Source organism: Embiotoca jacksoni, unplaced genomic scaffold, assembly GCF_022577435.1.
Source record: "Embiotoca jacksoni isolate LCO1_2020_lvr unplaced genomic scaffold, fEmbJac1.0.p SCAF_50, whole genome shotgun sequence".
In the NCBI taxonomy this organism is placed as follows: Eukaryota; Metazoa; Chordata; class Actinopteri; family Embiotocidae; genus Embiotoca; species Embiotoca jacksoni.
Window position 1 is genome coordinate 438434 of NW_027185404.1, and position 61567 is coordinate 500000.

Sequence of the window (61567 nt, forward strand, 5' to 3'; positions counted from 1 at the left end):
TTCTTTTTTAAATATTTCATAAATTTGGAGGAAAAAAATTTAAAACACATTTTTATTTGGTCATTATGGGTTATTGAGTGCAGATTGATCTGGGAAATGTCAATTTGAATGAATTTTAAATGAAACCTAAAACTCAATAAAGTGTTCAAAAAATGAAAGAGATTTGAATACTTTTGGAAGTGACTGTGTTTATTGAGGCTAAATCTCCACTGAGCCGTTCCAGAAGAACACAGATGACGTCACATTAACAGAAACCACGTGGAATGATACTTGGCACAGGACAAAAGATGGACGGCAAAAAGATGAGAGTGATGGGGTCAAACAGAGACAGACTGAGAGCCAGCAGCTACGTGATGTCATCCATGAACACATCTCTCCATCCTTCACTTCCTGCCAACCTCTCCTCTCCCGCTGAATGACATCTTCGTTTACACATTACACAATGATCAAGAGTGTCATGTGATCACTAATCCTGCAGATCACGTGACTAAATTCACCGCAGTTATTATGACCTGTCAGCGAGAGTGTGCCATCCTCATTGATTTCTCAATCAGAGCTTCTTTGTAGCATCAACACACAGTTCAGTTTTCTGAGCAGCTACCTTCTGTCAGAAGCCCTCTCTCCATTTTCTGCACTGACAATCGGTCTCTTCATCTGATCCGATGAGTCCGGAAGGATCGCCCTGTTTTCACCAACAACAAAGGACCCACACACAAGCCTGCAAAGACAAAGGATGAGCTCTCGCTCTCCTGCGGCATCAGCAAACGAGCTGCTCTCTATTCCAGTCATTAACCGAACATATATCAAGACACTGTCCCACTGTGTGCTGCTGTCGCTCCTCTGTTCCTGACTGCATGGTCAGTGAACTGGGACCAATGTGCTTTCAACTGCTCCAGTTTGATCTTGGGATGCACATCAGTGGAGTTGTATGAACACCACTGTGACTCTGTTCGATAAATACGGTCATTACTGTCGCTGCAAGTTGTAACCAAACATTTGGTGGAAGACGCTGTCCTTGTTTTCTGTCAGATAGTAGTTACTTTATTGTGCTACTTTTAACTGAGGTGTGTTCAATATGCTCTCCACAGTAGAGTCACTGACAGGCCAGAAAAATAAACACATCAATATATAATCATGAATTATAGACTCTGAGCACCACTTTAAAAAACATCTTTCAGTCTTTTAAAAAACAACGTTTTAACATCCAGCAGTTTCACAGTCAGTGAAGATCAGTATTCCATAACCTGATCACATGTATGTGAAGGAGTTACACAGGAGGCAGATAGAGATCACTCCACATACTGACTGGTTTTTATTGAGTGTATTTTGATATCGTTAAGCATTTTATATGTGTAGAGATATGTACATGTCGGAATGAATATTAAATTAATCTGGAATCTTGAGCCTTAAATTTTAAAGCTGCAGTAGTAGCCATCTTTGGTTTTGGTTACCATGGTTACAGGTGTTATTAACATCCATCACCAGGTCAATCTCTGTTTACTTTTTTTACACACTTGTCAATTTGCTCATCAGCAGCTGATTAATTGATCACACACATGTTGTTGTTGATTCATCTTTACATGTGGAGCTGAACTTAAGGTTCATTATCTTCGATCTGGATCAATATAGTAAACAGACTCAGTTTCACACATTATCTCTCAGTCTGTTCCGACCAACCAGCAACCAGCAGTGACGTTGCCCGTTTTTTGTGAACGTTTATGAAGCCTCCAGTTCAGATTCTGTCTGTCACCATCTTGCTAGTTCGGAGCAGTTTGGAGCAGGAAGAGACCATATTTGGACGAGCTGGGGGAGGAGCCAGCGGTGGATCTGACTGATCTGATTGGAAACCTGAAGATACTACGTCCCGCCCACCGATAGCTGTAACCTGACTGCACCACAGCCCTGTCAATCAAACAGACATGCCCCCAAAAACATTATTGAGGGATTATTGTCAGATGGACCTCCAGAAAACTAATAAGAAGGAGTGACTTTAGTTAACAACACCGAGGTAACTGATGGACACATTTTATTGATTTTGTATTTCATGAGAAAAGTTGAATGAAGTCTATGGAGCCGGAGGCTTTTTGGAGCCGACCTCTAGTGGCACTCGGTGGTATTGCAACATGTTACAGACCTGAAGCTGCGTCCTCTTTTCTAGACAGTGATTGGTCCTCATTCTCAGTGTGCTGTGTCTGTCCTCCTCGCTGTCAGTCACTCCTCTGTGAGTTCCTCTGTGTAATGTGAGAGCAGCGAACAGCACGGCTCCTGTTTTACTGCACAGTTCAGAGCTGTCTGAGCTGCATTTCATGTTGCAGAGTGTCCCTTCAGGACGGTGAGGCCCCGACCTGGTGGGACACATCTGCTGCCTGACCTGCATGTTCAGAGATCTGTGGCAATGGATGGAGGAGTGTCTGGGGCTCCTCTCCATGCTCGTAAACCTTCACATCTCTGAAAATGGAATCACTGAGGGAGAAGGGAAAATATTATGCAACAGTTGTCCAACAGAATTGGAGACACCCTCACATACATGGAGCTTTTTCCCCCTTTGTCTCCACAGCACAGAGCTGCAACAGTTACACAGGCACTCTAGATCTGCCTGTGTATCTGTGAGAACAGTATTGAGTTTTGTTTAGTCATCCAGTGATAGTCGGTCTGAATACCATCACAAAAAGGAGCCGCTCGGAAGACAGAAAATAATCTTCTTCTACATGTGACACTTCTACATGAGACACTTCTACGAGACACTTCTACATGAGACACTTCTACATATGACACTTATGCATGTGACACTTCTATGAGACACCTCTACATGATACACTTCTATGAGAACACTTCTATGAGACAGGCAGCAGGATGCTTCAGTCATCTTCAATAATGGCTCCTGTACACTTTAATGACAGAGTGTCTCTCCGTCCTGCTGTAATTGTAGCCTGTGTGAGGACAGTCATGAGGACAGACGTCTGAAGGACGCGAGGACGACTCTCAGCATGTTTGATGTCTTCCTCTGTGAACTCGTCCGTGACTCTGGCAGCAGGCAGAAGGCCGCTGACCCACACTGACCCCGGCGTCACCGAGAGGAGCTGCGTGGGAAAGACGTGGGCGGACACGGACCACTTGTCCAGGCTCAGCAGATCTGAGGGGCCTCAGAGCAGCAGAGGGAGGACATGATGGAAAACTACCAGCAGAGGGACGTGACGTCTCACCATCAGTGCTGTAAAGAGGACTACTGCTGAATGAAGACCGCTGCTCTCATTTAAAGGAACATATTAACACAAGCTGGTCATTATTCGGAGTCCACTTGTCTCCATGACAATGGTCGTAACTCTGCATTCATCGGCTTCTGTCCACAAGGGGGCAGCAGACCTGCAGAACATGATGGCAGACCCCGACAGTACATATGTTTTCTCTCTGGAAATAATACCAGCATTCACTACAAATTAGGACTCGGATATGTTTGGAGGTGAGGCTGTTTGATTGACAAGTGTGTGGCTTCTTATTTTTAATGATGAGTGACGTCACTGTTGAAAATGTTCATCATAAAACGACAAATTCAAGTTGTTCAATTCATGTTTGAAGATTCTTTTAAAAACATTTTATTTTATTAAGATAGTTGTGTGAATGTTTAGTATAGATGATACATTCACAACCCTCAGTACACACAGTACACATTTGGACACACACAGTACACATAGTACACTCAGTACAACTCTGGATACACACAGTACACTCAGTACACATCTGGACACACACAGTACACAGCTGGATACACTCAGTACACATAGTACACTTAGTACACACAGTACACATCTGGATACACAGTACACTCAGTACAAATCTGGATACACACAGTACACACACTGCAGAGCTGGATACACTCAGTACACAGAAGTACACATCTGTATACACAGTACACTCAATACAAAAAGTACATATCTGGAAACACACAGTACACACAGTACACTCAGTACACATCTGGACACACTCAGTACACACAGTACACAGCTGGATACACTCAGTACACAAAGTACACATCTGGATGCACACAGTACACTCAGTACACATCTGAACATACACAGTACACAGAAGTACACATCTGTTTACACACAGTACACTCAATACACAGTACACATCTGGACACACACAGTACACTCAGTACACATCTGGACACACACAGTACACACGGTACACATCTGGATACACACAGTACACATAATACACATCTGGACACACACAGTACACTCAGTACACATCTGTATACACACAGTATACACAGTACACATCTGTATACACACAGTATACACAGCACACATCTGGACACACAATACACACAGTACACTCAGTACACACAGTACACATCTGGACACACAGTACCAACAGTACACTCAGTACAAATCTGGATACACACAGTACACATCTGGACACACACAGTACACACAGTACACAGCTGGATACACTCAGTACACACAGTACACTCAGTACACATATGGATACACACAGTACACTCAGTACACATCTGGACACACAGTACACTCAGTACACATCTGGATACACACAGTACACAGCTGGATACACTCAGTACACTCAGTACACATCCGGACACACACAGTACACATGGTACACATCTGGATACACACAGTACACATAATACACATCTGGACACACACAGTACACTCAGTACACATCTAGATACACACAGTATACACAGTACATATCTGGATACACACAGTATATATCTGGACACACAATACACAAGGTACACTCAGTACACATCTGGAAACACACAGTACACACGGTACACATCTGGATACACACAGTACACATAATACACATCTGGACACACACAGTACACTCAGTACACATCTAGATACACACAGTATACACAGTACATATCTGGATACACACAGTATATGTCTGGACACACAATACACAAAGTACTCTCAGTACACATCTGGACACACAGTAGTACACAGACACACATACAGACTGTCTCATGAAGACGTTTCCTTCCTTCTTCAGTGTTGACTATGTTTGACAGCTTCTTTCCTCATTTAAATGGAGGTTGTCTGTCACCTGTTGGTATTAAATTATTGTCTGAATATCCAGACAGATTAAACATGAGATCATCACTGACGTCCTGCTGACTGAAGTCACCTCCAACTGTTGGAGTCTCTGTTTTGGTGTCACCTCCACTGTTGGCTCCCTGGATGTGTGCCGGTTCTTTAAAAATCTTCTCATATTTTACAAATACAATGTCAATTTTGATCCTATTGTTCCTGCTGAAGTCATTAACACAGTTTCAGTTGTTGCTGAGGAGCAGGGGGACTAGTTTCTGCTACAGATGTGGTGTCTGATGTGTGTGTGTCTGTGATAAGGACCTCACTAAACGACAGTGTGTGTGTGTGTGTGTGTGTGTGTGTGTGTGTGTGTGTGTGTGTGTGTGTGTGTGTGTGTGTGTGTGTGTGTGTGTGTGTGTGTGTGTGTGTGTGTCATTACAATAAATGATGGTGTCAGAGTGATGCTCATCAAAGTGATTTTATTAATAATTATAATTATTAACGGTGTGTATGTCACAGATGAATGAGACATGAGTCAGTCACGTGATCACAGTCCAATACAGTGCTGGTTGCCGTGGTTACAGAGGATTGGTCATTGCGAAGACGAAGGCTACAGGTAGCTGCAGCCCGATGTTGACGAAGTGCCACCTCCCAAACACTAACGCTCCCATCACCAGCCCTCCCAGTGTTCCCAGAGCTCCCAACCGCGAGGAGCTCCGCCCAGCTGCAGCAGCTGCTCCACCCACAGACGCTCCCGCTACCCCGACCACGCCCAGCAGAGCGCCGGCCCCGCCCCCTTCCCCCAGAACCGGGGCTAACAGCTGGACCCCACCCAGTAACCCTGCTGCAATTAGCGCTGTCCCCACGGTGACCTTCACCTCTCCGGCCGCCCGCCGCACCAGCCCCCCCCCCACTGTGGCCCCCAGGCCCAGCTGACACAGTTTGGCCCCAAAGAAAGCTGCACTCAGAGCCTCCAGAGACGCCTGCTGATCCATCCGGGACGTGATGTTCTCCCTGGACGGATTCTGTCCCGCCGCTCTCATCCTGGCGGCCGCCGTCACCGCCTCCTGCCCGGCATGGAGGGTGAGCATGGCAACGACGAACGACGCGAACATCCCCAAACATCCCACCAACATCCAGAACTTAAAGTCTGAGTACTTCAGGAGAAAGAGAGCCATGATTCCAACTAGAGCCAGGAGCACCAGGAACACGGACTGGTGGCCGCCGTAACCGGACAGCCCGAACACGGATGTAACTATGGCAATCACGGTCATGGGGATGCCCGAGAACGCCAGGAAGTCTACATATTTAAGCAGCGCCATGTTGATCCAGTCCTGGAGGCTCCGGTGCTCCATCTCTGCCTCCTCACTCTGCATCCTCCTCCTCTCTAGCTCCTCTCTCTCCTGGCGCTCCGTCGCCCATGCAGTCCGTTGCTCCTCCCCGCAGATGCCACCCCCCCCCTCCAGGGCGAGGATCCTCTGCTCTATCTGTACCGTCACTCTTTGTCTCTGCTGCAGCTCTGAGGTCTGCAGCGTCTCCTTCTGTCTGGTCCAGACTTCAGATCCCAGCGTGCAGCAGCCCTCCGTCTGCTTCCACAGCAGCATGAACAGGGAGCGCAGCAGCGGTTTGAGGGCGGTGAACACGCTCAGAGCCCACAGCATGCCCACCATGCCATAGCTCTGTACGATCCACTCGATCTGGGCCCCTAGCGTGGCGCCGCTCAGCGTGGTCCCGAAGGCCCCGGCAAGTCCCGCTGAAGCCCACAGGCCAACAGAGTGAGGGTGGGCGGCCCAGCAGCTGCGGGTGGCCACGCCCACTGAAGCTACGACAGCTGCCAGGATGACACCGGCTACCACCGACGTCATGGAGGCAGTCAGCGCCGTGGCCGCCATCAGGGCCCCCAGACCCAGGGGGCCCACCGTCCGGGCCTCCTCCATCACTGGCTTCAGGGGTCCAGCTGCAGTCATCAGGGACAGAGTCCGGTACACTGGGTCCTCTGTGGCTCCCAGTATACAACCTCCCACTGCTCCCAGTGCGAAGCCTACAGCTGACTCCATGACGCTGCTCCGAACGCCTGAAACATGACACGACACATGACACATGAAACATGGCAGATGAAACATGACACATGGCACATGACACATGACACATTGAACATGACACATGGCACATGACACATGAAACATGACACATTAAACATGACACATGACATGACACGACTCATGACACATTAAATATGATACATCAAACATGAAACATGACACATTGAACATGACACACGGCACATGGCACATGGCACATGACACATGACACATTGAACATGACACATGGCACATGGCACATGGCACATGAAACCTAAAACATGACGCATTAAACATGACACATGACATGACACGACTCATGACACATGAAATGATACATTAAACATGAAACATGACACATTGAACATGACACATGGCACATGGCACATGACATATGACACATTGAACATGACACATGGCACATGGCACATGACACATGAAACATGAAACATGAAACCTAAAACATGACACATTAAACATGACACATGACATGACACGACTCATGACACACGAAATGATACATTAAACATGAAACATGACACATTGAACATGACACATGCCACATGGCACATGGCACATGACACATGAAACATGACACATTAAACATGACACATGACTCATGACACATGAAACATGACACATGACACATGAAACATGACACATTGAACATGACACATGAAATATGATACATGATACATGATACATGAAACATAAAACATGACATGACACGTGACACATGAAACATGTAACATGACATATGACACATTAAATATGACACATTAAACACGACACATGACACATGAAACGTGAAACGTGAAACATGAAACATGAACATGACGCATGACAGACACACCAAGGATGTTTAAGAAGACTTGTGTCATGTGATGAACTCTCCTTTCAACTTCCTGCTGCTGTTTTAAGCTCTGATCATTCTTCGTTCTGTTTCCCTTTAGGAGGAAACTTTTATAACTCTGGTGAGAAGTTCAGGAACATTTTCTTCTCTTGTGATTAATGTGATAAATAAACGTGTTTGTTTTCCTCAATAAAGTGAAAGACATTTTATTTTGAAGAGCTGCCCTTCAGGACGACGTGAAAATAGCTGAAATGTAAAAACGTTTAAAGACTGATCAGAGTTTGTATTTCTGAGTTAAGCAGAATGATTTCTCTGTTCAGATGAGTCAGGTAATGACGGTATGACTTCCTGCTGACAGTCCGTAATGTGGCCTCGTCTCTGTATCACATGGCCGAGGCTGTAGTCAGACCGGTCGGTCCGGTCCGACCAGAACACACTCTGAGCTGCAGGATTCCTGTCTGTTCATGCTCTGACCTAACTCCCTACATTTACAACTCAATTCTGAGAGTTTACAGGAAAACACGGAAAAATCCTCAACGATCAGCCATGTGGGTCATTAACATACAGAACATGAAGCAGAGTCACAAACACCTGAAAGTGTGTGATACCGGCAGGAACATAGCAGGTGGTCTCACTCCCACAGGTCCATCACCACCACTGAAGGAGGAGCAGAGTGTTTACCGAGTTTAGTCATGTTGTTCTGATGAAGACTCCCCTAACCAGCTGATGAAGACTCCTCTGTCCGGCTGATGAAGACTCCTCTGCCCAGCTGATGAAGACTCCTCTGTCCGGCTGATGAAGACTCCTCTGCCCAGCTGATGAAGACTGCCTGCTGACTGATTCACTGCAGCACTACAGTGAGGTGTTCCCTCTCTGATGACACACCCTCTTCCTTTAGGACATCCTAATCTGCAGGATCTCTGCAGCACCTCCGTGTCACATGATCTCTGCAGATACTCATGCATGAATGCACATGTATGTACAGGAGTGACATGAAGAGTTGGCAGCACAAAACAAAACAGGAAAAAGATTAGTTCTGACATACGTGCCTGTTATTAGGATCCATTCATGGAAGAGTCCATATGTGTGCAGCAGTCTGTCCTCCTCAGACCTCCTCAGTCCTCCTCAGAGCTCCTCAGTCCTCCTCAGAGCTCCTCAGTCCTCCTCTCAGTCCTCCTCAGAGCTCCTCAGTCCTTCTCAGGTCCTCCTCAGTCCTTCTCAGAGCTCCTCAATCCTTCTCAGGTCCTCCTCAGTCCTTCTCAGAGCTCCTCAATCCTTCTCCATCCAGCTACAGTCTGTCCCTCATCCAAGATCTGGATTTGTTTTCTGACCATTAAAATCTATTACATTAAAATATGTGACCATCGTTCACCTTCTTCATCTACTTCTTGGATCGTTTCATTCATGTGTGAAATATTATATTTTCCACCACAACCGACCTGATATCTCCTGATCTGATCATTCCCGATCTGATAATTCCTGATCTGATATCTCCTGATCTGATATATCCTGATCTAATCATTCCTGATCTGATCATTCCTGATCTGATATCTCCTGATCTGATGATAACCGATCTGATCATTCCTGATCTGTCCATGAAATCCTACATTCAGCTGAACACATCATGTTCGGTGTTCCCCTGCTTCTTCATCACACCATAATCTTCATCACAAACTGTCACGTCTATGCTGTGAGGTTTGACTGGTTAAATCAATTTACATTAAACGGACCGAACATCTTCATGGTGCACTGATGACCGGACCATGCAGGACTTCACTGAGTCCAGAGGGGGGCAGCAGCGCGGTGAAAGGGCGGAAGTTGCCGATAAAACCCGAAGAAGAAGAAGAGGCGGAGTCGTAGTTGTAGTTAGAAGAGGAACCTCCGCTGTTGGTTGTTGTCCTCCCCGGAACTGTTTTCAGTGAGCTCCATGATGGCGCTGGTGGAAACGCACGTGCAGCTGTCCGGTGAGTTTCTGTGTTTGTTGACGGGCGGTAAAACTCGTTGTTAAAGGGGCTCCGGTTGTTTCGGTACATGAATGGAAGTCTGAGGTGTGTTCGTTAAAGAGCCCCGGTCCAACGGTGGTCCTCATTGTGTTGGACTCTGTGAGACCCCTCGGTACCCAAACACGGATCCGTGCCGAGGACAGGAAGGACACGTGTGTATGTATGTATGTGTGTGTGTGTGTGTGTGTGTGTGTGTGTGTGTGTGTGTGTGTGTGTGTGTGTGTGTGTGTGTGTGTGTGTGTGTGTGTATATATATATATATGTGTGTATGTATATATATGTGTGTGTGTGTGTGTGTGTGTGTGTGTGTGTGTGTGTGTCCCGAGACAATGTGTTCTGACTGTGTTTGTCTGATGCAGCAGAGGGCGAGAGAGAGGACAAAGCTCCTCGGTCTGAAGACAGCGAGGACTCGAATGAAGGAAGTCGTGATGAAGGCTCTGAGGATGACGGAGGAAGTGAGGGGGAGGAGGATGAAGACGGAGGAGAGGAGGGGAACGGCGAGAACGCCAACGCTGGATGGGCGGAGGCCATGGCAAAGATCCTGGGGAAGAAGACGTCTGAAACGAAGAGCAGCATCCTGCTGAAGAACAAGGAGCTGGAAGCCATGAAGACGAAGGAGAGGGAGGAGACGCTGGAGCGGAAGACGCAGGTAAAACCGGTGAACTGTGGCTCCTCCTCTGAGCTGTAGATGAGTGACAGCTGCCAGTCTCCCACTTCCTGTCAAATGTTCTGTCCTGTAGGCGTGAACACACAGAAGTGTACTCCCCCCCCCACACACACAGAGAAGTGTACACACACACACACACACACACACACACACACACACAGAAGTGTACTCCCCCCCCCACACACAGAGAAGTGTACACACACACACACACACACACACACACACACACACACACACACACAGAAGTGTACACACACGCACACACAGTGTGCCCACGCACACATGCAGACGTGCGCACACACAGACACCGGGGTCACTTTCACATGTTGCTGCAATATGTCAACATGGCCACCATATTGCTCCGGGCCGTCATCAGTGATCGGGGGAGCTGAAGTTTACAGGATAAAAAAAAAAAAAACATTTTCAGTTTCCAATTAACAACCGCTTTCAATGAGTTGTATTTATATTCCAATGTTTATTATCAACGGGGAGTTCAAGATCAACTTTTCCCTCCAGTTGCTCAGAATCTTAAAGTCCTCCTATAATCGCTAATAGATAGTATGAACATCCGGCTGACATGAACTGATTCATCACGTCATGTGGTGGAAAAGATTCATTGTCATCAGGATGGTAAAAATAAGTCGAGCTGACGTCACTTGTTAACGTTTGTGGTGGAAGGAAAAGATTCACGTTGTCGCTGTTAGTTTACTGTTTGAAATATTGCATGTAGAAATGTAGTGTACAAATATTATTAAGCCTGTTTTCTCCCAGTAAGGGTCTCCCTGGCGATGATGAGGTTGTTTGTCACTCTTCTGTATTCAGACAGAATACATCTCGTTTGAATAGCGTGGCGATCTGAACAGTGATGTCAGTCATCACCGCGAGTTCAGCCGACATACTTCCTGTTTTCGTTCTCTCTGATGGACTAAGAGTAAAACCATCAGCGTCTCGGGCCAGGGGGGACGGCAGCGCTCTGACGTCCAACGACCTGTTTTCCTTGTATTTCACCTGCTGACATCGGAGTCATTTCCTGTGTGGGCGGAGCTCTAACCGTTTGGCTCTAACAGGTGGACAAGAAGCGAGCGTGGGAGATGATGTGTCGACAGAAGCCCGACGTGGTGACGGACCGGGAGGCGGAGAAAACGCTGCAGAGGACGGCAACCAGGTGAGGGCGCTGTTTCCCCCGATGCATTTAAACACTGCAGTGCACCTGGAGCAGGACACCTGCAGGTGAAACTGGACACCTATGTTTAAAACTGGATGCCTGTAGTTAAAACTGGACGCCTGTAGTTAAAACTGGACGCCTGTAGTTAAAACTGGACGCCTTTAATTAAAACTGGACGCCTGTAGATTTGACTGTAAATGTGTTGTTGATGTATATTTTTTCCTGTTTTTGCACATGCGTGGACTTTTTTTTTTGCGTGAATGTCTTTTGTTACGCGTGTCTCTCCTGATTGTACTGTGTGGTTCTGGTCCAGAGGGGTGGTGCAGCTGTTCAACGCCGTGAGGAAACACCAGAAGACAGTGGAGGACAAGGTGAAGGAAGCCGGCGGCTCAGAGAGGAAGAAGGCCAAGATTCTGTCGTCCGTGTCCAAGAGGGACTTCATTGATGTCCTGAGGAGGACGGAGACGGGCGGACGGGTCCCCCAGCACACGGACCACGACGCTGTGAGTGCAGTTCGGGTTCTTGTTTGGATCCCGAGTCTCAACATGTTTCATTAGTGAGTAGCGGACGGAAGAGAAACAGAAGAACACTGAACGTATTAAAGACGACGACACTTAATGTGAAACGCACAACGTGCTCCAAGCTGTCGGACACTTTAAATCCTGTTTACACCAAATGAACTTTATCAAAAGTTTGTTTTTAGTCCCCCAAAATAAACTATTATGAATAATAATGCTAATCCCTTAAAAAGGAAAAATAAGATGACAAACAGTTGCAGTCTCCTGACTTTGGTGGAGGAGGAGGAGACGTGTCCCCGCTGTTGTCCCTCTGGACATCTACCTGGTGATACACACCTTCCCTCTGAAACCTGTGGACACACACACACACACACACACACACACACACACACACACCTAAATGTTTAATAGTGAAACAAACACCCATCATTAAAGATCACAGGTCAAATCAGAGTTCACTGAAGGACCACAAGGGGGCACTGCTGCGTCTTGACTGACACAAAGCTACCCATTTCTCACTGTGTGTGTGTGTGTGTGTGTGTGTGTTGTGTGTGTCCAGGCTGCTCCAGCGGAGGACCAGAAGCCTGCTTGGAGCGTCCTCAGAGACGACTTCATGATGGGAGCCACCATGAAGGACTGGGACAAAGACAGTGATGGAGAGGAGACGGGTGGGGGAGGTGAAGGTCAGTGATCCAGACTGGAGGGTCCCGCCTTCAGGGACAGTCTGGTAGCGGGACAGTGCCCACACTAGGGACTGTAGAAGGTGTGTTTGTGGAAAGAGGACACGTGGGACTGGTCCTGATGTCCCTTCAGCTGCTTGTGGTACCGGACCGTGTCCAGGCTCCATCATGGAGTCTGATGGATGAAGGTTATTAATAAACTCAGCACAGATAACTTGCGTATGGACCTGTTGGTGGCGCCAATGCTCCGCCCAGCTGAACCCACCGAAAGGATCGTCTGTCCATCTGTGAATGTCTTCGTGGGAACTTCTTCAAACGTGTCAGAAAGTTCACTTCAACTCTAGAGATAAACTGAAGACATTTCAGAGGTCAAAGGTTACCATGCCATCCTGTCTGTCCTTTTCTATTAATGTCGCGTCTGCGACAGCCTGACGGAGACTCCAGACCCGGCTTTGTGCGGAGCCTCTGATGCGGAGGTATTCTCTGTCCCGCACAGCTGCGTGTCTCTCTGACGGAGCCCGACAGTTTCCACTGGACTGTTCTCATCCATATTTCAGAAGCGTCTGCGGGTGTCTGTGAAGCATTGTCTCTTGTCACGGCAACAACTCTGCGTTCTATCAAAATCAGATTTATTGGAGAAAGTCCTTCAGCCTAACAGATGTGGAGGGAGACTGACAGCTGACTGGTTGGAGGAGGTGGTGGAGGAGGAGGAGGAAGTGGTGGTGGTGGTGGTTCTAGGCAGTCTCCAGTCTTCTGTCCAGGACTGATGTGAGGCTTTGAACCCATTTCCTCTTTTGTTTTTTCACTTTTTCCTCTTGTTTTGAAAGTCTCCTTTTGTGTCTGTCCCCATTGGCTCTCATTAATAGTCCTTTTGTTTGTGTGTCTGTTTGTGTGAAAAAAAAGTCTGTTCTGTGCGGAATCTGTAATTAAAAAGTGCACGTAGCTTCGGGGTCTGAAAAATGAGGCAGATTCAGAAGTGCCTTGAGCTGCAATACCACCCCGTGTTCTCCACCAGAGGTCCCCAGTCTGTTCCTTCCCCTTCCTGTCATGCCCACCTCACCTGCTGCCACTCACCAATCACTGCAGCATGTGTTCATTCTACGGGTCTCCATTCACCCTCTGTCCTCCTGTTGTCTGTCCCAGTGTCTTGTATGGGGACAGATCCACAAGGGTCCTGAAGTTTCCGTTATCAGAGTTCTTTGGTACCTGTATTGGTGTGTTTTGTTCGTGTATGTTTGGACTGTTGCTGTTTACAATCTGTGCTCTCCTTGTTTCAGTCTCTGTTGGTTTAATAAATCCTTTTACTGTTTCAACCGTGTTCATCTTTTGTTGTAACAGTATAAACTCTGAACCACAGTTCAGAGACAAACAGGACTTAAATTAAAAAAGTTAACCAGAGATCAGAGAAACTGATTCACCAGAGGAGACTGGAGGGTTGGACATGCTGCTGTGAGGGAGCCTGTCCACCGGAAGTCTCACTAAGAGTAGTTCATTAACAAGTTGAGACAATAAGAGACATTCTCTGAACCTGACCGGCTTTAGGACCCTGCGTCACGACGCGTTCGGGGGCCAGAGCTCCGTTAGCCTCTGCCGCGCTGTCCCGGTGGGCTCAGAGAGTTCTGCTGTTTATCGTAAACCGTCTGGTACCGAAGGAACGGAAGGTTTCTGGAGGTTCTCCTGCTCCGACGATGAGCAGAACATCAGAGTGAAGCGGGGAGCACGTGCTGACCTCCGTCCGTCATCCAGCTCCTCCCGGCGGCTGTCCTCTTCGGTCCTCTGCTGTCCGCCTGCAGCTCTGAGCCGTTACCGACTCGATGGGCTGAGGGAGAACGCGTGAAGTGCCGTGGCACGGTCGCACCGAGGAGTGTCGGTTCGTGAGCTGCCTGCTTCAGAGGAAACTTGTTCTCCGTGAACGGATCTGAGATTCCGCTGTGGGGCAGCTGAACTTGGACCGTCAGCACCGTATGCTCCCGTCTGAGTGTAGTTGTTGTGTACACGCTGATGAGTGTCTGCAGAGTTAAAGGACATGCTCTGCGTGTCACTGTGACGCCTGACGGAGACTCCAGACCCGGCTTTGTGCGGAGCCTCTGATGCGGAGGTATTCTCTGTCCCGCACAGCTGCGTGTCTCTCTGACGGAGCCCGACAGTTTCCACTGGACCGTTCTCATCCATATTTCAGAAGCGTCTGCGGGACCACGTCGGGGTCCGCAGCCCGGTCCACCTTTACGCGCTGTGCGTCCACGTGAGCCGGAACAGATCCAGTCCGCGCTGGTGCCGGATCTCTCTCTCTGGACGGAACTAGTTGAATGGATGTTCAGGTCCACTTCACGAGAACTGAAGAGTCGGAACCACGCGACCTTAAAGGGAGAGTTCGGGCAGCTGGGCTCGTGCGCGTCAATGCTGTTTGAAGGAAATGCGTCTGCGCGGCGGAGGTCCTGAACGTGTTTCCTGCTCTCTATTTCTTCTGATTTGAGGTGTGAAGGTTCGGAGGAGAGATGAACGTGTTCCTGCTCGCTCTGCTCCTCACTCTGGACCTGGCCGCGGTGGCTCTCAGTCTGTCCACGTGCAGCACGCTGGACATGGAGCAGTTCAGGAAGAAGCGGATCGAGGCCGTCCGGGGCCAAATCCTGAGCAAGCTGAAACTCACCGACCCCCCGGAGGACTTCCCCGAGCCCGAGGAGGTGTCCCGGGACATCGTGGCCATTTACAATAGCACGCGGGACTTGCTGCAGGAGAAGGCGAACGAGCGTGCGGCGACGTGCGAGCGGCAGCGCAGCGAGGAGGAGTATTACGCCAAGGAGGTGCACAAGGTGGACATGACGCCCTTCTACCCGGCGGAGAGTAAGTGTGCGTGTGTGTGTGTGTGTGTGTGTGGAGAGCTGATGGTACTTCAGTGTGAATACACACAGTCCCACATAGCGTTGGTGTGTGGTCACGTGTGTTTGTGATTGTTTTGGAAACTCCTTCCCATCATGCTCTGCTGGAGGAACTGCAGCTCAGATATCAGCAGCTTCTCCTGCGGTCTGTACACTCATTCCCTCACTGACGTCACGGGGGGATGCGGGGGAGGGGGGTAGTAAAAGACCACAATGATGATGTTGAGAGTTTGTGGATTATAATGTTGACAGTATTCTAACTTTGAGGAACTGACAATTGAAGCAGGTTCAGTGCACTTAATGCTGAGAGGAGCTGAGCTATCACTCTCACTCTCTCTCTCTCTCTCTTTCTCTCTCTCTCTCTCTCTCTCTCTCTCTATATATATATATATATATTTATATTTATATTTATATATATTTATATAAACTTATCACCTGCGCACTATTTACATTTCTTTCTCTCTATGGCCACTCCAGGGCTCCGTACGGTACACCTTCATGTCCCCAAGCTCCGTACGGGACTCCTTCATGTCCTCTTATAATAACCATCCTTGTGTCCTCCTCCTCCTCCTCCTGATGTGCGTCTCATGTCCTCTCAGAGTTCACGTTTTGTCTGGTCAAGTGTTCGTCTCTCTGCAGACAGTTGTGGGTCGTGTAGATGTGTTTGAGATGTTCTCTTAGTGTCTGTCTTCAGAATTGTCCTCTACTTTGATAGAAACGTGGTGTAACTCCTGGTTTGATCAGCGGACAGGAAGCCATCTCTGCTCCACCTCACTCCAAACCTCTAATGACGATATAATGTGGTGCACCATCACATGTCCTCAGTGGATCAAACTCCTCTCAGAGACCTTCATCTCATGAACACGGCATCATCATCCTCATCCTCATCCTCCTCCTCCTCCTCCTCCCCTGCAGTGAAGAGCTGTCTGTCTGCTGCCTTTTATACATTCCTCAGACTGAAGTGAAGCTGACACCTCCTTGTGTGTGTGTGTGTGTGTGTGTGTGTGTGTGTGTGTGTGTGTGTGTTACTTTTTGTTATTTGTATCATACTCTTTCTATTAATCCTTCCAGCAGCGCTGTGCTGCATCCAGTTTCTGACCTCTGACCTCTCATGCGGAGAAGATGAGAAGTAGGGCACGGCTGATGAAACTAAATACAGAGGGTTCTCAACTTACGAACATTCGAGTTACGAACATTCGTAGATACGAACAACCGCTGACGGATGTCCATAAATGTTCGTAAAATGCCGTATTGCGTTCGCAAGTTTGTATTTTGTACAGCGCGCCACATCCGACTGATTCCCCTTTCTGCCGCAACCCACGCCGAGCAGCACTGGCTCATCTCCAACACTTCGTTCGTTGCTCCAACACTCACTTCGTTGTTGTGTTCATCTTAGTTCGTACCATCTTGGATACTTTACCGTTTCTCATATATTTATCACCCGTTTCTCACGTGTTTATCATGCCTAAGAAAGCAAATGCTAGTGGTGGTGGTAGTGGCAAAAAGTGTAAGGCAAGTGATTGGGGCAGCACGGTGGTGCAGTGGTTAGCATTGTCGCCTCACAGCAAAAAGGTTCCGGGTTCGAATCCGGTCAAGGGCCTTTCTGTGCGGAGTTTGCATGTTCTCCCTGTGCTTGCGTGGGTTCTCTCCGGGTTCTCCGGCTTCCTCCCATCATCCAAAAACATGCACCTCAGGTCAGGTTACCTGGCGCTGCGCTAGTGGCAGCCTGCTGCAGCAGCTCCCCCTTGAGAGCCCCCCTGCTGTAGTGAAGAAATTTCCCCTCGGGGATTAATAAAGTGAATAAAATTAAATTAAAATGATAGTGGTAAGAAACGCCAGGCAATAACCATGGAAACGAAGGTTGCCATTATCAAAAAGTTGGACAGCAGTGAGAAAATGGCTAATGTGGCACGTGCCTTTGGTATGAATCGGTCAACGATCGGAACGAATAGTAATGGCATTTAAATGACCTCAAATGGCAATTATAGGTTGAAATTTAATAAATAACGACTTACGAACAATTCAGCTTACGAACAGCTGTTCGGAATGCATTGTGTTCGTAGGTTGAGAATCTGCTGTAATCTCATTAAATGAAACTGGTGCTGTACCCATTTAAAGCAGCCTGTTTGGTGTTATTATGGTCTGGTTTGTGGTGCTGCTGTGTACAGCTCCCTGTGGACAGATGTGAAGATATACAACGTGGCCAGAAATGTTAATTTTATTTAAATCTATTATTTATTAGAGCAGATGAAGGTTTCTTCTGTGCTACCCTCATACTCTGCTGCTGTGTCCAGTAGCTGTCGTCATGGTTACACACACTCTCAGTGCTCAACTCCATCTCTGTCCCGGCAGTAGTGTGAAAGTGAAACTGGGTGCTGCTCCTCAGTGTTTTATTAGCAGGACAAACATTTTTAACATGATATTAAAGGTGTCGCTATGATCTTACCTACTAAACTGATATTATTATTATTATTATTATTATTATTATTATTATTATTAGCCTCCATCGACAATGAAAACCCCCTAAAAGAGAGTAGATGTTATCTCAGGCCAGAGGATGAGCGGATAATGGCAGCTTCTTCTCTCTGTGAGGTGTGGCGCCCACATTGCTCGGTTGCCAGTTTGCTGTCGTTTCAATGTGGTATTTTATTGAAAATGTATTAATATCAAACATGTCGTGAGTCTGGGGTTCCTTAGAAACACCCCCGCCGAGTCTGAAGCAGACTGGACCAACTATTCTGGAGCTGCAGGACAAACATGCAGAGGACACATGAGTCATACAGAGAGACAACAGAGACGGTTTTACTTCAGTAATGTGAACACATGAACTGAAGCAGAGATAAACTCTCCTGACTTTTGGTTCCGCCTCGTGTATTTTATTAAATGATATCGTTTGGCCCCCCCTCCTGTGTGAATACCTGCAGTATGAACAGATCAGGCTGCTGCCAAGTGTGGAGTCATTTTACAGGGTGAAAATAATGCTGAGTCAGGGAGGAAGGAGGAGTCTCATTCAGGTGAACTGTGTCACGGACACGGGCCAGGGTCCTCACATCTGGAGACAGATGTGGACAGGAGACACGCACACACGGACAGATGCTGGCAGGAGGGGGCTACCACACTGAACACTCACACACACAAGCACATACAGACACAGTATCTCCTTGTTTGCCTGGTTCCAGTTATGTGGGTCACAGCGGACCTGGAAACCTTCTAGAAAGGCTGGGAGGGTGGGGGGAGGGGATTTGGAGGGAGGTGAGGGGATGTGGGGGGAGGTGGACGGGGTTAGAGAATCAGCCCGGGGTCTCACAGTCACACCCAGCAGTTAGTTGTGAGGCTTTGTGTGTCTCTCCTGCCTCCCACTCACTCATGGAAAGTTCCAGCAGGTGAAACGTGGTACTGCTGGAGCAGAAACTCCCGAGAACCCCTAGACCCTCTAGACCCTCCAGACCGTCTAGACCCCCAGACCCTCCAGACCGCCAGACTCCCTAGACCCTCAAGACCCCCTAGACCGTAGTGAGTGATGTACCAGGATGATAATAGTTGTTTATATGCAGTGTATGAATGATAAATATGGGCTGGTTGTCCTCTCTGTCAGAATATGTTCAGATACTTCAACTATGTGGTCATATTGTACATATAGTGGACATATTCAATTCAATTTTATTTATATAGCGCCAAACCACAAAACAGGTTATTTCATTCATTCAGTTAACACATTAAAACCCTTACAGTAGAACTTATTACTGAGAACAATATTATACAGAGAAACCCAACAATACAACAATTACCACATAAGCTAGGAGGGAAAAAAATTCCTCTTTAAGGGAGAAAAACCTCCAACAGAGGGAAGAAAAACTCCTTCTTAACAGGAAGAAACCTCCGACAGAACCAGGCTCAGGGGTGGGCGGAGCATCTGCTTCGACCGGTTGGGGTGAGAGGAGAGCAGAGAGAGAAAAGGACAGCATAGAGATACAAGACCTGAACTGTTGGTGGAAACAACAATCACAGAGCAGAGACATGCAGCTCCATGACGGGACATCTACAAAACAAAGAACAGAAATTATGCAAGTGAGGGAACTGAATGGAGAGACAACAGACAATAAGCAGAAACTATGGGAGAGAAGAAGCTTGAAGTTAATGAGGTGTGATGGTGAGATGAGTTATAAAGAGTTAAAGAGTGAGAACCCCAGGATGGTTCAGGACCACCTGAACAGCTCTGACTATAAGCTTTATAAAAAAAAAAAAAAGTTTTGAGTCTAACCTTTAAGCTACAGAGGGTTTCTGTCCCTCAAAGACAAACTGGTAGCCTGAAAACTAAAGGCTCTGCCTCCCATTCTACTTTTGGAAACTCTGGGAACCACAAGCAGACTGAGAAAGAAGATCTCTGTCAGGATGATGTGATTCTATAAGATCTCTGAGATACAATGGAGCCTGGTCATGAAGAGCTTTGTAAATCAGAAGGAGAATTATAAATTCTATTCTTGATTTAACAGGAAGCCAGTGAAGAGAAACTAAAACTGGAGAAATATGCTCTCTTGCTAAATCCCCTCAGTACTCTTGCTGCAGCATTTTGGATCAACTGCAGGGTTTTTAATAAGTAATTTGGACATCCTAACAACAAGGAATTACAATAATCCAGCCTGGAAGTAACAAATGCATGAATGAGTTTTTCTGCATCACGCTGAGGAAGGATTTTCCTGATTTTATGAATATGATTTTATTTGCTGGAAGCCAAGACGATGTCATCTAGAGTAACTAAGTGATTAGAGAAAGAGTTTCTGAGGTGTTTAGGACCAAGTACAATTAAAACTGCAAGCAGTGATGTACGGACCCTCACACTACCGCGCGCCGCCTCCCCGAAGCCGTCTCCCCGACGTGCAGCGCGCGAGGGACCGCGTATCCCCGCTTAAAGAGTTGCTATTTTTGTCTTGTTTCCTGTCTCCAGCAGCGGGCTCTGGCGAGCCATTTGGCCACACCCACTTGCAAAACACATCAGATGTATTGTCTCACCAAGCCGGATATATGTGACATGTTTCATGAGGTTTCAAGCATCCGTTGACCTTAAACATCAACTTCCTGTGTCACGGCGAGCGAGCCGTTTGGCCACGCCCACTCACAAAATACAGATCACATGTATCGTCTCACCACGCCGGATGTATGTGACACGTTTCGTGAGGTTTCAAGCATCCTTTGACCTTAAACATCAACTTCCTATGTCACGGCGAACGAGCCGTTTGGCCACGCCCACTCGCAAAACACATATCACATGTATCGTCTCACCACGCCGGATGTATGTGACACGTTTCGTGAGGTTTCAAGAATCCTTTGACCTAATTTCGTGAGTTTAGGTAAATGTGGCCGCCGGGGCATCTCTTTAGGGGGTGCTCTTGAGCCATTTGGCCGCGCCCACTCGCGACTCCACTAGAATCCTATATTTTTCCACGGGAGACATATGTGTATCCATTTTCATGAGTTTTTGAATATGATAAAGCCTCCAAAAAGGCAAATCATTTTACGTAAGGATAAGAAGAACGTCCAAGAAGAAGAACATCTTTACGAAATATAATCGGGCTTTCGCACCGATGCTTGGTGCTCGGGCCCTAATGATTGACAGCTGACAGAACAGAAAACGGTGACCCATGTGTGTCCTATGTCCAGACTGAACACTGGTGGGGAGGTACCATCATACACTGTGATCAGGATGATAATGTGATATATAAGAGATGTGATACACAGAAACCATAAGTCTACACAGAGGAAGAGGAGGATGAAGACGAGTCCCCTCCCCCACACTCAGCGATGGTAGCTGGTAGAAACCACTTCCTGTCCTGTTCTTTGTCAAAGTGGAGCCAAAGTGTCGGCTCAGAGCAGTGAGAGTGTATTCTGGTGCTGCAGAGCCTCATTAGTTTACTTCAATTATTTAGCTTCATTAGGAAGCTCTGTGTATTTCAGAAGTGTACACAGAAGAAGTGTATTTAAGATGAAACCAGAGTCTGTTGGTGTGTCAGACATCCTGCCGTCCGTCCTCCTTCCACTGAGACTCATCAGTCCCCATCTTTTCCCTTCCTATGGACCTGTTCCCGTCCCATTTAGTGTCCCAGTACTTCTGCCACAGTGTCATGTGACACAATGTGTTCACAGAATATTTTGAACTGTCTTTATGAACTTAGTTTCCCCTCATCTAGTTAACCAGCCTGACCCAGCCATCTGCGTTCCTATTGGTCCATTGTACACAAGGCGTCCTCATGGTCACCTCCACTGACCATTACTGTACCAACATCCAGTGATACCGCGCTGTCTTTCTCCAGCAGGACAGATGATCCCAGATGAGTCAGCAGGTATAAAGTAATATCTCCTGTGTACAGTCTCACTGATGGAGTTGAATTGGACCAGGCCCAGGATGGATGCAGACAGGAGTCCTCTGACGTCCGTCCCATCAGTAGTTCAACCCTCCCATCGAAGGTGGTGATGAACAGCTCATCTATCAATATGGAACAGTGGTCAACGTTTTATCAATGAATACAGCAGCACCATGTTCCAGTTATCTGAACCGGACCGGTTCATTCAATACCAGATTAGTAGCTGAGGAGAGTTCTGATCAGCTCTGAAACCGGGCCGATGTTAACGATGGTGTTCTGGCAGAACGGAGATCAGCTGTTCACTGATGATATTACATAAACAGAGAGTTTAATTATTATCATCGCTGCTGTCTCCATCTCTGTGTATCAGGATGGTTTCAACACACTGGAACAGTGAAACAGGAACATGTGTTATGTGTTCTATGATATTAGGTGTGGCTACAAAAAGCCCCGCCCCCAAGCTGACAGCAGAGTGTTTGTTAGCTGGAAGACAGTCGAGCGGTTTCTGAACTTTTCTTCCTGGTCTGGTGTAAAAACTAAAAAGTGTTTGCAATATTGAATTACAATAATTAAAATCACCATTACATAAAAATCACATGTAATCAACAAGTGCAGTACGGAGGACAGAGTCTGATTGACCTGTAGGAGCATCTCTATCACGCTGTAAATAATGTTCATCAACAGAATCTGATGTGACAGAATCAGATCAGATGAAGACAGCCGGTGTTTCACTGTTGGACTGTTTTACACTGTTTACATTAAGATGTGAAGGAGATGTACTGATGTCAGGGTGAAAGTAGTTGTAGTAGTATGATGGCCACTGTAACAGATACACAGTACGTGTACAGAACCAACACTGTCTCCTTCAGTACTGGATCCTGACAGGTCCAACACTCTGAGGTCAGCAGGGTTTTATTTCTTGAATAAAACTTTTAACCTTTCTAAACCGTTTAATCGCTCATGAAGAAAGATGAGGAAACAGGAAGTGATGTGAGTATGAAGGAGCCTCAGCAGAGTTCTGTATGTCTGCACGCTGCATATTTTATGGATTGGATCATGTGAGAAGTGAACAGAGTCCGCCGCCTTGCAGAACCTGCAGAACCTGCAGCTCTCTCCCGGTCCAGACGTTTTGATGTTACAGCTCTGTTTCACACCTGGCGTATGGGTGTGGTGAAGGACCCTTTCTGGGTTGTGGTGCCGTACCAAGAGCTCAGTTGCGATGACTGGACTTTGGTCCCGGTTCTTCATCAGGATCCTCCTCTCTGAGGTGAAGTCCTCTGTTCCTGTGATGATGATGATGATGATGATGATGATGATGATGATGATGATGATGATGGGAGAAGGCAGCTGCATGTAGATCAGAAACTTCCCGGACCTCAGGATGTTGTCCTGAGTGAGGGACCTGACTGCAGGCCTGTTGTTGAGAACCGCTCTCTGTTCACTTACGCAAGACTCGAGTCTGCTGCCATCTGAGCAGCACTGAGGCCAGCGTTACATAACAGGAGAGGAAGGACCGAGGCAGAGTTAGAAGAATAACACGTTCTCCTGCAGCAGCGGAGTGTTTACGGCAGCAGTGTGTGTAAGATGATCGTGTTCACGGAAGGGCTGCAGGAGGTTCGATGCACCGATCAAATGATGGACCCAGTTTGTTCGCTCGGAGTCACGTTATGCAACCGGCTGGTGAGGCTGTATGTCATCAGTAGTGAGGCGGACTGTGTCTGCCGCTGCCACTGTGACTGTGACACAGTGTGTGTGTGTGTGTGTGTGTGTGTGTGTGTGTGTGTGTGTGTGTGTGTCTGTCTGTCTGTCTGCCTGCCTGCCTGCCAGCCAGCCGCCTTGTTGCTATCCAGCAACAATGAAGTGAGCCTTCCAGCAGCGTAGACAGCTGACATCATGTGGGAGGAGGCGGAGTTTACCGTCAGCCTGAAGGAACTCAAAATAACAAAATAACTACAACCCAGTTTCCAAAAAAGTTGGGACACTGAGTAAAATGTTAATAAAAACAGAAAGTGACGATTTGTAAATCACATAAACTCATTTTTTTTTTTATTGCAGACAGACTAAAGACAACATATCAAATGTTGAAACTGAGAAATGTTATTGTTTTATTTGCTCATTTTGAATTTTGATGGCAGCAACACTTAAAAAGTTGGGACAGGGTCATGTTTACTGTGTTGCATCACTTCTTTTAACAACACTCTGTAAATGCTTGGGAACTGAGGAGACCAGTTTCTGGAGTTTTGAAAGTGAAATGTTGTCCCATTCTTGCCTGATACAGGATTTTAGCTGCTCAATAGTTCAGGGTTTCTTTTGTTGTATTTTTCATGTCATGATGCTCCAGATGTTTTCAATGATTGACAGGTCTGGACTGCAGACGGCCACTTTATCAGCGGACTCTTCTACTACGGAGCCATGCTGTTGTAATATGTGCAGAATTTGGTTGGTTTCTGCTGAAATAAACAAGACCTTCCCAGAAAGAGACGTTGTCTGGATGGCAGCATATGTTGCTCCAAAACCTGAATATATCATTCAGCATTAATGCTTCCTTCTAGATGTTCAAGCTACCCATGCCATGTGTACTAATGCATCCCTGTACCATCACAGATGCTGGCTTTTGAACTGAGCGCTGATAACAAGCTAGATCAGGGGTGGCCAACCAGTCAGAGACTAAGAGCCACATTTTTTACTGTGTTACCGCAAAGAGCCACATCATACACATGGGCACACATGAACATCACCCCATCCCTTCCTCACACACACACACACACACACACACACACACACACACACACACACACACACACACACACACACACACACACACACACACACACAGACCTCTGCTCAGCCAGATTTATTGTAAATGTCACACACCAACATGATAATGACAGAAATTGACTCCTACAGTACTAAGACCACAGGCCAGTCATTTTCAACAATGAACATTGTGTGCACTTCTCACACACACAAACTCTCAGTTCAACCAAGTCCACAAACAAAAATATAATAATTTACAATAGCGTTTTTCTTTTACTATGCATGTTGCTTAGTGGGACTTCTGGCATTCCTTGCCTTGAACAATCCTCTTCAAATCTGGCTTGTATTCCGTTGTTGCCACTCAAAGCAATTCTTTCACATGGGTGTCAGTCAGAACAGATCGATGCTTTGATTTCACGTGTTTCAGGGTAGAAAACACAGACTCGTTCACAGATCCGATCATGGCTGGCGCTCCATCCGTGGCTATTGCAGTTAGTTTCGGTGTGGGCAGATTTGCTTTCGCAAATGCAGCCATCATTGTTTCTTTCACATCTATGCCACGGGTTCTGTCTTTTAATGGCACAATATCAAGGCATTTTTTAACGAACTCCCCTTCATTGTATGGCTTTTTAGCCCATGCAATGTTCCAAGCCAGTTGATACGATGCAAGCGTTACGGTCTCTGAGTGCTTTGTAAATTTTTGGAAAAACTGTATCTGCTTTTCTGCCTGACTTTTCAAAGTGACCAACTTGTGCTTGCGAAGTTCAGTCCCTTTTGGAAATTCCTGGTCGATGTTAGCATGGAGTGAGCTGTAGTGGCGCTGAAGATTTGAAGCTTTGAAATGCGCTAATGACGCCTGACATATAAGGCAGAATGGCTTGCCATTACATTCAACAAAAAAATATAAACTCTCCCATTCTGTTAAAAACGTCCTGTGTTCATCTTCATATTTTCGTTTTGCTGTGCATTTTTTCCCTGCCATTTTGAGAGCGAACTGGACACAAATTGTTTACTCAAATGATCTTGCCCCTACTGGGAAACTTTGCGGTATTTTCATCTCACGCACATGTGCATTTGACGAAAATACTGTATTGAACTCAAGCGAAGCGAACACGCACATTAAAAAAAACACAAACACTACCTCCAAGAGACTTACAACTGAATGTACTATTCTGTATATCCCAATTTTTTTGGAGGGGTAATCCTGTCCTACCTCTCTGTCTAAAGTATTTGCAAAATCAATAAAAAGATTTTAAAAGAAAAAAAACAACAACACAAACTTCGATATGAACGTAAGAGCCGCATGAAACCAGGCAAAGAGCCGCATGCGGCTCAGGAGCCGCGGGTTGGCCAGGCCTGAGCTAGATGGTCCCTCTCCTCTTTAACCTGGAGGATGCAGCATCCATGATTTCCAAAAGAATCTCAGATTGTAATCCATCAGACCACAGGACAGTTTTCCACTTCACCTCAGTCCATCTTCAATGATGTCGGGTCAAGAGAAGGCGGCAGTGTTTCTGGATCATGTTTCTATCTGGTTTCTTCTTTGCATTTGTGGACGCAGCGATGAACTGTGTTCACAGACGATGGTTTGCACAAGTGTTCCTGAGCCCATGCAGTGATTTCCACTCCAGAATTGTCTGTTTTTAATGCAGTGCTGCCTGAGGGCCCGAAGAGCACCACCATCCAATATTGGTTTTCAGCCTTGTCCCGTGTGTTCAGAGATTTCTCCAGATTCTCTGAATCTTTTACTGATATTATGAACCGTAGATGATGAAATCCACTAATTCTTTGTAGTTTTACATTGAGGAACATTATTCTTGGATTGTTGCACTATTTTCCCACAGTCTTTCACAGAATGGTGAACCTAACCCCATCTTCACTGCTGAGACTCTGCCTCTCTGAAATCATCTTTTTATACCCAATAATGTTTCTGATCTGTTACTGTAATCTAATTAGTTATGAGATGTTTGACCAGGTGTTTCTTTTAGCATTTTTTCCAGTCTTTTGTTGAACAAACTTTTTAGAGATGTGTTGCTGCCATCAAATTCAAAATGAGCACATATTTTTCATAAAACTATACAATTTCTCAGTTTCAACATTTTATATGTTGTGTTTGGTCTATTTGCAATTAAATACGGGTTTATGGGATTTGCAAATCATTTCATTGTTTTTATTTACATTTTACACAGCGTTCCAACTTTTTCAGAAACAGGGTTGTAGCTAACTAACTAATTTTGAAAGCTGACATCATGTGGGAGGAGGCGGAGTTTAACGTCAGCCTGAAGGAACCCTGAACTTTCACAGCATTTTGTTCTGGCACATTAAAAAGGACCTATATCAAAAAGGCACTGCACTAACAAACTAACCAACCAATGGAATAACTAACTAACTAACTAAATGACCCTGATCTGCGTCGGTGTCACAGAGGTGTAAAAGTAGCATGTTTCCTGCAGCTGTGAAGGAACATTAAAACTAGCCGACACGTGATCAGAGGATTCAGACCCACATGAACCAGCACCATGTTTTAACAGCACAGTCAGAGGATGGTTAAAAGATTCTGGTGTTTCTGTTGATCATCGGACTCCAGTCTGATATTCATAAAACATCCAGAGGTCTTTTCTTCTGCAGCCATCAGTCACACAGCTCCTCCTCTCTCTGCTCAGGTTGTCTAACTTTAAATCGTGTATTCCTCGACATCTGAAGGGTCAGAACAGTGTTGGTGACTTTATTAAACTGTTTAAATAATTCTAATCTTTTTTCATGTTTTCATGAAGTTGAATCAAACTGAGACGAACTAAAAGACAAATATCGTAGACTTTTATGATGGAGTATATATGATGTGATTTTCATAGATTGGATTTCAGGTTCTGAACTCTGAAGCCTTTAATAATAAATGTTCCCAGTGTCTTTAATCCAGATCGGCTGTTTCTATGAAGATGATCAGAGTTCATCACCTGTTTAAAGATTAATCTGTTTATGTTTTGTGGAAACGTTATCATATCAAACATGATGGTTTCATACAGAGGACGTCAATCTGTGGACAGACTCAGACTTTCCCCTCCCTGCCTGTCCTCTATAGAACCACGTGTGACTATTATAATTCAAACCTCATAGAGAGGCACTGATCTGTTGTGTGTGTGTTTATGTTGTTGCTGGGTCCTGGTCCTGTTGTGTGTGTGTGTGTGTGTGTGTGTGTGTGTGTGTGTGTGTGTGTGTGTGTGTGTGTGTGTGTGTGTGTGTGTGTGTGTGTGTGTGTGTGTGTGTGTGTGTGTGTGTCCTCTGGTGTATAGTCTTTCGGAGCTGGTATTTTTAGTTCTCATGGATTATGTGTGGAGTTGTGTTCAGTCTCCAGTTGGCAGGTGTATCAGGGTGGAGACATCTGCAGACAGGCAGCAGCTCACATTTCCTACTGCAGATCTCTCTCTGATCCGCTCTGACTCCGTCTCAGACGTTAACGTTTCTCCTAGACACCTCCTGTCCCCCCACCCTCCCGTCCTCTCCCTGTTTTCTTCATTTCCTCCTGCTGCTGTGTGTCTGTATCCGTCGGCTCCTATCCTCTGTGCTCTTCATCATTCCTTTCCTCCTCTTCCTTCTCTTTGTTGCCACCTCTCTCAGTTTGTCCTCTTTCCTTCTCCGTAAATCACCTCCTTAAGCTCCACTACCATCTGATTGGCTGTCACTGCAGAGAAATCCTCATTCTTCAGCAGTGAAACCATTTAGTTCATGTCACATCACTTCCTGGTTTTATTTTCCTCTGGGAGAGTTTGTTAAATACCAGAATAAAAGACCAACAGTATTCATGCATGAGTTCTTCTTTTCAGAATAAGATGCTGCTTCACTGAGTGTCCATACGTCTATTTAGAGAGACAGAAGTAAAAACAAAGACGTGTGCGTGTGCGTGTGTGCGTGTGTGTGCGTGTGTGTGTGTGCATGTGTGTGTGTGTGTGTGTGTGCGTGCAGAGCATAGCAGATGATGGATGTCCAGTGGGGGTGGGGGGGTCGCATGGATGCTCCCAGCTGTCTCCACTCTCCGGTCTAGCTGGTTCTGCTCACAGGTTCTGAGTTGTGTTACCATCAGCTGTTCCACTGATTCATGCCAGTTTGTTGTATCATCGACTACCTGGACAGCATGGTTAGTGAGGGTGGTGAAGGGTTAACTGAACCGGAACCCTGACCCAGTGGAAACACAGGTGGTGATTGATCTCTGTTCTCTGGAAGAGTCTCCGGTTCTACTGAGAGGAACATTGGAGGGAGTTTGGACCTTTAACTCATGAGACGGATCTCCAGGACGGCTTTCTGTCACCTGGGAAATATTCTTAAAATCCTTCTCGTGTAGAACCATCTCCCAGTTCTGGTTCTCCTGTGGAACCATCTACCAGTTCTGGTTCTCCTGTAGAACTAGCTCCCGGTTTTGGTTCTCTTGTAGAACATGCTCCCGGTTCTGGTTCTCCTGTAGAACATGCTCCCAGTTCTGGTTCTCCTGTAGAACCAGCTCCCGGTTCTGGAATGTTAGTCTGATGAAGAGAGAATGTTGGTCTGATGAAGAGAGAACATTGGTCTGATGAAGAGGGAACGTTGGTCTGATGAAGAAGGAACGTTGGTCTGATGAAGAGGAAACATTGGTCTGATGAAAAAGGAACGTTGGTCTGATGAAGAGGAAACGTTGGTCTGATGAAGAGGGAACGTTGGTCTGATGAAGAGGGAATGTTGGTCTGATGAAGAGGGAACATTGGTCTGATGAAAAAGGAACGTTGGTCTGATGAAGAGGGAACGTTGGTCTGATGAAAAAGGAACGTTGGTCTGATGAAGAGGGAACGTTGGTCTGTTGAAGAGGGAACGTTGGTCTGATGAAGAGGGAACGTTGTGACAACATGATGACCGTCTGTGTGTATCAGCATTAGAACCAACAGACCAGAACATCAACTTCTTTTCATCACCTCCAACCCTCCTCATGGCCAGTTCCCTCCTCACATCCCATCCCTGCAGTTTAACTCTATACTTGTATCAACCTTCACGTTGTCGTGTATTTCACATGATAAATAATTTACATCACGACTATCTCCCTCTGTATCTGTTTACATTTCCGTTCGGAGTGATTGTTCTCAGTAAATGTGCAGACAGTCTTCTCCCGTTCTCCTCCCCTGAGCATGTCACACAGAAGTGAGAAATACTCAAAAGTAGGTCAAATACTTTTCCCCCCGAGTCAGTCACAGCGTTTTCAGCCTGCAGGCCAACGTTTCGTCCATATTTCCATTCTCCAACGGTGAAAGTGATCCTGTGGTAGTAAACAGTCGCATCCGCTCATAAATCGGACTTTGGGGGAATTTACAAACAGGCATAAAAATTTTTTTTTAAAAAGAACACAACATCTCCTCACAATATACAAAGCTTACTGTATTTCATTATCATCAAGATGTAGCAGTGGAGGTCTCCATGGTAACTGGCATGTTTTAAGATGATAATGATGATGATGTCAGCACCAGAGCCCACGACCAGCGCCGAGGAGACGCATATGGACCTCTTCATGCCAGTACATCTGCTAAAGCAGTCACAGCTGAATTCCTCACAGTTCGGGATCACAGCGTAATTATTTCACAGCAAATGTTTTCATTTATGTCTTCCCGCTCTGAGTCGGCTATAATGGAGCTAAATAATATAGTTTCCACCTGCTCAGGTCATGAAAGAGAGCTAAGTTTGGAAAATCTAATTGGAAATAGTAAAATCCTTCCACGGCCTGAACGGGTAAAAAGAGCTGCAGTGGAGTATTGACTCTGCCTCCGTCCTCATGATCTCCTTCCAACTCAAACAGTTTCGGCTCACATTGGTTCTTCCTGTCTTCACATGTTTGCCCACTGCAGGTGTCCTGCTCGGCCCGGCCAACAGTATAATGACCCTTTCATGTTGCAGACTCCAACTCTCTTGACAGTGTGTAAAGTAGCCTTGTAAAAGAGAGGCCAGCTGAATCATTACATCCCCCCCTCAGAAACGGTGGACTCCGCTCGCAGTGGAAACACACAGTTTGATCAGCTGCAACCTGAAAGGAACACATCCACATTCAGGAAGTGTGTCTGTGGTCAGCTGAGGTCAGCCGGGGAGCTTCAGCTAGGATGACATCACACACATTTAAATGCCTCTCTGGGCTTTAGGAAATTCTGATCATATAAAATAATTAACCTTGTTTTTTATTCTGGTGCTCGGGGTCTGGGCTGCAGGGGTTTATTTTATTGTTGCAGTACCGTTAATATCCACCGGGGTGATGCTGGGATACTAATGTGTGTGAATTTAACACATATTTCCCTCCAGTCCTGCACAGTAGTTAATATATGAAACAAGAAGTGAGCCTTAACATCAGGAGAATACGTCCTCTTCTCACTCAGAAGGCGGCGCAGGTTCTGGTCCAGGTTCTGGTCATCTCACGCCCAGACTACTGCAACTCCCTCCTGGCAGGTCTACCTGTTAGTGCCATTCGTCCTCTGCAGCTCATCCAGAATGCCGCAGCTCGACTGGTCTTTAACCTCCCGAAATTCACTCACACTACTCTGCTACTCCGCTCCCTTCACTGGTTACCAGTAGCTGCCTGCATCCGCTTCAAAACATTGGTACTTGCGTACCGTGCTGTGAACAGATCGGGTCCAGTCTACACCCAGGACATGGTCCAACCTTACACCCCAGCCCGCTCACTCCGCTCTGCATCTGCCAATCGGCTTGTTGCTCCCTCACTGCGAGCTAAACACTCTACAAAATCACGACCGTTTGCTGTCTTGGCTCCTAAATGGTGGAATGAGCTCCCCAATGACATCAGGACAGCGGAAAGTCTGCACATCTTCCGCCGCAAACTAAAAACACACCTCTTCCGACTTTACCTTGAATAGGTAGCACTTTAGTAGCGCTTAAAATGACACTTACTTATAGCACTTTGTAGTTTGGCTATCTTGAAGAAAATTGTACTTTCTTAATTTGTTGTTGTTCTGAATTTGTACCCTCATGGTTGAAATGCACTTATTGTAAGTCGCTTTGGATAAAAGCGTCAGCTAAATGAAATGTAATGTAATAACAACAATAACCTCCTTATTCAGCATTTCCTTTGATTTAAAAAGGACAAACTTTGATTTAGATCTTTTGTATTTTTACACAGTTTATTAGATTCCTAACGTAGTTTTCTGAAGACGAGGTGGATGGGCCCCCCTCCTCTGGTTCTGGTTCTGGTTCTTCCTGTGAGAGAGGAGGTTTCTGTTTCTGGATGGGGTTCTGTTCTTTCTCACTAAAACACTGTAAGGACTGATTCACCACATTAAGTACCCTGAGATGATCTATGTGATCATTTGGCACCACAACAGTAAAACTGAATTACATTGAATCAGTTTAATGTACATAATTACCCCCCCAATAACTCTCATCACTTCTGTTGACCTCCTTTATTTTTTTAACCTGTTTCTAAAATTCAAGAATCATTTTATCTACCGAACATCTCCGGCAGTAAGAGGTTTTCAGTGATGTCAAAAGCCGTGCTGCTTGGTTATTATTGCATTCAAATGTCCCTTTTTTAATCCCATCAATACAAAATTGAATCCATACAGGAAGAATAAGACTTTATCTAGCCTGTTACAAATAATATTTTTGGACATTCTGTGTTTGGTTTATAAACGTTCCCTTTCAAGGCAGCTGGAATCACACCAGAATTCATCATATCAGTTGTTGAAGTCGACTTATTCATAGTGTACATTTAAAAACAGAGGTCAGTCCTCCTGTTAAAGAAGAACTGCAGCTCTGTCAGCGTGAGAGGGAGGACCAACAGAAACAGCAGTCCAGGAGTCATATGGAGATAAAAGCATCTACAACTCTTTGTGTGACATGAGATCATTAAAAGGGTTTTGACCTTGAAAAGAGCTTCAGTTGGTTTGATGGCCGAGTTGTTGTTTTTTACTGCCACACGATCGCAGGCAGCTTCTCTGCAGAGGTTTCACATGTAGAGCGAAGGTCCGTACGAGAGGCAGCTCTGGGTTTCAGTGTGACGACAGCGGGAAGAAATGTCAAAATGTTGTGTGGAACAAACCATGTGAGGCGTCAGGTTACTGTAATCCAGTTTCCAGTTGAATCTCCTCCTGATGTGGTCGCCTCCCGTTTCTGAAGGAACTCACTTCATCAGCTTGTTTTTACATCAGACCTGCTTCTTCCTCCAAAAATGATGTGGTTGATTAGCTAGCTTTATTTTTCACTGCACTGTTCACGACTGCGTTCCTGATTATTTTTGGAAATAATTCACTACGATGAGGCTTTCTTTGTCCACTATGTTTATTTATACATTTATATTCAGTCTCTTTCGTTCTACATTCGAAGAATCCTCTGTTCTGTTTACAAACCCGGTTCCAAAAAAGTTGGGTTGCTGTGGAAAATGTGAATAAAAATAGAATATGATGATTTGTAAATCCCATAAACCCATATTTAATTGAAAATAGACCAAAGGCAACATATCAAATGTTGAAACAGAGAAATCTTTTGTTTTGTAAAAAAATATATGCTCATTTAGATTTTGATGGCAGCAACACGTCTCTTAAAAAGTTGGGACAGAGTCATGTTTACCATTGTGCTGCATCAGCTCTTCTTTTAACAACACTCTGTGGGCCAGGTAACCTAATTAGTTATCAGATGTTCCACAAGGTGTTTTTTTTTTTGCGTTATACAACTGTTCCAGTCTGTTGTTGATCCTGTCCCAACTTTTTTGAGGCGTGTTGCTGGCATCAAATTCAAAATAAGCACATATTTTTCAAAAAACATTGCTCAATTTTAAATTAAATATGGTTCATGTGATTTACAAATCATCACATTCTGTTCTTATTTACATTTTACACAATGTCCTAACTTTTTTTGAAACAGGGTTATAATATATATATATACATTTATATATTTTATTAAAAAAAAATTAAAAAATAATGGACAAGGCATCAGTTCCCAAACCGTGATCTGGGGTCTGGGACCAGGGGTCTTTAATGGGACATATTCAGAATGATATATAGTTTAATATGGTAGAATAGTATTAGGCAGAAGTGACCTCAGTTAGACTGGTTAAGAATGACTAATCACAGGTTTCAGTCTGACCATTATCAGCTCCCCGTGTGCGGTGCGGCCTGGCTCTGTTTTCACGTTACATTAGAGATGGAAAGGTGGTAGCGAGCCAGAAATGCAGCCCTGTCAGTGGTGCTAACTGTGCGCTGCAGGGCGGAAGAGGTTTGTGCAGCCAGTGGTTTTCTGCTGACAAAGCCACCAGTCAGGAGTATGCAGGCCGGGGGAGGAGAGGGGAGCCAAACACAGCACTCCCAGGCCTCCCACTCCTCCCCCTCCCTCTCCTCCTCCCCCTCCCCCAGGAAGACTGCCTTTGATGGATCCTCACACAGGTTTACTGAGAACTCTGAACTCCTTCACTTACTGGTTTTGTTATTGAAGTGGACAGAGAGGCCTCCACTGCACTGTTTCAGATTGGCCGTGTCGGCATCATGCGAGGCATCCCATAATGCACATGAGAAACCTCAGCAGAGAATTCGGTCCAGTGGAGCTCCGTCTCAGATGTTTGATGTCAGATCTGTGGGCAGGACTATAAACTGTAGCTGCTGTAGTCAATGTGTGGGGCAGAGGGGGATGCGGGGGGTGCGGGGGGAGGAGGAGGTGTGATGATAAAACCAGACGTCCTGATGGAGCTTCAACACAGAGAGAAACACTCAGTCTCACTACGTCCACCTGAAACCGACGGACCGTTTCACCTCTCTCCCATCTGAGAGTATAGCTCAGTCTGAGGCTGTCCAGTCAGACCCCAACATAGGCCACGCCCACCGAGGTGATGTCACAGGAAGTCACCATCAGGCGGGTTTTAACCTCAGTCATCCGTGAGACAGAGGAGATGTGCTTCTGGTTTCATTAATGCTTATGAAACCTGTCAGGTCACTAACACTCAGTCTGCAAGCGCGATATGGATCAGATGAGGAGACTTCTTCCTCCGACTGGTTTTCTGCGGCCCGGAGGATCGTCATGAACTCACCTGCAGACAGATGCCTCCAGGTGTTCCACATGTTTCCTGTGAGAAGACACGTCATCAGTGAATGTTCTGAACAGACAGATCTGTGTTTCTACATGTTCCATATGAAATATGTCTGAGAGAGAAATGATGTTTGTCGATAAAGACGCTGCAATAAAAGACAAATACATTTGTTCAGTTAATGTCATGATGAGATATGAAGAGGAGCAGACGTCTCGTATTCTTGAATTTAAATGAGTTTTTTTTAAATAAAAAATGTGGCTCATCCTTTACAGAATTACAGTTTTGTTGTTTTTCCAAATGAAACTGAAAAATATTTGGTCACTACAGATTTTGAAGTTCAAATGCCAGCAGTGAAATTCTTTTATTTCCATTTGTTTCTTTGGATTCTTTAGCTTTAGCTGTGCAGCTCTCGGGTTTCTTTAAAAATGTTCCCACCACAGACGCGATGGAGTCGAAGTTTCCTGAAGCTCGTGAGCTTCGTCAGGACTGAGAGCTGCCCGCATGATCTCGGCGTCTCGCTGTTAAACTGATCAGGAGTTCTATCTGAAGACCTAAACATAGTTTTCATATTTCATATTGGGTGTTAGAGATTGTATGGAGGAGTTACTTATGTCATCTGTATGTTCAGAGTGTCCTCTGTATGTTCAGAGAGTGTCCTCTGTGTGTTCAGAGCGTGTCCTCTGTATGTTCAGAGAGTTTCCCCTGTATGTTCAGAGCGTGTCCTCTGTATGTTCAGAGAGTGTCCTCTGTATGTTCAGAGAGTGTCCTCTGTATGTTCAGATTGTCCTCTGTATGTTCAGAGAGAGTCCTCTGTATGTTCAGAGTGTCCTTTGTATGTTCAGAGCGTGTCCTCTATGTTCAGAGCGTGTCCTCTGTATGTTCAGAGCATGTCCTCTGTATGTTCAGAGAGTGTCCTCTGTATGTTCAGAGCGTGTCCTCTGTATGTTCAGAGCATGTCCTCTGTATGTTCAGAGAGTGTCCTCTGTATGTTCAGAGTCTCCTCTGTATGTTCAGAGCATGTCCTCTTTATGTTCAGAGCGTGTCCTCTATGTTCAGAGCATGTTTAGCCTACGTAGCTCCGCCCCTGATCTGTGAGGTCATGGGGATGATGAGTAATGAAGTGGCTGATTGCAGGAATCACAGTGTTGGCTGAGTCTCTCGGCTCTCATGTGACATCAGCGTCTCTCGGAGGGAGTAAAAGAATGGCATCCATTCAGCTGTGTGTGACATGACATCACCGGCCTCACTACTGTCTCAGCCCCATCATTGTGATGAAGTGATGAACACACACACACACACACACACACACACACACACACACACACAGACCACAGTGGCGCCAGTTGTGGTGGATCATTTTCATGTCAAGTTTGGATGAATCAGTGGCAGTGTGAGCTGATGCTGCCGCTGCAGTGGTTTACTTTAAGAGAACCCTGGAATCTCCTGTGCGTGCGTGCGTGCGTGTCCACAAAGTTTAATAAAGAAAGTTTAAACATTTGAAAAATACATTCAATATTTTGAGGTGACGAAGACACGATGACACGATTGTCTGTGTCCACTGAGCAGATCCGATTGTGGTTCTGGTCCACGGTACCAGATCTGGTTACCTTACCGTGACAACGGGACTCACTGCACCTCAGTGTTGTCATACCTTTTCACACAGATGGATAAAACTGAAGTTTTTGTCATCCAGCTACTCAATAAATCTCCACGACAAAGTAGAAAAATATTTTAAAAATCTCTCATGAAACCTGTTTTCCCTCCAAACCAGGCTGCTGACTCACCTGTTCCCTTCAAACACCTGGTTTGAGAGTTTATACTTAACGAGCTCGTTAAGGACTGCTAGCATAGCAGTTAACAGCGGTCCGTCAGATGTTCAGTTACTCCTCTGCTCCTTTACTGGGAATGGTTCTCGTGATGAACGTAGTCTTTTCACAGCGAGGCTCACTGAGATGTAACCATGGAAACCCATCAGCTGCAGTAGATCTACTCAGATCCGGTAGCCAGTGCTGACTGGGCCAACATCCCCGTGTAGCTGGTTTATATCTGTATCTGCATGTCAACGTGATAGTTGTTTACCACGACAGCTTCGGGTGCAGGCGTGTGTTTCCATCTTCAGCTGTGTGTCTTATGAACAGGTGTGCACACATCCTGTCCTCTGTGAGTCTGACTTCAGGTCACCAGAGGACACGCAACAGGAAGCACAGCACATCTAATTCTACCTCAGTGTGTTTGTCAGGTCAGGGCTCCCTGATCCACTGCAGAGACAACTCTAACTCCTGGGATTAAATGTTCCCTGATTTAGAATCAACCATACTTGGTCATACTGCAGTCAAACAGCTCTGCAGGTCCTCTGGTGCCATTTCCGCTCTCTATCAGCCCTCATAAACCCATCGGGCTCCTGGTAGAAGTCAGCATGACTGTGAGACAAGGAAGGCACTGCTCAGTTAGAGATAGGTAGTTAGAGATGTGTAGTTAGAGATGTGTTATTAAAGATGTGTTATTAGAGATGTTTAGATAGAGATTATTATTAGAGATATGTTTTTTAAGTGTCCAACTCGCTGTGTTGATCCTCATAGAGTCGATGAGCTAGTGTTCTTCCTGTCACATCATTGTATCTGCCATGCTGCTGAGTCAGCAGGTTTTTTTACACTGGATACTGAGATGCAACTGACTGAAGGATTTGGCATAATAAGCAGAAGTACCAATAAGAGAGCCAACCTCTATTTTAATATATTTATTACAAGCTTCATGCAGTATTTCTTCAAATCAATCAAACTGTAAACTGTGAAGCTCAAATCAAATCTGAATAAAAATCAGTTTATCAGGGTTTGAGTGAACAGAATCGTTTCAAACGAAGCTGTTAACACACCAAAAACAATTTTCATTGTCTTCTTTTGACTGGTAAAACTCTTAGGCTCGTCCATCATGGCATTAATGACATTCAGTGACACACTGAAAAGCAAAAAAATAATTCTTTATCAAAATATTGGCCTGAGCAAAGAAAGCAGATATGAGCCAAGAAGGGAGCTCTGTGTCCATCAGGATCAGCAGATGTGTGCTTGTATGTGAGCTGGCCTTTAACAGCATGTGTCAGTGTGGCTGTAGCCCTCCCCTGAACCTCTGCTCAATGCAGCCAGTGTTGTGTTCAGGCACAGTGGACTCATTCATGAGGCCCCGCAGCAGTTTGGGTAAACAGTCTGCCTTCAGCCGCCTTCCAGGAGATGGAAGTGTGACTTTCACTGCTGACGAATGGGAAGGAAACCAGAAAGAGCATTGTTAGTCTTGGCTTATCTGCCTCGGCTGCTCACACTGTACACTGTTTAATGTTGGCCACTGATCCACTGGAGGGAGCAGAGGGATTAAACATGCTGATGTGTGCTTGTTTAATCAAAGCGTCGCTTTACAATTCATTCAGCTCACAAGCTTCCAATACAGTAAGATGTATTCAGTTCAGTTCACTGTTATTTCTACGGGCACCAAATCACAACAGATGTCATCTCAGAGCTTCACGCAGTCAGGGAGAGACATTCCAGTGTCATCAAGACAAACTGAACAATACAACAATTCAACAGGAGGGACAGATGGAAGAAAGTAATCCTTCAAACAGAACCAGAACCAGAGATGTAGAACATCTGCCAACAGAACCAGACCTCAGGCCTTTTGAGAGAATGTTTGATGGATTGATGAGACGAATGTTAAACTGTTTGGAAGACAATTGTCTCGTTACATCGAAACCAAACACTGAATGTCACAAAAGGAGCATCTCTGTATGGGGGGGGCCAGCGTCAGGTGACTCACTGAGTCATAAGGGAAACATGAACTCTGCTGTCTGACAGACGATCCTGAAGCGCAACAACAGGTCATCAGTCTGTGAGTTGAAGCCAAGTATCAACCAGAAGTGATGTCATCGTTGGTTTGTGAACGTTATGAATCCTCCAGTTCAGATTCTGTCCGTCACCATCTTGCTAGTTCGGAGCGGTTTGGAGCAGGAATTGACCATATTTGGACAAGTTGGGGGAGGAGCCAGCGGTGGATCTGACTGATCTGATTGGAAACCTGACAATACTACATCCCGCCCACCGATAGCTGTAACCTGACTGCACCACAGACCTGTCAATCAAACAGACACGCCCCAAAAAACAGGTCTTTTTTACGCTTATCTTCTAATGAGTGAGGGATTATTTTCAGATGGACCTCCAGAAAATTAATAAGAAGGAGTGACTTTAGGTAACAACACCAAGATAACTGCTGGAGAATTAGTTTAATTTTTTTTACAAACCATTGGTTTGTGAATGTGTGTGAATGGAAAACAGTGTAAAAGTGCTTTCAGACCAATAAGGTGATAATGCCCTATACAAATGCAGACCATTTACCATTTACAATTTACCATTTGGATTTAATGAGAAAAGTTGAATGGGAGTCTATGGAGCTTGGAGCCGACCTCTACTGGCACTCAGTGGTATTGCAGTTCAAGACACTTCTACATCGGCCTCATTTTTCAGACCAGAAGCTACGAACACTTTTATATCCAGTCTGTGGTCGAAGGTCAAGAGTAACTGGGTCACACAGCTAGTTAGTTCACCTCTGAATGATTCAAACAGAACCAAATGAAAGTTCTGGAGTGCCCCTGTCAAAGTCCAGACCTAAAGCTCACAGAGATGCTGCCCACAAACCCTCCAGTGTGTCAGACTGTGTTCTCCAGTTATTGGAGGGGTTTGGCTGCAGTTGCTTCTGCTAAAGGTAACACAAATATCTATTACAGTTTCATATTGGTGATTCAGCTATCATATAACCTTTCTGCTTCAGTACATATATCATTTAAACTGTCGTTGTTTCATGTTGAATTTAGTTTGCAGATGTGACTCAGAAATGCACACAGAAACAGAAGAAACCAGGAGGGTCAAACACTTTTTTATGGCACTTTACATGTATATAGACTGAGCTGGAGCTCTTGGGACAGGTTGAAAAGAGAAAAAGCCAATACAGTGAAAACTTTCAGGTAAGATAAGGAGAGGAATAGACAGTGTGGAGACAGCCATGCTGAAACTCAGCAGCAGAGATATTTGTTAAGTGGCTGTGAGAATCCTGAGAGTCAAAGGCTGAATCAGAAAGAAAAGCTTTCGGTCTGTAGCTCCTCTTTGCTCTCTACTCAAGCTAAGATAAAGTATTTCATGCCTTCATCCTTGCTGATCAGAACAAACAGGAGCTGTGTGACTCTCCATCGGGAGAATTGGACAAATATCGATCCATAAAAGAACCACAGTTATGAATCGTTTGAACTTTTAACCAAGACATTTAGGACAGTTGGTCCTCAAAATCCTTTTAAGACCAACAGTCGATTTAGACCTTTTATTCATTTTCTGTCTTTGAAGGTGTTCAAGGGCATTTCTTTGACTATTCTGTGTCAGATCTATTGGCAGGTCAGCTAAACATTTCTGGTTGTAAAAGAATTGAATTTTTAAAAAAACGGAGTTTATCCACATGATGAACTTCAGGCCTGGAGACGGACAGGCACACACCAGATAAATGCAGGGTAGGGCCTCCCTCCGCTCTCCTAAATTCTTCTGCATGGAAACATCCTGCAGATTTGTCACCAGGCCACATGTTTCCATCCTCGGCGGGGCAGGTCTGGTGAGTCTGAGCCCACTGCAGACTCACGTTTCTGGCTGACAGCAGTGGAACCCACCGAGGTCTGCTGCCGTAGCTCATCCTCCTCAAAGAGGGACGTGTTGTTTGTTATAGCTCCTCTCTAAAGAGGGTTCAGTCCTTCTACTCTTTAGAAGTGATGCAGTTTATTCTCATTCATATAAAGTTATTCCTTCAGTGTCACTTAGGGTTATCTGTTCTGGATTGATGATTGTTTTTGCTCTGAAGAACATCACAGAGAACCTGTTGTTCTTATCTTCAGCTGGTTTTGCTGGTTGTGATTCTGATCCATTAATTTATCCTCATGTCATCTGATGATAACTCTACATGTGATCATCAGCTCCGTGCTTCAGTACAGAGAACATGTGTAACAACGCTTCCTCTCCTTCTCCTCCTAGACGTCATTTCTCCGACACACTTCAACCCGTACTTCAGACGGCTGACGTTCGACGTGTCCTCCCTGGAGAAGAATGCCTCCAACCTGGTGAAGGCCGAGCTGCGGATCTTCCGTCTCCAGAACCCTGGTGCCCGAGTGTCTGAGCAGCGCATCGAGCTCTATCAGGTAATCTTCAGGTCACATCCAGAGACGCAGAGATCTATCAGAATGATTCAGGAGGTTTATTTGTGTCATTCAGGTTTAAGGATCGTTGTGTAACATTTTTTTTTTATTTTGATTTTATACACTTTATTAATCCCCGAGGGGAAATTTCTTCACTACAGCAGGGGGGCTCTCAGGGGTGAGCTGCTGCAGCAGGCTGCCACTAGCGCGGCGCCAGGTAACCTGACCTGAGGTGCATGTTTTTGGATGATGGGAGGAAGCCGGAGAACCCGGAGAGAACCCACGCAAGCACAGGGAGAACATGCAAACTCCGCACAGAAAGGCCCAGGACCGGATTCGAACCCGGAACCTTTTTTGCTGTGAGGTCACAGTGCTAACCACTGCACCACCGTGCCGCCCTGAACATCAACATTATCATAATTAAATTGAAAGACAAGTGTAGATGTTGTTGTTTTTAAAGGGGACATACTAATGTGTTGTTGTTGGTGATTTCATTGTTTGAAAAGATGATTCTGACGAACATTTGAAATGATAGATTCGGCAGTAACAGCCTGACAGGTGAAGAACACCTGAGGGTGTGAACAGATGCAGGTGGAACATAGAACCAGTTCAGCCCTCACTGGAGCTGCAGAAACCTTCTAGTGGTTACTGACCAGTTCAACCAGCAGGAGAATCTGAGGTCGTCCATGTGTTTCTACAGCGGGAAACCAGGTGTTTCTGCAGCAGGAAATCAGGTGTTTTTACAGCAGGAAACCACTTGTTTCTACAGCAGGAAACCAGGTGCTTCTACAGCAGGAAACCAGGTGTTTTTACAGCAGGAAACCAGTTGTTTCTACAGCAGGAAACCAAGTGTTTCTACAGCAGGAAACCAGGTGTTTTTACAGCAGGAAACCAGGTGCTTCTACAGCAGGAAACCAAGTATATCTACAGCGGGAAACCAAGTGTTTCTACAGCGGGAAACCAGGTGTTTTTACAGCGGGAAACCAGGTGTTTTTACAGCGGGAAACCAGGTGTTTCTATAGCGGGAAACCAGGTGTTTCTACAGCAGGAGACTCTGAGGTCAGAGAGTCCACCAGGTGTTTTTACAGCAGGAAACCAGGTGTTTCTACAGCGGGAAACCAGGTGTTTATAGCAGGAAACCAGGTGTTTCTACAGCAGGAAACCAGGTGTACTCTGACTTTAAAATTCTTCCTCGTAACGGTTCCACTAGTCTCCAGTACGTGATGTACATGTTTTCAGTAATAGTAATACAGTATCTAATGCTCTGCACCTTCTACATTTTTATCCTACCTCTTTCTTTTTTTACCTCTCATTCACACACACGTACACACACACACACCACCGACCTGTCCCACGACCGACCTGTCCCACCACCGACCTGTCCCACCACCGACCTGTCCCACAACCAATCTGTCCCACCACCGACCTGTCCCTGTTCAATTACTTTATTATAATCTGACTTAATATTTCACATCTTCTGTTATAAACTGTTTTCCATTCGGGACGGTTACTGCAGGTGTTTACACTGCGTACCATGATTCACCATGTTAACACTGAAGCTAACATGTTACTCTGTATCTCCACACAGCATGGAGGGTTTATACATTGTAAACTCTGGGTTTATTGATGGTCGATCATTTCTCAATGCCTCCATTCACAATGTCCTGATACCTTGATGGTCGTGCTGTAAATTATTAATCTGTTATTGAAATCTGAAGGAAATCAGGTGTTTCTACAGCAGTGTCTGACCACCTTTATCATATTTTTCATTTGATAATGCTCCAAATGTTTTCGACGGGTGACAGGTCCGGACTGCAGGCAGGACTCTTCTACTACGGAGCCATGCTGTTGTAATATGTGCAGAATGTGGACAGGAGTCAATGGACAGACTGTTCAAATGAACCATTTCATACCACCCCTCCCCCTTCCCTCCCTCTGTCCCTCCCTCTGTCCCTCCCTCCCTCCCTCACTCTTCCTCATGAGTTCAGACTTTGAATCAGTGACATTAGTTTATTTTCCACAGCTGGAACTTTGGCCCTCACCGCTGGGTTTCCCCCGAACCTGCAGCTCATGAGAACTTGTAGGTTTCCACTGAAGTTTAAATATACATCAGTGAGAGAGGCCTCATGCTTCATCCAGACTCAGACTGATCTGCTCACACTGCTCTACAAACCGAGCAGCTAAAAGAGCTTCACTGTCACTCCTTCAGCTGATTATTAAAAAATCCTCAGTGGGAGGCACTTTATTTGTACGTCTGCTTCTCTTATCTTAAAATCATGATGTGACATCATTGTTGTCTTTTCCTGGTTTTGAAGGTATTACGGTCACGGGATGTGATTTTCTGAACCGACTGATATGGTTTCATATTTTTATATTCTGCTCATTACATCCACAGTACTGACTGTTGATCAAAGCTCTCATTATGTACTGAATATATGATGTAGTCATCGCTACAGTATCAATATGGAGGTGTTCAGAATAAGGTGATATTAGAGCTCTGAGTCTTCACCACTGTCATATGTGTGTGTGTGTGTGTGTGTGTGTGTGTGTGTGTGTGTGTGTGTGTGTGTGTGTGTGTGTGTGTGTGTGTTCAGTCCTTTTCAGACAGTAGAAACAACGTTACTTCATCCAGTCACTGAACTGACAGCTTCATTCAAACAGACGTGTGTGTGTGTGTGTGTGTGTGTGTGTGTGTGTGTGTGATACGGGAAGTGAAGTGTGTCCTCTGTGTCCCCGGTGTCTCATGTTGGTGGACAGACAGCAGCTGCTGGACCTCCTGGTTCCACCAATGTCCTGTTAGAAAAGCAGTTAGCTGTTAGTATAAAACAACTCCTTCTGAAAGATGTCCTGCACGCTGTCACTTTGTCTTTTACTCCATCTGTCCGTCACCCCGTCTGTCCGTGTGTCCGTCTGTCCGTTCCTGCAGCATCCTAGATATTTACTTCCCGGTCACACCAGTTGAGGACCTGAATGATCTGCCATTTAAATGTGGGCCTGTTAGTTTGGGAGATCTTTAAACGTTAAACCGGGTCCAACAGTAGGACCATCAGACGGGTTTTAACTGTCTTTGCCCAGAATATTAACAGTCTTTAATGTGCTCCCTCTCCCTCTGATTCTGGTTCTGGTTCGGGTCTCTGTGTAGGTCTGTCTGTCAGGTTTCCCAAAAGCCCAACAGGAGGTCCGATAGTGTTTTACACATTAGGCCGACCTGGGCCAACATAAACACATGGTTCTGGAGAACAATCGGATAAAGGCGGTCGGTCCCGGTGTCTGGTTTCAGTCGGACCGCTCCTCCCAGACCTGACCCATCCATCAGCCCACCTCCTCCTCCACCGCTCCGCTGCCTGTGTGTCCTCCATGTTGACTTATTGTGTGTCATGTTTGAACTGTTGTGCATGTTTTTATTAAATCTAAGGATATGGATGAAATATGATCCAGACTTCAGAGTGTTGTAGTTCATCAGATGAGAGTCTCCGAGGATGACTTCTCTACAGATGTTGTGTAACATCCCTCCTCCACACTGTCCACATGCTGTGTCTTTGGACACTCAGCTGTCCTTCTGTCCAAACCAGAGACAACTATCTGTCCAGGAGCTGTAGTGATGAGATTTGCTGCTGGTCTTCATCCAGTGTCACCATGACAACCACAGGATGGACCGAGCAGTGTGCTGCCATTCATCCCAACCAGCAGCAGTCAGCTGATGTTAAATATCTATAAATCCATCAGACTGTACAAACATTCATCCTCCTGACAGGATGTATCTTATTTCATCCGTTCATATCTTTGATATATTTGAATGACGTGTTGGTCGTCGGCAAGCGACAACCAGCAGTGACGTCACCCGTTGGTTTGTGAACGTTATGCAGCCTCTAGTTCAGATTTTGACCGTCACCATCTTGCTAGTTCGGAGCAGTTTGGAGCAGGAAGTGACCATATTTGGACGAGCTGGCGGAGGAGCCAGCGGTGGATCTGACTGATCTGATTGAAACCTGACGATACTACGTCCTGCCCACCGATAGCTGTAACCTGACTGCACCACAGGCCTGTCAATCAAACAGACACACCCCCCAAAAACAGGTCTTTTTGAATCTTATTTTCTAATGAGTGAGGGATTATTTTCAGATGGACCTCCAGAAAACTAATAAGAAGGAGTGACTTTAGCTAACAACACCAAGATAACTGATGGACACATTTTATTCACTTTGGATTTGATGAGAGAAGTTGAATGGGAGTCTATGGAGCTGAAGGCTTTTTGGAGCCGACCTCTAGTGGCACTCAGTGGTATTGCAGCTTAAGGCCTAATTTTTCAGAGCCAGAAACTACGTCCACTTTTATATACAAGACGTGTCTCATTTTGACACCCAGTCACAGATGAACCATGTGGTGGTCTAGGTTGAGGACTCGTTGGACAGCACAACCACAAGAATCTTGTCTAACCACATGATTTCAGTTTTTTGATGCCTCGTTGTTTTCAACAATGTCTCACCAGTCTCATGTCTCTAATTTGTCCCCAGATTTTAGGACATAAAGACCTGACGTCCCCGACGCAGCGATATATTGACAGTAAGGTGGTGCGGACGCAGACGGAGGGGGAGTGGCTGTCCTTCGACGTGACGGAGGCTGTGAGTGAGTGGCTGAACCACAGAGGTGAGTTAGGTTCCTCCATCTCTGCATCTCCTTCCCCTTCATCTGTTTCATGTGTTACATCTCTTATCATAAATTTAGTTTCTTCATCTGTCTCATCACTTCTCTTCACGACTTTGGTTTCTTTACAGACAGAAACAGCGGCTTCAAGATCAGTCTGCACTGCCCGTGTTGCACCTTCGTTCCATCCAACAACTACATCATTCCCAACAAGAGTGAGGAGTTGGAGGCCCGCTTTGCAGGTTATTGATTCACAACAGTCTGTTTCTATTCTTCATTCTTGTCCAAGAGTCCCGTGAAATGACCAAACCATCAATGTGTCAGTTCTTCACTCAGTACTGACTCCGCTTCATGCCTCACAGCCTACTGCTTCCTTCTGTTGGTTAAATGTAGAGCACAGTTTCATTGACCTCCAGAGAGCTCACACGTTTCCACATCACTTCCACTCGCTGGTTGGATGTGTGTGCTGCGGAGCATCATGAGATCTGAAAACACTCGTAGATCAGAGGATGCAGTGAGACCAGTGACTGATGGCTCATGTGGTGTTTCTGATCGTCTCGTTATCATTTTATTTTCAGTCTTGGTTTTAAACGAGTCCGCTCCACCAGACCATCATCACTGTGATCATAGTCTGGATACTCTGTTCAGGCATTGGTCAGGCAGACCACTCAGAGAGCATTAGGCGTGGCTTAGTGCCATCATGTTGCAGTCAAGTCTTGTTTTATAAATGTAGTTGCAATGGTCAGTGCTGATTGGTTAAAGCTGCTCCGATTTTATAAAAGTTTAAGAATGAGCCAGAGGTCTCCGCTGATTCTCCACAGAGTAGTCAGACCAGATGTTCACTCCGTGTTTGGGTCGGGTCGCACCAGGCTAGTTTAAACTCCTCTGAAGAAAAGATTTTATAAACCTTAAATGATAAACCAGATAGATGAGGCAGTTTTCCTGTTGGGGGACAGTTTAGGTCCGTAATACTACTGAATTTATTATTCTTTAAAACCTGTGCATTAATAGTTTCATTATGTCACAAAGGTTCCTGAAACACTTTGGTTTTAATCTAACAAGAAGTTCATTTGTTGGAAACTATTTTCAGCTACAACCCCGTTTCAAAAAAAGTTGGGACGCTGTGGAAAATGTAAATACAAACAGAATGTGATGATTTGTAAATCATGTAAAGTTTTGGAAGTGAAATGTGATCCCATTCTTGCCTGATACAGGATTTTAGCTGCTCAACAGTTCAGGGTCTCCTTTGTTGTATTTTTCATGTCATGATGCTCCAGATGTTTTCAATAATTGACAGGTCTGGACTGCAGGAGGCCAGTTTATCAGCAGACTATTCTACTACAGAGCCATGCTGTTGGAATACGTGCAGAATGTAGTTGGACGTTGTTCTGCTGAAATAAACAAGACCTTCCCTGAAAGAGACGTTGTCTGGATGGCAGCATATGTTGCTCCAAAACCTGAATATATCATTCAGCATTAATGCTTCCTTCCAGATGTACAAGCTACCCATGCCATGTGCACTAATGCATCCCTGTACCATCACAGATGCTGGCTTTTTAACTGAGCGCTGATAACAAGCTGGAAGGTCCCTCTCCTCTTTAACCTGGAAGATGCACCGTCCATGATTTACAAAAATAATCTCAGATTGTGATCCATCAGACCATCTTCCAGTCTTCAATGATCTCGGGTCCAAAGAAGGCAGCGGTGTTTCTGAATCATGTTCTATCTGGTTTCTTCTTTGGAGAGTTTTAACCTGCATTTGTGGACGCAGCGATGAACTGTGTTCACAGACAATGGTTTTCACAAGTGTTCCTGAGCCCATGCAGTGATTTCCACTCCAGAATTGTCTGTTTTTAATGCAGTGCTGCCTGAGGGCATCCAATATTGGTTTTCAGCCTTGTCCCTTGTGTTCAGAGATTTCTCCAGATTCTCTGAATCTTTTAATGATATTATGAACCATAGATGATGAAATCCACTAATTCTTTGTAATTTTACGTTGAGGAACATTATTCTTAGATTGTTGCACTATTTTCCTACACAATCTTTCACAGAATGGTGAACCTCTCTCCATCTTCACTGATGAGAGACTCTGCCTCTCTGAAATCATCTTTTTAGACCCAATCATGTTACTGATCTGTTGCCATGGTAACCTACTTAGTCGTGAGATGTTCCACCAGGTGTTTCATTTATCTTTACACAACTTTTCCAGTCTTTTGTTGACCTTGTCCCAACTTTTTAAAGACGTGTTGCTGCCATCAAATTCAAAATGAGCACATATTTTTCATAAAACAATAAGATTTCTCAGTTTCAACAATTGATGTGTTGTCTTTGGTCGATCTGCAATAAAACATGGGTTTATGGGATTTGCAAATTGTTGCATTCTGTTTTTATTTACATTTTACACAGCGTTCCAACTTTTTCTGAAGCGGGGTTGTACATGTATTTAACAAATAGCTGCAGGATTCATGTTTCTACCAGCATCGCCTGCCTGCAGTGAGATGCAGCTTACTGATCTTGTGTATCCAGGTATCGATGACAGCTTCATCCACGGTGGAGACCTGAAGGTGTTTAAGAAGCGGCGGCACAGTGCTCGGGCTCCACACCTCCTCCTCATGCTGCTGCCGTCCTACCGCCTGGAGTCCCAGTTCCAACACAAGAACCATCGGTCCAGGAGAGCTCTGGATGCTGCATACTGCTCCAGGTACAAACCCCCTCCTGTCACAGCACACTCTGCTCTGACCTCTCCTGACATACGGTCATCTGAAATCTAGCTTCAGGAGTCAGGAGATGTTCTGGGTTAAAGAACAAACATCGCAGCTGACGACCCGACAGGTCCGTTTTGGTCTGACTTCCTGTAGCTGGAGCGGCGCAGATTAGTTTAACGAGCCACAGAGTATGAATGGTTGTGTGTCTGTCAATGTGTCAGCCCTGTGATGAACCCTGACCCTTTAATTAAGAGGACAAAGTTCTCCTGACAACAGGTTTCATGTGGAGTATAATCAGTCTGGGTTGTCCTCCCCTCAGCAGGTTAAAGAGAAATGAGACCATCCTCCCCCCTCTGACCTATGACCCCCACCTCTCCCTTCATCTCTCTGTAGAAATGTTCAGGACAACTGCTGCTTACGCTCACTCTACATCGACTTTAAGAAGGACCTGGGCTGGAGGTGGATCCACGAGCCCAAAGGCTATGAGGCCAATTTCTGCGCAGGGGCCTGTCCGTACCTGTGGAGCGCCGACACCCAGCACTCCAAGGTAACAGCTCACCTGAACATGAAGTGCCTCATTGTACGGCCCCATGATGGTTCAACTCTGACCTTTGTGTTCCAGGTGTTAGGACTGTACAACACCATCAACCCCGAAGCGTCGGCCTCCCCTTGCTGTGTGTCCCAGGACCTGGAGCCCCTCACCATCCTCTACTACATCGGAAAGACCCCCAAAATAGAGCAGCTCTCAAACATGAAGGTCAAGTCCTGCAAGTGCAGCTAGAAGCTCTGAGAGGACGACATAAACACTCCTTCTCCTTCCTTCACACAGACACACACATCAGAATAGTGACTCAGCATTCACACAGTCGGACTGCATTTGGACTATTAAACCCTCAGCAGAGTCTCACAGTCAGACTAAATGTTGGACTATTAAACCCTCAGCAGAGTCTCACAGTCAGACTAAATGTTGGACTATTAAACCCTCAGCAGAGTTTCACAGTCAGACTGAATGTTGGACTATTAAACCCTCAGCAGAGTCTCACAGTCAGACTGCCGTTAGACTATTAAACCCTCAGCAGAGTCTCACAGTCAGAAGTACAGGTGTATGCAGAGATGTTCCTGATGAACAGGTGAGGGCCTCTCATTGGCTCTATAATGCTTTCAGAGCTGATGGTCAACCGACAGCTTTTTCATACCCAGTAAACCCTCTGATCCTGGAGGTGTAGATGGTTGGTGATCATACTAAAGGAACGATGTCCCTACGATCAATAACCATCCCGTCGGACCGAGGAAATAAAACTTCCACACATCACCTGGACAGCTGGAAGTGCAGCTGATGCTTTTTGGAAGTGAGATAGTTCGTATTTGTCTCCTAGTTTGTAAATGAGAGAAAAAAGGAACGATATGATGAACTACTGGATCCTGCTTCAAAAAAATAATGAAGTTCATGTTAAAAGGTAGAGTCCAAACAGTTCTGGCAGAGAAGTCGTCGGACTGAATGAAGAAACTGCAGAACAGGAATGGAAAAGTGTGTTAAACCTTCTAGAAAACTCTCTGCTCACATTTCTGTTACTGAAGAAACCAACACATGCACACTTTTACATGTTGAATAAAATCGTACAGATCCTATTTTAATATAATGTGGCCTCACAGCCTGCAGCGGGTCAACATCAGCTACTCATACAGTACCGAAGGTTTTTAAACAGTCGTGAAAACTATGGCATTAGACCTCAGAGGGTTCAACCTGTCTTTACTGAGCTGCACACGTTCAGGTTTTAATCTGTCAGCCTCGTGTCTCTGGCAGCTCCCTGGTCGGTGGGTGAGCTGCCTCCATCCTCCTCTCTCTGTTTGTCTCTCTGTTGAAGTTTTTATCAGTTTCTGAATTTGTCCATTTTTCTGTTTAAGATGTTTGAATCAGCATCCTGACAATCAGAACTCATGTAGAGATGTGGGAGTCTTCAAAATGTTGATATTAACTCTCTACTCCATTTTATGGTTTACAAATGTTGGGAAATTATAAATTTGGACAAAGCCAGGATAGGAGAGAAATAAAACATCACATGGAGCTTCGTAAAGGGAAATCACACCATCATCATATTTTTGGAGCTGGCTGTGATTTATATTTAATATTAGAAAGCAGAAACTACAGAATCTCTGGGCTTTGTTACACAGGTGAGAAAAATACAACATAAAGTACATTTGCACAGCGATGCTCACAGAGCAGAAGATCAATAACCTTCATCAGGAAATATTCAGAGTTATTGATCAACATCAGCATCTGAGTTCCACATGTTAACGTTACCAATGGTACATGAACATTTGTGATTTCACCATGGACCTAAAACTGGAGCAGAGAAACATCAGACTTTAGGTCAAACTCTGGAAATCATCAGCCAAGTGTTCCTGAGCCCATGCAGTGATTTCCACTGCAGAATCATGACTGTTTTTAGTTCAGTGTCACCTGAGGCCTCGAAGATCACAGACATCCGATATTGGTTTTCGGCCTCGTCCCGCGGGGAACAAATTGTTCAACACAACACTCACAACGTGTTGAAAACGGGCGAGTTTCTCACCTGTTTTTAATGCGTGTTGTCATGTTGGAGAAGCCTGTTGCCATGGCACCACAGTTCAGGTGGTTCACAGCAAATGTTTTTCCCTCAGATGCCTCAGAAGGTCCCGGTGGAACTCAGTGGTGACAGTCTGACTATGGGGGACGAATTCACAGTGACACAAAGAAAACCCACCTGGTGTCTCCTGAACCTGACGCATCTCCTTCGATCTTAAACGGTGAAGCTCCGCCCCTCTCGAAACGTGAACGTCACTCAGAACATCTCGCCTGGCTCGTCGTTTCATTGCCGTAGACTTTCTGAAGCATTTCAAGGGACTCTGTTGACCATTTACAGAGTTTGACCCAAAGTCTGATGTTTCTCTGGTCCAGTTTCAGGTCCGTGGTGAAATCACAAATGTTCACGTACCAGTGGTCATAGAAACATGTGGAACTCAAATGATGTTGGTCAGAGATGAAGCTCACAGTACTCCGCACTGACCTCTGTTGTCTGTCTCCACCCTCATAATGTTCACATCTTATTTATATATTTATTCATGTTCCAGCAGCCTTCAATAAATCTGACTTCCCATGAGTCTGCAGGATGTGAAGGTTAAGCATGAATCAGGAGAGCAGACGTCATGCTCCCAACATTTCCCGGAAGATGTTGGTCTGTGTGCAGATTGTTGTCTAAATTGTTGTTTCATTTTTTGAAAAAGATAAGTTTTCGAACAGAAAGTTTTCGAACACAACGTTTTCTCATAGCAAATTTATCTTTAAATAAAGAAACACCAGAGACACATGGAGGAATTCTTCTGCTTCAGATTTGCTTGAAGATGAAACAGTATGTGACATAAATACTTTAACTCTTATCTACAGATGATGTCACACTGTAGTGACTTCAGTTTCCTGTTTCCTGTTTCCTGTGCAGTGAGGGATTATTGGGATGTTTGTTTGTGTTGACATCTGTCAGAAACACGTCTCATGTCTCACCTTTAACCTGTTTGATGCTTCCTCACATCAGCCAGCAGGTCATTTACCATCAAGTGTTCACATGAATATATCTTTGTACATGTCTGCAGGGGATTTATACATGTTTCTCATGTTCAAACAATAATTTGACTTTCGAGGTGACGGCCCTGATAAATACAATCAAACTGTATCCAAAGAAAACCCCAAATATATCTGCAATCAGCTGTTTTTTAGACTCCTGCTGTCTCATTTAAAAGAACATTCACACAGTTTACTGTCACTGACTGATCCTGAACAATCACAGTCTGTCCACCGAGAAAACTCAAAGACACGATGACAGTTCATGAGCTTAAGGATGACATCATGCACTCAGCAGCCACAGCTTCAGTCCAACTGAGAGGTCAGAGGTCAGAGAGAGACATTGTGCTTCAGTAGGTGATCCTGGGTCTCGCAGGTTAGTGTGATGAAAGATAATAGGTGATAGTGAAGAGTAGCCATCAAATATAAAGCAGATATATTTTAAAACAACCATCAGTGACCCCTCAGTTCTTCTCCAAAAAGGTTTTTCATCAGTCATCAGTGTTTTACCAACAAACTTCCAAAAGTTGTCTTTATCTTAAAGAAAATGCACTGATGCTGTTTAAATTTTACTATTTTCAAAATACTTAATTGTCTCAGTGAGTATAACCCCCCCCCCCCACACACACACACACACACACACACACACACAGTGGTGGTTTAGATGACCTGAATCTGCCCCTTCAGATGTTCAGTAGAGAGCCTGTAATCAACTGTGACAACAGAGCAGTTTGTATGTGTATTTGTTGTGATGATGATGATGATGATGATGATGATAATGGCGATGGTAATGATGATGATGATGATGATGATACTGACACCCACTGTGCTGTATTGTAACACAGTATAGTTGAGGTGCTCCAGTGGTAAATAAATTATTTAAGTTTCAGTAGAGGTCTGTGTGTTGTGTGTTTGTCTGAAGTGAAATTGAATGTGATCTTCATCCTCCCCTGAGACTTCCTCCTCTTCCTCCACTTGCTGTGGAGACAAATAAGAGGCTCATTTTCCCGTCTTTATTGGAGCGACACATGATCTATGACCAAAGGTGGAACCTGTTGTAGGACAGAGACATGTGGAGATGCTGAAGGTGTGATGTCATCAGAGAGGACCGCCTGTGCCTGGTTTACAGGGAGTCAGCTATCAGCAGGTATCAGTCCTCTGTCCCTAAGACACACGTCCTCTGTCCCTCACTGAAGGATTCTGTTCCTCACATTCATGGGTCAACATGTTGGACAAATGCAGTGACTCGTGTGTGTTTTATTTAGGAAGTGAAAGTCAGAGGTGGAGGTGGAGGTGAGGATAGAGGATGGGTGGATGTCCTGGTCCTGGTCCTGGTCTGGTATCTGAAGACAGGTGAGGGTGGAGGATGGGTGGATGTCTTGGTCCTGGTTCTGGTTCTGGTCCTGGTCCTTGTCCTAGTCTAGTATCTTAGGACAGGTGAGGGTGTTCTGGTCCTGGTCTGGTATCTGAAGACAGATGAGGGTGAAGGATGGGTGGATGTCCTGGTTCTGATCCTAGTCCTGGTCTGGTATCTGAAGACAGGTGAGGGTGGAGGATGGGTAGATGTCCTGGTTCTGGTTCTGGTCCTGGTCTGGTGTCTGAAGACAGGTGAGGGTGATTCTGGTTCTGGTCTGGTATCTGAAGACAGGTGAGGGTGGTTCTGGTTCTGATCTGGTATCTGAAGTCAGGTGAGGGTGGTTCTAGTCCAAGTCCTGGTCCTGTTCCTGGTCTGGTGTGTGAAGACAGGTGAGGGTGGTTCTAGTCCTGGTCTGGTATCTGAAGTCAGGTAAAGGTGTAGGATGGGTGTATGCTCTGATCCTGGTCCTGGTCTGGTGTCTGAAGATAGGCGAGGGGGGTTCTGGTTCTGGACCATGTCTTGGCCCTGGTCTGGTATCTGAAGACAGGTGAGGGTGGTTCTGGTTCTGGTCATGGTTCTGGCCCTGGTCCTGGTCTGGTACCTGAAGGCACGTGCTGTTTTATTGTTCTAACATGTAACATGTCAGAAGTTTCTAGAAGTGGGTCGTTCTCTGATTGGTTGTTGGCCTGCCTTTGGCTTCCCTCTCCAGGTGTGACTCTTTGGCTCCTCCCACCTCATTGAGGGATTGTTTTCACCTCTGGAGGAGTCTATATAAAGTGTATATTTGACAGTTTCATTATTAATCATTGATTTTTAGTTTTTCACCCAACGATTCCCTCCAAACTTCCTCCTGGATTGTGTCCTAAAAACATCAGATACGATCCGATCTGAGGGATGATTTTAAACTTTGGGCCTTGGTTGGTTTGATAGCTTTAAGATTAGACTCAAAACGTTCCTTTTTGATAAAGCCTATAGTTAGGGCTGGCTCGGGTACACCTGAACCAACCCTTAGTTATGCCGTTATAGGCCAAGGCTGCTGGGGGACCTCCTTACATGCTGAGCTTCTTTTCTTTCCTCCTACTCTTTAACTGACTCATACCTCACCATCTTTTTCTCTCCCATAGTTTCTTCTTATTATCTGTTGTCTCCATTCAGTTCCTTCGCTCGCGTAGTTTCTCTTCTTTCTTTTCCAGATGTCCCGTCATGGAGCTGCATGTCTCTGCCCTGCGCTTGTCATCTCCACCAACAGTTCTTCTCTTCTATCTCTATGCTGTCCTTTTCTCTCTCTGCTCTCCTCTCACCCCAACCGGTCAGATGCTCCGCCCACCCCTGATCCTGGTTCTGTCAGAGGTTTCTTCCTGTTAAAGGGAGTTTTTCTCCCTGAAAGAGGAGGTTTTTTTCCCTCTTAGCTTATGTGGGAATTGTTGGTTTCTCTGTATAATATTGTAACGTCTTGCTGTAAGGACGTTAATGTGTTAAGTGCCATGAAAAAAACCTATGTTGTGATTTGGCGCTATATAAATAAAGTTGAATTGAATTGAATTGAATTGAAGGTGTTGTTTTGGTTTCACTTCCTGTAAAGACACAGTTTTATTCTTCCACCTCTGGGTCATAAAGTTCCCCTCAGCTCCTTGTGGAGGTTTTAAAACGTCTGCAAGTCTGTCCCTTGAATTGCGAGTCCGGTCGGAGTCCCGAGGACGAGCCGTGCGGTCGGCAGCTCGTGTGAACGGCCTGAAGTCTGCAGCAGAGTTTCAGCGTGAAAAAGACGTCCTGTCTCTGGAGAGAAAAAAAAACTTTTGGAGATTTTGGTGATTCAGCTGCAGCTGGCGAAAATAACACAGAATCGGAGAACGGTGCTTGAACTGTGACATCAGCAGCCAACAATGTGGAGTTCCAGCAGCATACGGAAGATCTCAGCGGCTACTGACGGAGTCGCGTGTGTGTGTGTGTGTGTGTGTGTGTGCGTGTGTGTGTGTGTGTGGAGGATTTACAGCCAAGGGATTCCTCTCAGCAATTTGACCGAATCTGACACCATGTGACTCTGGTCCTGTGTCCGTGTGGCGCTAACAGCCCTGAAGACGGCGTCGGGTTGCCTCGGTAACACAAGAGCTTCTCCGAGCTCTGGATGAGAGGGTTTTCTCTCTCTTCTCTGTCCGTCACCTGAAGTTTGACAGGTGTGCTGAAGGTATCATAATAACGAGGCAGAGAGGCGCCTCAGACATTTAATCTCTACAGTGACAGTTCATGTTTGGTTTTATTTCATGAAAGATAAAACACGTCCTGAATAAACCATGAAGGAAAAACGGTGATCACAGTGATGGATGGGTTATTATACCAGGGCGGGTGAAATATTTAATTTAGGGTCTAAATCCTTTTGTAATTGAGGAATTTAAGTTTTACATTTTTAACACATTTGCAAAAATTTATAAAAAACAAATGGTAACCAACGGGGACATCACTCATGGTTTTGTGAGCGGCCGTTCTGAAAGTTCTGATTTTGTTCCTCTTGTTATTTTGGCGACCATATTTGGAGGAGCTGGGTGAGGAGTGGTGGATCTGACTGATCTCCCAGGACACTAGGCCCCGCCCACCTATAGTGGAAACCTGACTGCGCCACAGGCCTATCAATCAAACAGACCCCCCCCCCCCCCCCAATCAAACATACCACTTATTGAGGCCTTCTATCTGATCTAGTCATTTTCAAGATTCATTTTTTGTATTTGATGAGAAGGTGAATGGGAGTCTGTGGAGCCGGTGGCTTTTTGGAGCCGACCTCTAGTGGCAGTCGGTGGTATTGCAGCTTAAGACACTTCTGCATCGGAACCATTTTTCAGACCTTGAAGCTACGAACACTTTTATATCCAGTCTGTGTAACAAACATGTTTCACTTGAGTTTAGATTGATGTGCATTCAATTAATTCAGTCGATTATTCATTTCAAATAAAATCTAAAACTCGATTAGCCGTACAGAGTGCAGTGAATGCTTTCTGAATCCACCTAGTAAACGCAGGAAGGGTGAGCCTCTACACATCAGACTCACCTGGTGCCTCCTCTTCCTCTTCCTCCTCCTCCTTGTCCTTGTTGTCTTCCTCTTCCTCCTATTCCTCCTCCTCCTTTTCCTTTTCCTTTTCCTCTTCCTCTTCCTCTTCCTCCTCCTCTTCCTCCTCCTCCTCCTCTTTCATTATCATCATCATCATCATTAGCCAACACGTCACTGAAAACTGCACTGAACAACATTCAGCTCTGTTCAAATGGACAACACACATCAGTACTCAGGATTACACACACACACACACACACACACACACACACACACACACACACACACACACACACATAAACTGTACTCATGCATGCTCCTGGAAACACAGCAGGACCACAGCTGTTTCACCAACCCTTGATTTAACCTGAGTATTTATAGGATGGTGCGGCTTCAATAAATATCTCTACAACACATTTGGACACTCGTGTATAATCATTTACTGTCAGCTCAAATCCACTCAGTAGTTTTAACAACATCTAATGAGTTTATGTGACCAAACAAACACGACAGGAAACAACAGAACAAACATCAGTCAGCGGGACAGTTTCACTCTGACAGCAGAAGTAACATCTTCTTTGTTGTATTCATAATGAATAAATCTGTTCTGTTCATAAACAGTAAATGACTGTTGTGTTTATAAACAGTAAATATATGTTGTGTTCATAAACAGTAAATAACTGTTGTGTTCATAAACAGTAAATGACTGTTGTGTTCATAAACAGTAAATAACTGTTGTGTTCATCAACAGTAAATAACTGTTGTGTTCATAAACAGTAAATAACTGTTGTGTTCATAAACAGTAAATGACTGTTGTGTTCATAAACAGTAAATAACTCTGCTGTTGTTCAGCAGGTCTGTTGTGGTCATGGTGGCTGATTTGAGCAGAGACACATGAAACAACTCAGATCATGTTCATCACCGGAGCTCAGCCTGCTATTTTAGGGTCTGTGTGTGTGTGTGTGTGCGTGCGTGCGTGTGTGCGTGTGTGTGCGTGCGTGCGTATGTGTGTGTGAGCAGCAGGTTGAGTGTGTCCCTCCAGAATGGACCTCTCTGAATGGACCGTTGTCTCCCAGGCTCAGCTCTGTCCTTGATTTGGATCCAGGAAACTCAACTGTCGCTGTCCATCAGGATGAAGAGGAGGATGAACCCAGTGACCAGAAGGCGGTGTGTGTGTGTGTGTGTGTGTGTGTGTGTGTGTGTGTGTGTGTGTGTGTGTGTGTGTGTGAGTGGGAGTGGGTGGGGGGGAGTGAGGCCCGGGGGCAGTTAGAGACTATCTGGGTCTCAGGATAAGATCAACGCTGAAATGTACTGATGCAGGAGTCATGACAGCAGCAGCTGTTCAACATCATGTTTCAGAGACAACAGTGTGTCAGAAACGACCGTGAACACTGAGATGAAAATAAATTACATGCTGCATGAGTCCACAGTGTAAACACAGGAACAGAGGACGAGTCATCAATCAGCTGATTACAGCGAAGGTGATAATCTGCAGCAGGTACACAAATATACTGAACATTATACATAATCATTACCTTCTGACGTCATTTCATCTCGAGACCCGGGCACAAAGGTTTTTAATACTTCACGTTTTTATTCATTATTCATCAGAGACATCTGACTGTTCTGTAATCCTGCAGCAGAACAAAACATGCAGCCGGGCATCATAAAGGATGTTCATCGGCCTCAGGAAGAACAAGGAGTCCCACAGCAGATGATCCGACCCACAGAGCTCAGCATCGTGGAGCCCTGATCACGAGAAAAAGACTTGAGGCTGGAGCTGTTTGACTGTTACTGAACATTAAACTATGTAAATATTCTTCTGGTAGATATAGAAGATGAGATATATTTTTGTTATGTGACACAGATGGTGGAACAGGTTTCCCACTAATCAGGTTGGTGGTTCGATCCCCAGATCATTCGCCCTGCGGGTCGAAATGTATCGTTTTAAGAGATACTGGGGTTTTCTTTGGGGTGGGCGGAGCTTCAGGTGTTACACCAGGAAATGGATCATATTGTTTTAAAGTTAACCGAACTATATTTCGTAGCTATTTGTCATCTGAACTTCACAGGCGGACCCCCGCTCCACTCCTGCAGACTCTGTGTCCTCTGACTCTTAAATGCTTATGATGTTGTGTTAATAAATAAATTGATGTTGTGGTGTTAATAAATAAACTGATGTTCTTGTGTTAATAAATAAACTAATGCTGTGGTGTTAATAAATAAACTGATGTTGTGTTAATAAATAAATTGATGTTGTGTTAATAAATAAACTGATGTTGTTGTGTTAATAAATAAACTGATGCTGTTGTGTTAATAAATAAACTGATGCTGTGGTGTTAATAAATAAACTGATGTTGTGTTAATAAATAAATTGATGTTGTGTTAATAAATAAACTGATGTTGTTGTGTTAATAAATACATTGATGTTGTTGTGTTAATAAATAAACTGATGCTGTTGTGTTAATAAATAAACTGATGCTGTGGTGTTAGTAAATAAACTGATGTTGTGGTGTTAATAAATAAACTGATGTTGTTGTGTTAATAAATACATTGATGTTGTTGTGTTAATAAATACATTGATGTTGTTGTGTTAATAAATAAACTGATGTTGTTGTGTTAATAAATACATTGATGTTGTTGTGTTAATAAATAAACTGATGTTGTTGTGTTAATAAATACATTGATGTTGTTGTGTTACTAAATAAATTGATGTTGTGGTGTTAATAAATAAATTGATGTTGTGGTGTTAATTAATAAACTGATGTTCAATTTAATTCAATTCAACTTTATTTATATAGCGCCAAATCACAACATAGGTTATTTCATGGCACTTAACACATTAAAGTCCTTACAGCAAGACTTTACAATATTATACAGAGAAACCAACAATTCAACAATTCCCACATAAGCTAAGAGGGAAAAAAAAACTCCTCTTTCAGGGAGAAAAACCTCCAACAGAGGGAAGAAAAACTCCCTCTTAACAGGAAGAAACCTCCGACAGAACCAGGCTCAGGGGTGGGCGGAGCATCTGCCTCCACCAGTTGGGGTGAGAGGAGAGCAGAGAGAGAAAAGGACAGCATAGAGATAGAAGATGTGAACTGTTGGTGGAGACGACAAGCGCAGGGCAGAGACAAGCAGCTCCATGACGGGACATCTGGAAAAGAAAGAAGAGAAACTACGCGAGCAAAGGAACTGAATGGAGACAACAGATAATAAGAAGAAACTATGGGAGAGAAAAAGATGGTGAGGTATGAGTCAGTTAAAGAGTAGGAGGAAAGAAAAGAAGCTCAGCATTTAAGGAGGTCCCCCAGCAGCCTCGGCCGATAACAGCATAACTAAGGATTGGTTCAGGTCTACCTGAGCCAGCCCTAACTATAGGCTTTATCAAAAAGGAACGTTTTGAGTCTAATCTTAAAGCTAGAGAGGGTTTCTGCCCCTCAAACACAAACTGGGAGCTGGTTCCACAGGAGAGGGGCCTGAAAACTGAAGGCTCTGCCTCCCATTCTACTTCTTTAAACTGGGAACCACAAGTAGACCAGCGTACTGAGAGCGAAGTGCTCTGCTAGGATTATATGGTTCTATAAGATCTCTAAGATATGATGGAGCCTGGTTATGGAGGGCTTTGTAAGTCATCAAGAGAATTTTAAATTCTATTCTTGATTTCACAGGAAGCCAGTGAAGAGAAGCTAAAACTGGAGAAATATGATCTCTTGCTAAATCCTGTCAGTACTCTTGCTGCAGCATTTTGGATCAGCTGCAGGTTTTTTAATGAGTAATTTGGACATCCTAACAACAAGGAATTAATATAATTTAGCCTAGAAGTAACAAACGCATGAATGAGTTTTTCTGCGTCACGCTGAGGAAGGATTTTCCTGATGTTATTAATATTACGTAGATGAAAGAAGGCAGTTCTGGAGATTTGCTTTATATGGTGGCTAAAGGACAAATCTTCATCAAATATGACTCCAAGGTTCCTCACAGTTTTGCTGGAGGCCAAGACAACGTCATCTAGAGTAACTAAGACCCAGCGGGAATACCGGGAGTGCAGCATCATGTGTTTCACAGAGACGTGGCTGCACTCACATTTCCCGGACCACAGCGCGGCCGTACCCGGCTTCAGGACTGTTCGGGCGGACAGAGACGTTGTGCAGAGCGGCAAGAAGAAAGGTGGAGGGATTGCAGTCTATGTGAACGAGAGGTGGTGCAATCCCGACCACGTGTGTGTGAAGGAACGTTTTTGTAGCCCGGACATTGAACTGCTAGCCGTGGGGATGCGCCCTTACTATTTGCCGAGGGAGTTCACGTCCGCCATTGTTGTCGCTGTTTACATTCCTCCATCAGCTGACGCAGAGGCAGCAGTGGACACCATCCACTCCACTGTGGCTAAACTACAGACTAAGCATCCCGGTGCATTTTGGTTCGTTACTGGAGACTTAAACCAGTCTGGATAAAGTACTGCCAACTTTGCACCAGTATGTGAACTGCCCCACAAGGAACAATAAAACCCTGGACTTACTGTATGCTAATGCCATGGATGCATACAGTACTACTGCCCTTCCCCCCCTTGGTAGATCAGACCACAACCTGGTCCTGCTGACTCCCAGGTATGTCCCCCTGGTGCAGAGGCAGCCTGTGACCACCAGGACTGTGAGGAGGTGGACACAGGAGGCTAAAGATGCCCTGCAGGACTGCTTTGGGTCCACGGACTGGAATGTGCTGTTTGGACCACATGGGGAGGACATCAACAGCATGACGGACTGTATCACAGAATACATCAAATTCTGTGAACACACCACCGTACCATCCCGGACTGTAAAATGCTTCCCCAACAATAAACCGTGGATCACCAGTGACCTGAAAGTTCTTCTTAATAAGAAGAAAGCAGCCTTCAGGTCTGGGGACAGGGAGGAGCTCAGGAGAGTGCAGCGCCACCTGAAGGAGAAGATGAGGGAGTGCAAGGACTCCTACAGGA

General features: G+C 45.2%; 3 protein-coding genes across 4 annotated transcripts; 2 read left to right on the forward strand and 1 right to left on the reverse strand.

Annotated features, from left to right (window-relative positions):
- Window positions 1-3569: 3569 nt before the first annotated feature.
- Window positions 3570-8827, reverse strand: LOC138211891 (uncharacterized). The gene is made up of 2 exons (XM_069172064.1): window positions 8670-8827; window positions 3570-7128 (listed from the first exon to the last, which is right to left on the reverse strand). Exons 1-2 carry the CDS (start codon window positions 8680-8682, stop codon window positions 5633-5635), a joined length of 1509 nt encoding a protein of 502 aa, XP_069028165.1. The 5' UTR covers window positions 8683-8827; the 3' UTR covers window positions 3570-5632.
- Window positions 8828-9866: 1039 nt separating this feature from the next.
- Window positions 9867-14334, forward strand: rrp15 (ribosomal RNA processing 15 homolog). 2 transcript variants are annotated; one of them, XM_069171962.1, is made up of 5 exons: window positions 9867-9952; window positions 10351-10640; window positions 11726-11823; window positions 12137-12326; window positions 12901-14334. In XM_069171962.1, exons 1-5 carry the CDS (start codon window positions 9916-9918, stop codon window positions 13030-13032), a joined length of 747 nt encoding a protein of 248 aa, XP_069028063.1. In that variant the 5' UTR covers window positions 9867-9915; the 3' UTR covers window positions 13033-14334. The 2 variants fall into 2 exon arrangements, with proteins under 2 accessions (XP_069028063.1, XP_069028064.1); XM_069171963.1 differs by having other exon boundaries at window positions 9882-9952; window positions 10354-10640.
- A 304-nt stretch (window positions 14335-14638) lies between these two features.
- On the forward strand, window positions 14639-53089 carry tgfb2 (transforming growth factor, beta 2). Its single transcript, XM_069171961.1, has 7 exons — window positions 14639-15862; window positions 41091-41254; window positions 45766-45898; window positions 46027-46137; window positions 48422-48596; window positions 48994-49147; window positions 49223-53089. Exons 1-7 carry the CDS (start codon window positions 15517-15519, stop codon window positions 49379-49381), a joined length of 1242 nt encoding a protein of 413 aa, XP_069028062.1. The 5' UTR covers window positions 14639-15516; the 3' UTR covers window positions 49382-53089.
- The last annotated feature ends 8478 nt before the right edge of the window (window positions 53090-61567 follow it).

What these genes read in the sequence shown, in the direction of transcription:
- tgfb2 (XM_069171961.1), top strand. Translation starts at nt 15,517, where the DNA reads ATGAACGTGTTCCTGCTCGCTCTGCTCCTCACTCTGGACCTGGCCGCG. An exon ending in GTTGGAGGCCCGCTTTGCAG is followed by an intron (nt 46,138 to 48,421) that starts GTTATTGATTCA and finishes TTGTGTATCCAG; the next exon opens with GTATCGATGACAGCTTCATC. An exon ending in CCGACACCCAGCACTCCAAG is followed by an intron (nt 49,148 to 49,222) that starts GTAACAGCTCAC and finishes TTTGTGTTCCAG; the next exon opens with GTGTTAGGACTGTACAACAC.
- rrp15 (XM_069171962.1), top strand. Translation starts at nt 9,916, where the DNA reads ATGATGGCGCTGGTGGAAACGCACGTGCAGCTGTCCG. An exon ending in CGCTGGAGCGGAAGACGCAG is followed by an intron (nt 10,641 to 11,725) that starts GTAAAACCGGTG and finishes TGGCTCTAACAG; the next exon opens with GTGGACAAGAAGCGAGCGTG. An exon ending in CTGCAGAGGACGGCAACCAG is followed by an intron (nt 11,824 to 12,136) that starts GTGAGGGCGCTG and finishes GTTCTGGTCCAG; the next exon opens with AGGGGTGGTGCAGCTGTTCA.